Raw genomic sequence first — 72,089 nt, forward strand, 5'->3', positions numbered from 1 at the left:
GTTTATCGAGACAAAATAATTTTAAAATTATTATCCCTCCCTAACCCGGATCCCACACACAGTTTTAGTTAGGTTAGAAAAAAATACTCTAGGGTCGACGTCACTCGTTCATTGGCTGCTGAAAGTAAAGTAAACTCGTGGAATAACATCATGTCAGTGTTAAGAAGACTGCAAGTATCCGCTCTACCACTCTGGTTCTGGGGTAGAGCGCCTGCCTTGTGACTTGTAGGACCCGGGTTCGCGCCCCGGCTCCTCCAAGGCGGATTGCCCAGACTAAATGGTGGCATTTTCTCTGGTAGGAATACAATCCCTTGTAACAAGTCAGGCTACCAAAGAAACGGTGGGTGGAACAGAAAAAAACCTTTCAGGTGGCTTCCAAATGGGGAGCCCGTTTCTTTTCTTGGGCTCCCCATGCGGTGGCCATTCCGGGGGTTTCTCCGGGGGAACGGAGTTTTGCAAAAATATTTTTAGTAGTTTTGTAGCGTTTTAGTTTTTAGTAACTGTAGCATTATCACGCCAACATGTTATAAATAAAGCTCAAACAAACATTTAAAACATTTTAAAAAAATTTTGCTTTTGTACAGTGAGTGGTTGTCTGTTCAACCATTTATCGGTATGTATTTTCTTGAAGTATTATTGAAAGTTAAATTTTTGATACCTCTGTTATATAGTACTTTAGACGTTTTTGACCAAATAAAATATTTATAGGCACATGAGTTTTATTCCTATAAATATTATTTCCGAAAAACCACATAGTTTTAAATTGGGTGACTCGTGATTCGACACTTGTTTAGCGGCGGGTTTGTTGCCGGCTCAGAGGTCTCCGCTCGAACTGTGGGCCAATCGAAGATGCAGCGAACAGGGAAAATGTATTAATTGTGGCCTGTCACGAAATTCATCCGCAAGTTTTTCCGGTCTCTTAGACACTGGTCTACACTACATCTAGAGGCGCGAGTATTTTTCTGATTCATTAGTAGGGATAAGAATTTATGGTTTTATTTTTTAAGTCAATTTCGTTTTTAAAACAGAGTATTTCGGTGTTATTGTTTTTTAATATAATTTTTATACATTTTGTTTATTCATATAAATTATTTTTTTAAAAATATGAAACTAAAATATTTCTTAATAGGCTACTTATTTCATCAAAATAGTCTCATTTTGACTGACGCATGTTGCACTTACACAATAAAACGGTTGAAACGGTGGACGGTTGAAACATCTCGACACCGTGCGTGATGCGGTGAGGAGTACAAGGGGAGAACGAAGCGGAAGACAAGTCGAAACACGAATTTTAGTCGTGCGTCACTCTTCGCGCACTGTGCTTGTGTATAGGAGGCCCCATTGTGTTTTGTGACGGAAAAGTAAGTGTTGTTTGTTCGCACATTTTTGTAATTATTATGGTTTTATTAAAGTTAGAGTATTGAGAGTATTTTTATCGTTTTAATTGAAATTTGTAGAATATATATGTATGATTAGTTTTTATTATAATTTATTATCATTAGTACTGTGAACCATTTTATACCTAGAAGGGGGGGTGGGGACAGTTGAAACATTCGTTATGGGTACGGTTGAAACAGTTTATTTATTTAGTTTTCTTGTTTCTTAGATGCCAAGGGTACGCCAAAGGAATTCTAAGAGATGCCAGGCTGACCTACCAGCATAAAAACAAGCCTATGAAGATGTAAAAGCCGGGTCTTCGTTAAGAATAGCGGCAGAAAAGAATGGACTGAACCACTGTTCCCTGTTGAGGTATGTACATAAACGAGATGCGACTGGTAGCGATGAAAATCAAGAAATTGGATATAAGACTCACAATCGAGTGTTTAACAAGGAACAAGAGCATGAGCTATCTAAATATTTAATTAGAAGTGCAGACATATATGTTAGCCTAACTAAAAAATATGTTATGAAATTGGCTGGATGCAGGATGAAACATTTATTCATTTCCTGGAACACTTTAAAAAACATACAAATGTTTCTCCTTCACATAAAGTTATACTTGTGATTGATAACCACTCTTCACATATGCACATTAACGCACTTGATTATAAGTATCGTGAAATACTTGAATATTAATAAAAATAAATTTGTGATGTTCAACTGTGTCATTACGAGTCGTAAAATGTTATTACACGATGAATAAAACATGTTCATTTATTATATTTTGTATTATTTGCATGTCTTTCAATTGACCCCATGCACTGTTTCAACCGACCCTGGCATGGGGACGGTTGAAACAAATTACATTTTTTTTTTTTAATTTGATTTTACACATTAAATACAGTGATCTCAAATAACATTGCCCGTTAGTAAACAGATATATGGTCTTTTATTTAGTATATTTCCGTCATCGCTCGCTTAACTAATCCCGACGCAATGGACGATAAACGCTAAAATGTTTCAACCGTACCCAGTCTACCCTACTAACCATGTCTCGAAAAGAACTACTCAGAAAAAAATATAAATAAATGATCATATTTTTGAGTGTTTGAAAAATGTGCCATTGTGATTAATGTAAAATATGTAACCAATAAGAGATGCAACATCAAACAACGTGATTATTAACTATCGCCAATTCATTTAGTTTACAAATTTTGGTACAAAAGTCATGCTAAATTATTACTTTTATGGAATTCACGATGTTGAAAGATAATATTTTTGTCGTTTGAGTTAAGGTTTGTCAAATTGCTGTCTGGTTTTTATGTTTTTATTTACATTTTGGTGCTAAATGGTGGATTAACTTGTATTTCTGTTTTATGTGTTGTTTTGACATTTTTTTTCGTTGTTATATCGGTTTTATCACAGTTCACCATATAATTTTGACGCTATTTATTAGGAGTCAAAGTAGCTTATAAATGCTCACACATCTGCGCCCTTCAAAGACTGTACCACACGCCCTGCACTACTGTCAGCCAGTAGTAAACAAGGAGACGTGTTTACCCAGCTGTGTGCAACCCGCCATAGGAGGCGAACTTGGTATCGGCCAATGAGCACTCTGAGAAGACTTTATTATGTACAGAAAAGTCGAGTACTGCATGTGTAAAGAAACGGGGGGAGGGGGGGGGAAGTTTGCTAAAATTAGTTGTTACACTCTTAAGAATTTACACCTTCGATTTCCGAAGAACGCAAGTTATAAATTATTCAGATATTTTCGTAAATTTACGGATATATTCGTAAATATTGTGGTACTGAGTTCATTTACCTTGGACATGAATCCAAAAGAATATTATCGTTGTAATGGCAAAACATTCAGAAAATTGTTAAGTCTACATCAAGAAAACTCTTCTTTCGTCCACGTGTGTATTATTTACCTTTGTTTAGAAAGAAACATACAACACGGAAGTTAAAATACAGAGTAAATTCTACGAAGATTTAGCAATTTGAAATTACGAAGAGCTCTTAGTTTATTTGAGTTGAATCCTTCGTTGAAAAGTCCGCAAATTTGCTGTACTTTCTAACAGTGTACAGAGTAAATGCCTTTAACAACGCATTAATTCACAATATACACACGATTGTTGTCGCGAGGGAGCAGATCGAAGGCGTGGTATACCAATCCGACAATGTTCTGGCTTCGCGCACGAGGTGAAAAAGGCGAAGACAGCTGAGCTCTGAGTCTTGACGTGAGAAGCAGACAATAGACAATATATTGCGACATTAGGAGAGTGGTAACTAACGCTGTCTTGTGGTGTGTCAGTGATTATAATTTTCTTACGCGCACCCGAGTATTGATAATGAATCTGAAAATATCAGTTAACTTCAATACAAACACCATGTAGCAATATCTAAACTTCAATACTCACACCATGTAGCTACAGCTTTCTTAACTTCAATATTAACAACATGTATAGGCCTAGCTACATCATTTTCTTAGCTGACATCAACAAATATTATGAATGTAGTTACAATATATCTTGATTTACATGGAACTTAAAGCTGTAAAACGAATGCGCCTAGTGACCTATGCCCAATAGACTGCCGCAAAGTATACCCGCACCTGTGGTTTCTTCCTTGTGATTGGCGACCGTCTGCGAGAGACGTCGTTGCCTTAATTGTCCGGGCCATTCAGGACGTGTTTGCTTCCGCACTGAATTACTGTGATTGGTGATGTTACAATCGATATGTATCTGGGAGGAACTCAACCAAATCCAGAAACACAGACGATGCTATACAGTGTTTTAACTTTCAGCTATAGTCTCGAAATACATATTTTCGCGAGATCTGCATGCCCTTACCTATTCCTAGAGACCTGTGAAATTCGCGGATTCATTTCGCGATAGGATAGAGTAAAATACATTGGACATTATTTTGCTTCAGTGATTGGGCCAAAGTTTATCTGAAGGACTCTATGGACCAATGAAAAATCTTTAACAGAAGAATTAGCTAAACACGATAATTCCAGTCAACAGGTGTTACGAGTCGGTAAACCAATCAGCAGATGTAGGTAATTTGGACGAGTGCATAGAGGGTCATGGAGTCTATCCTTTAGGGATTTGACATCGCGAATGTTTCCGGTCTCTACCTATTCCGTTCGAGTGATACAATTAAATGAGGTTCTAACGTGTTTCTGGTGATCGGGGTGACCTTCAGCAGGTGTTGAGCCGGGGCCAGTGCAGACCTTTAGCCTCGTCGGCGGCCCCTTGTCGTCGGAGACCGAAACCTCGTCCCGGAGTGGCAATCGATGCGCGGCGCCGAAAGAGGAACCCGTAAAGGAGGGGAAAGGGGGGGGGGAATAAAACTTTTTTTATCCCCTCTCTACCTCCCGAAACGGTTCGTATCCGGGCGCGCTTCCTTATTAATATTCACCGCCAGCGCTCAATCCGATTCTCACCTCCCCCCCCCCCTTATCCTCGTCCTTCTCTCCCCGGGGCGCGAGAAAGAGAACAATAACTCGATTGTCGAACAAGAGCTGGATGTCTGCGCGCGAGGCTGGCGGGAGATTGCCAGGGGCTGCGAGGGAGGGGAGGCGCCGCGCCGACACTCCGCGGGGGTAATTCCATTCCGCCGCCTCTCCCGGAGGCTGGAGTCTGTTCCCGCTCACCTGGACCTGAGCCTCCGGCAGCTCTCCAGCAGCCCGGAGGCCGACACGCACACACGGGCCCGCGTAACCTCGTTGCCGCGGCGCCGCGCGGCCGGGAATATCGCTGCTCTTCTGTTCTCCCTTCGGAAACAAGATGGCGGTGCGTGCACGTGCTTCACAAGTTACACCTACTTACGTGGCGTGATTTAAAAAAAAAACTAACTCTTATTTTGAATGGAAATACTAAATAGAAATAAGTTAATATAATAATAAAATGACTGATGAAATATTAGGTATAAATACGGTTGGTAAAGTATAAATTCAATCAAATTAAATAATTTCAATCAATATTCAATTTTAATACAAACATGCATATTAAAAGTATTACATAATTTAATAAAATAATTAAGATAAATTTCATTTTTAATAAAAAAAATCATAAAAAAGCTTAATGTTTAGATACTATAATTTATAATTAATATAGGTACTATATATATATATATATATATATATATATATGGAACTTAACCTCGTTTATATACTTAAATACACTTGAGAAAGTTTTTTAAACACAATTTATATCACCAATATTCACAATAAATGAATGTTTTTTTTTTAATTATATGGACCAGTATTAAATATAAATCACTAAAGTATATGATTTAAAAGCATATATAATACCTATATAGGTGCTTGTATGTAGCCTTTTTTTCATCTTGTCTTTTTTTTGTTAAAATTCACTCGCCTTATATGTTCATTATGCACCTGAAGAACCTATAACTTAAAAAAATTTTCATCTTCAATTTATGAAGAACGCTGGTTACAAATTATTCAGGGATTTTCGTAAATTTACGCCTTTTTTCGTAAATGTATGAACACTGAGTTCAATATTCTTAGTAGGTATTTAAAAAAAAAAAGTTTAAAAAATTGGTTAAGCATACAATAAGAAAATTTTTATTTTGTCCAAATGTGCGTCTCCTTTTGTTTAGAACGAAACATACAACTTTGAAGTAGAAATACAGTGTAGTTTCTACAAAGGTTCAGATATTTGAAATTACGAAGAACACGTAGTTTATTTGTGCTAAACTATTAGTTGAAAAATCGGTAAATTTACTGTAATTTTCAACTTTTATTTCTTATCTTTCTTTGGCTCCTCGTCCCTTTTCAGTTGGTCTTTTACGTGAGGAAAAATGTTTAAGCCCAAATAACAGGTCAATGCCCAATACGTGCTGTGGTGAAAATAGCCTTAGGGGCATTTACTAAATATTTATAGAGTTGAACAAATATATATATATATATTATTTAGTTGGGCTTATCAACATCCTCTTATGCCAGTAGACGAATCAAAATGGCAGCTTACAAGCTAACGTTAATCTAATTCTAGGTTTAAAAAAACCACACACAATGCCTTGTCTGGAATTTCAACCAAGCATCGAAGATAGTGCTGAGGTCAGCAATCATAACGATTATTATAAAAAACAGCAGGTTGGCACTTGTAGTATTTTATTGCCGGGAATTTCCGGGACAAACCGAAATAAACCGATCATTTGTTTGTTTATTTAACGACAAACCGAAAACAGGAACAAATTAATTTTGTTGTTATAGTGTGATTAATGTTTTGTAACGAAAATTTGATTATTTATATTACAAAGTCTAAAGCTTTATTACCTATTACCTAATATTAAAGTTAAGGCTATTAATTATATAAATGCGAGGTTACCTTAGTAAAAAAATCTTAAGTTATATTTGTAACAAAGAAGTAAGAAAAACTTTTCTAATAAAAATGATATGAAATTATTATTTCTTGTTTTATTTAATATTATTTTCATGATTTTATTTTGATGTTCATATTCGCACAATCTTCGCATCAACTTTGCGAATGCTAATGTCAATAAATGTGCGAAAATTCACGAATGGGAATATTCGCTACATCACTAAAAAGTTGAGGCACGCGTATTTCGCGAAAATATTTCGAGACTAGCTGAAAGTAAAAAAAAAAAAGAAGTAGCATCGTCTGTGTTTCGTGATTGGGTGAGTTTCTTTTAGGCCTACATGACTACTGTTATAAGACCGATCACAGTAATTCAGTGCGGAAGGAATACGCGTATTGAGTGGCTCGGCAAAATAAGGCAACGAATTCTATCGCGGACGGCCACCGATCACTAGAGACCGGAAAAATTCGCGGGTTCAATGACCTTCAGGATAGACTCCAATATCCTCTAGACACTCGGGCAAATGGCAACTGTTCATTGGCTGCTGACTTGTGAGTCGTCTCGACTGGGTGGCCTGTGATTCGACACTTCTATGAGTGAGGGTCTCTAATTGGCCCTCAGTCCTCCAGATTAACAGTGAACCAATGACATAAGCTGCACTAAGGTATCATTATTTGAATTTTAGCATAAGACGAAATGAGCTCGCGAATTTTTCAGGTCTCTACCGATCACAAGGAAGAAACCACCGCTGTAAGCGTACCTTGTTGCAGTCTAATAGGTGTTCAGATCTTTACGCGAGAAATGTGTGCCCCTGCTGATTCGCACAGCCAGTATTCCCACGGGCACCATGTAACTGTAACTACATACGTCGCTGTTCCCTCTAGCGAGCTTCGACGCCACATCGCTTACATATTGATTTAAGGTTAACACCGCGCTCGCCTCTGCATTTTCCCCTAGCTTCCTTTTTTTCCCCTAGGGGGAGGGGTAGTAAGGAGGGGGAGCTCTGACACCAACCCCCTTCCCCCCGGTAACCCTCCCTCGCTCACTTCCGCCTGCCTCGCGTCAAGAGCTGCTATCTGTAGCTTCCAACACTAGCAGGATAGACTCCACGGTCCGCTGTAGGCTACACTCGGGCTGATGATGTTGTTCATTTGGCTGCTACATACGTGAGAGTAGAGCGTGGGTCCGCTACTGGTAGAGATCGGGAAATTTCGCGGATTCATTTCACGATAGACTTGAATCACCATTATGTCCCCCTCCCCTGCTTCAGTGATTGGGCCACAGTCTATCTGAAGAACTCTGAGCCAACGAAGAACAAAAGGAGTATTGAATAAAAATAAATAAATCCCAGTTAACAGGTGTAACGAATCAGAGGCCGATTAGCAGGTGCAATGTGTCCGATTACATAGAGAATAGTGAAGTCAATCAAACCGCGAATTTTCCACGTCTGGCTCAGAGGTCTCCCCGCTTGAAGTGGGTGGCCAATCCAATATCTAGCAGACCGATCTGAGTGTTTGAATTCTAGCCTGTCGTGAACTGAATCCGTGAGTATTTTCCTCATCCTCATCCTGTGCCCCGAAAATTCTTGCAGGCAGAGGGTCGCGGGTTCGAGTCCCGAGTGCTTCCCCGCGTTTCAAACGAAAAACGATTCCGTTCTCATGTGTTCAGATGACGTGCGCGGATGCTTGCGGGTCTATAGTTTGTTTCAGTCTAAGTGGCTTGCCTGTACCACGGAGACCCCAGCTACGCGCTGGGATACACAGTGTTTTGCGTGTTGAACAGGATCTATTTATTCACTGACAATTCAGTTGCGTTTCACTATAGTGCTCTCAAAAACAAATCCTCATTGCGCAGTGCGGAGAGAACAGCGGTGCTGCTATTCTAAAAAAAAATATATATATATAAGCATGTATAATTTTCACTTACATAACATTTAAATTGAGGGAAAAAATCATTTAAATATTACCTTCGGAAGAAATTTAGAGAGCGGGAAAAAAATTTATATTTTTAATTATGGTTTTCTAGTTTGATCTAAATAGAATAGTAAAAATCAGATCATTTTGATGTTTTGTTTGTAAATAGAATTGTTATTTATTTGTTAAATTTTATGACGAAAAAGTCAGCTAAGTAAGTAAGGGTCAGTTTCATTAATATTTCAGAAGCCAAGGTCGTGGCCAAATTCCCGAATCCTCAGTCTCATTTATTCTTGGGGCCCCCTACTCTAGACATTAGTTTTACTCAATACTTACATACCAGTGCTAGTCCCCCCCCCCCCCCCCCCCACTTACATAGGCTACTTACTCCACGTCTGAAAATCGCATATTCTGACCGAGCTACATACCTATATGTGACGCATTCAGTATCGAAACCCGATCCATACTTCTTGATTTCAGTTTTTCATGGTTCTCCGAAACCAGTCCAGGTAGATTCTGGGACCGTTTTTCTAAATTTTATACAAGTGCACTGCAGTGTTCATTTTTTGTAAATTTGTACATTTACATGAAAACAGCTGTATCACTACAAAATAGTGTTCGCAGTAAGTCTGGGTTTATGCTTTGTATTGTCCCAATACCATCAATAGTTGAAGTTATTTGTTAACCGTTCCCTGAATAGCTTTCCCGTATTAACTGTGCGCATTAATAAGCATAATAAAACAAAACGCAGACCAATGATTGAATATGAGATTATCTTTTCCATGGTTTCAAAAATATTATTGAATGAAACATCAATTAAAGTATAAAATTATATGCCAATTTTTGTAAGAAATGCTCAGTAGGTATTATCTCGAAAAAAGTTTTTTATTTTTGCAAAAATAAACAATGCAATGTGTTGTACAAATTTTCAGTATCTTTCTAATAGCATTACAAACTGTTTATTGGCAACTGGTTTCCAAAGAATTTTTTTGTAAAGAGGACAGAAATTTTTTTGTGGTTTTATTTGGGGTGTCTCGAATATGTTCGTAAGCTAATGCTTTTCGAACATTACTCAAGGTATTGTTCTTCTCCTTTCTTTAAGATGGAGGAAAAGAAAAGACGTTCTGAATTTTCGTTACCGGGTTTCTTGCTACTGTATGCATGTGCTTTCTTCAGTTTTCGAAAAAGGCACCCATTCGGAATAAACCGCGTATGGCTTTATCGCGAGGCAGTTCAAATGGAAATTGTAGACAAAGAAACGGGGGAGAAAAAAAAAACACCTTCGTGGAGTGAGGGGAGAAAAAGGTAATTCTACAATTTTTCAACACAATCAAAACCAAATCCGGGGGGACTCGGATAGAAAGGCGCGGAGAAACACACAAGAGGGGTGGGGTGTAAAATATAAAGAAACAGGCAAATAAACGAAGAGGGAAATAAGAGAAACACGGAAAATACAACGCACAATAGGAAGATGGCTTTTGTGGTAGAGTGCTCTTTTTTTTGGGATTTTTTTTCCTCTACCACTTTCTTTCTTTCGACATCTTCCTCGGGAGTCGTAAGGAGTTCCGAGCCATCCAACCTCTACCGTCAGCCTCACTCCTTTCGCTTTGTTTTTAGTGGATTTGAATGATTCAAATCTCAGCTTGCTTCAACATTTTCAATTTCGTGTCGGGAGGAAGACATTCGATCAACCATTCACCGGCGGTGGCTCGTCTTTTTATTCTCTCTCTCTCCTTCTGTACAGCCTCTGCATCGGAAAAATGGTCCCTTTTTTGGCTCTAATGACGCGTTACGTGTGGTCCGCGGTGCGCAGAATGAAAAACGTGGATGTCATAACCGAAGCAAAACGTATCATCAATCAATACAGACCCCGCTTTGAATGTATAAATGTTTATTAACTTTTTATAGCCTATACATTAAAGGGTAGAAATAGGATCCGAAAGACACTTTATTGATTTCAACAGTTCTTATGCCATTACACTTTTATTGTTTAGTATTTAAAATGAGCCTTCTTTAAAGCGTAGATCAAATATTGACATACTTACAATGGCCATAACATAACGTCTACCAACAGTATTATTACAGATGTCATTCACAAAAATTAACTCAATACTAAACATAAAAGACTTTACCGGGAAACTAGTTGTAGCAGCTAATCACTATTAAATTCAGGCATTCAATTAAATTATAAACTAAGCTTTTACGAAACCAAACTTTGAAAATAAAGCAATATTTTTTACAGTAGGCCTATATGACTAAAATTATCGTTGAAACTAAGACGGCATCTTTATGTTTCTATTTATTACAAATAAGTAAATTATTTTGAAACTAGTTGCCAAAATATTCTCTTGTAAATCTACAAAATATAAAAGTGTATTTACAAGCGTTATCCTGGCTTGAATCATGTAGCCCTAGAAATAGAGCAGGAATGAGTATAATTCAGCCGGAAACTACAAATATTTGTTGAGAGCATTTTTCATTTTGTTATAATTTTGTGAACTTAAATGAGTTGCGACTACACGATTTAATAGCCATTTCATATTTGCAAGACTTCATATTTAATAATTAAATAACCATCACCAACAAACGACCGAGCGAAACATTCACAGTCATTGAATTGATTGAAGTGAAAGGTATTTTATTTGGAGTAAAACTCATGAGACTACCATTTAATTTTTTATGGCATTTTGATGCGCAACATCTCAGCACTCGGTTCGCCGCATTTGGTAGAAGTAATTTTATGAATGGAACGGAAGCTGCATGGAACGGAAATGTGTAACCACGGTGCTGCCATCTGTGGCGGATGGCGCGAACCAAAATTCACAAAGTCAAAGGGGAAACTTTAACCAATAACTGTTTAGTGAATTTCAACAAGATGAGCCTTAATTGAATAAAATTCCTTGTCGAAAATCAGATTCGAAGCCGGTGTGTATAGTATTTTAGCAAGTCTTTTTCGCTTTTATCGGAGCATTTTCATTATATAGATTAAAATTTCGGTCTGCTAATTTCAAACGATTCAATAGTCGACTTAGCTGCTCCGGCAGCGAATTCTAATGGTGAGTGAGTGAAACTACGTGTGATCCGCGCCAAGAAATGTAATGAAAACACAATTTGCTTGTATTTATCACGCTCGGGATTATTTTAAATAAGTAATTCTACGTTTAATTTCGTGTACGTGGCCCCAAGTTTCGTATATAACTGTAGGCCTATTTGCAACATGAGAACACACGAACCTGCTTGTTACCGAGGTTACATCTTACAGATCTCTGGCTTGTAATGGAAAACTCGATCACACACATAATGTATGTATGTATGTATGTATGTATGTATGTATGTATGTATGTATGTATGTATAAATTTGTTTCAAGAAATTTCATACCCTAAACGACCGGACACATTTACAAACAAAGTTTAATTGATTTTTTTTTTTCATTAAATTATTATCTTCTTTCTTGTGTGAGTTCTTAAAAACGTTTCAATTAACGTTTTGCAATTTGGTCAGAAGCAAATAGGCTGATATACTACCGGTCCTTGTAGCATTCTAATCTTCTTTTTTTTTTTTAAGTTTTCTTCTGTTAATCTATTGACTGCGTGTGCTATGCAGGCCTGAATGCTGTAGTCGTTGTGTGTTCTGCGCGTGTCAGTTTCATACACAATTCAAACTGAACATCGAGCTGGCCCTCTTGAACACATGTCCATAATTCCGAATCAGACAAGATCATCTGTACACGGGATGTAAAATTATTCTCATTCCAGCGCAAACAAAACGTCACCAATCCATTCGTTAAAGCTATGTGTGTGTGTGTGTGTGTGTGTGTGTGTGTAGTGGGGGAGGGGGTGTGTGTTTGTTCTGGGACGTATAGATGCACCATGATTATTTATAATTAGTAGAGACCGGAATAATTCGCGGGTTCAATGACCTCCAGGATAGACTCCGCTACACTCTACACACTCGGGCAAATGCCACCTGTTCATTGGCTGCTGACTTGTGAGTCGTCTCGACTGAGTATCTGTGATTCGACACGTCTATGAGTGAGGATCTCTAATTGGCCCTCATTACTCCAGATTAACAGTTGACCAGTGGTCGAAGCAACACTAAAGTATAATTATTTGAATTGTAGCATATCACGAAATCAATCCGCGAATTTTTCAGGTCTCTAATAATATTAGTGACACGTAGCCTATTTTTCGCGAGAGAAATAAAAAACCTATCCGAAAGCTCGTTAGACTGCAGTAACCTCTGGCGTGTGCGCGCTTGTAACCGGCTGCCGTCTGCAAGAGAGGCCATCGTCATTGCGGCGGCACGCACTCCTCGCTGGACTGCGGAGGGCTTGCGATTGGCTCGCCACGAGCGGTAGCACTGCTGGGGGGAGGGGGGAGCCGAGGATAAAAAAAAAGCCAGTTGGTTGCGTGGAAGGGGGCTGTTAACGACTCAAGAGGTGGACAATGCGCGGTCGATACGCAACAGCGGCCTGTGTTCGACGCACGCACGAGGGGTTCCTGGCGACGCGTGGTTGGGGGGGGGGGGGTGGGGGTCGCTCGCGCGAATCAACAATGGCGGTCGCGAGGCGCTGACGTCACGAGGACGCGTCCTGCTGCGCTCTTCGAAGGTCTCCCAGCTCACTCGCCGCGCCTCGCGCGGTGTGCTCATGACGAGTATCCCATCGCCATCTTGGATACCTAAACCTTCCATTTTTTTTACAGTAAATTTATTTTCCTCTTTTTTTTTTTAACACTTTGATTACAATTCACTAAATTAATCACAAAAGAAAGTTTGTGCGTGGGTGCGTCTAGCCACTTAAATCTACGTGCGGTATTTGGACTAGTGCAAACATTTTAAAAATTATATAACAATTGACAAATAAATAAGTAAAAATAACGTAAGAATTCTTACCTAAGTTTGATAAAGTTTAAAATTTAAAATAGCAATAAATTTAAATACAAGATAAAGTAAAACATTGTTTCAGAAAAAAAGTTTTTTTTTTTACAAAAACATAAAAAATGTTATTTATAGGAAAAGTGCAAGTACTTAAATTACTACAGTAGGTACTTATATGAACCTTACTTAAATATTACAGAAATCTCTTCTTAAGTTACATTTTCCAGCCAAATATTGTGATATTTTTTTATTTGAAAGTTTGTTGTTTTCAATATTTCAGGAAGAATAACTACAATTTTTGGAAGCAAAAATCCTAAAGATCTCTTCTGAGTCATCAGTTCAAAATTTCGGCGTGAAAGGTCACGAGTGATTGGTATCTCATGCGGGAATCGCAACAGCGCAAAGACAGCGATGCGTTGGTCGCGAATAATTTTCCAGCCAGCTACGTTCTGCGAATCTGTGACGTAAGCGCGACGCGAATGGCGGACGCGACATGCTCCCTGATTAGAAATATCTTCTATTTCCATCGCGTCACGGGCAAGCCATTACTGAAATTAACGCCAGAATTTTGCTTTAGAAAAATGGTTAAAGTGTACTGGTGCGTTGGTAATAGGTAGATACTTTTAAGGTAAGTACCGGTACACACGTGTTTTGCTTTCCGATTGAAGGTTACATTTTGATTAAAGCTGTTTCCCCTCAAACATGTCGATTAAAAATAAACGTGAACGAGTCTTTCAGCACTCGCTACTAACGTGGTAACTTCAAACCTCGGTCACGAGAAATGATCGTGTTCTCATGATGCAAATACACTTACAATACGAAATTTGGGCCTCGGATTCGAAATTTAACGTAGAATTCCTAAAAAAAAAAAAAAAAAAAAAAAAAAAAAAAAAAAAAAAAAAAAAATCATAATAATGCCGAGCTTGATATAATTGTGCGCTAATTGTGTTTTCAACTACATTTCTGGAGGCGTATCACGCGTAGTTTCTGCACCCGCCGCTAGATTTCACTGCCGGAGCAGCTACGTCGACTATCGAATCATGCGATTTGCAGACCGAAAATTTAAACTTTATAATGTAACGGCTCCGATAAAAGTGAAAAAAAGACGTGAGGAATACCCACCCAACCCTGGCTTTGGACCTGATTTTATACAAGGAACTTTATTAAAATACTGCCCGTCTAGTTAAAATTCATTAAAAAGTTAATACTTAGAAGTTTCCCTTTGGCTTTGAGAACATTGGTTCACGTCATCTACCACAGATTGCAGCACCGCAGTTGTTACACATTTCCGTCTCTTGACTTCCGTCGCATTCGGGAAATTAGACATCTACTCCCGCACCAAATTACGTACAGGCTACAGAGAGACAAAATATGGTACACATAAAATACCTGCAGGTTTTGTTGGCTGACATTTTTTTTTTTTGCATATTCAATGGCAAGTAAAATGTTATGGTTAAGCTTTTTTTTTATCGTGTGGGTGAAAACCGCTCCACAATAACGAGATATTTTTGTGTCGCTGTGCGTCGTACTCGTTGCGCTACCGTGAGTACAGCATTAGTCCTACCTTGTCACATATCAGTTATTATCGTGGTCTGTGTCGTAGAGCCTGTCTTAAAATGTTCAGCTCTCGGAAGCCAACTGACATTCACAAAGAAAAACACACAATATTTGCGAACACAGTTGACAATGTCAGAAGGATAGGTATTCTACGCAAGTCTTCGTAATTATATCTTTACAACAGTTCTCCATTGAAATTCCGATAATTCGCAGTTGTTTCCACGTTTTCATGCATAGCGGTGTCGAGCAGAAGTCATTCAAACAACAGAAATTCGAACTTGATATACCTAGACACATTCAGAACATATATGTACTTTCAATGTAGCCAATTGTTAGAGGGCCGAAAAAATTTCGCGGGTATATTTCGCGATGGACTTGAATCCAAATACGTTTACATTTTTAGCTGCTTCAGTGATTGGGCCACAGTTTATATGAAGGATTCTGAACCAATGAAAAACCATTACCAAAAGGAGTACGTAGGCTACCTCACGAATCACAATCATCCAAAGTAACATGTGTCACGTGTCAGTAGCCAATGAGGCGTAATTTGTTCGATTACATAGAGTATCGTGAAATCTGGGTAATGAAGTGAGGTCAATGAAACCAAGAATTTTCCAGTCCCAATTTTTGTTCATACACTTAATGTTTAGCTATAGGTAGGGGCATGCACATTTCGCGAAAATATTCTAAGAGTAGCTGAAAGTTAAAACACTGTAGCATCGTCTGTGTTTCGTAATTGGGTGAGTTTCTTTCAGGTGCATGTTCAGTGTTCCAACTCCAATCAGAGTAATTCAGTGCGAAAGCAAACACGTGCTGAGTGGTTCGGTGAAATAAGGCAACGACTTCTCTCGCAGACGGCCGCCAATCACAAGGAATAAACCGCTGCTGATGCGGGTATACCTTGTTGAAATCTAATAGGCGTTCAAATTTTTTCGCGAAAATTGCCTGCCCGTAGCTATAGGTACCCAGAGGTGGTCACAGGCCTGTGTTATTTTATTATATTAAAAGTTTAATTGCTCTCTTACGTGAGTGAACTCATATTTCAGAGCGTGCAGTAAAATAAAATGCCTGCCCATGCATTCGTTTTGACTTCTCGTGTTAATTTTTTCCCCCGTCCCGAGATTGCAGATCGGGCGGTGAAATGTGCAGACTGTCCAGCGAAGAGTTTGCATGCCTGCCGCGACTGTACGGAGCGACAGTTATTGTCGGCGGGTCGGCTGCCGAGAGGACGTACCAGCCGGCAAATTAAATATCTCGTGCCATCTCCCCTGGCAACCCCCTCCCCGTGCACCCCTCAATCCAGCCACTGAGCTACCCCCTCCCCCAAGGAACCCGCCAACCAGACCCGCCGAGCCAGGGTCGTCGCCGGTACAGTCGCCTCCGCAACTGGTGGCACCCGTCAGGGCAGATCCACGTGAAGCGGACGTTTCGGCAATTATACGTGTCAGCGTGTTTGAAGCCCTCTTCCATACCCCCTCCTCTTGCTTTCCCTCTTTATTTACCTCTAGAGACCGGAAAAAATTCGCGGTATTCATTTCGAGACAGGCTGGAATCCAAACTCGTTTATCTTAATGCTGCGTCGGTGATTGGACCACAATTTACCTGAAGGACTCTGAGCCAATGGCAAACACTCAACAAAAGAAGTATCGAGTCATAATAATCGCGGTAAACAGGTGTCCCGAGTCGGTAGCCAATGACCAGGTGATAGTTGCCCGAGTACATATAGAGAATCGTGGAGTCTATCCTAGTGGTCATTGGAAACCGCGAATTTTTCCAGTCCCTATTTATCTCCCACATTGACGCATATATAAGTTAGCTTGTGACTCGGTTATGTACTTCTATTTTCCCATCGGCGGCTGTTTAGGACCGTGCGTGCCCTGATGTGTTCTCATACAAGAAGGCAAAAGTCATTACCAAGAGCATGTAGGAATTCCCATCCATACTCCTTAGTCAGGAGGTACAGGTCCTTATGGATAGGTACACCATAGCAAAATTGCAAAGGGTCTCTGGGCGGCACTCAACAGAGTGCTGGTCCGGAGGCTCAAGCAGACAGAAAGAAAAAATGATGTGCTCTCATTTTCTCATTACCTTCTTGCATTTTTGTTTCTGTTTATGTTTGTATTAGCCTTTTCCGTTATGTTTGATCACTGTGCAGGACGTGGGTGTGGTAAATTTCGTACGGATTTAAGCGTTTTCTAAGTTATTTTGACCTTTGTTGGTTTGGCAACGTCTGTATCCACGGCCAAGTCACGTGAATTCACTTGGTTGGTCTGGGACTTAAATTATTACGTAATTGTTTTGTATTTAGGTTAATTATTTCAGGGTGACTGCTGCAATCGATTCACTTCACGAGTTTTGTTTGCGTTTGTCGGCCATGTTCGATGGATCGTTAGCCGCGTGTAGTAGCAGACGGGAACAACCAATCTGCGTGCTCCACGTAAGTAGAGCTGTTAGTCTGTAGCCTATTCGTTTTCGCACTAGGTGGATGTGTGATTGTACTTTGATTGAGGACTATTATAACGGATTGTTTCTAATAATTGTATCTTACCTCTTGCGATGACGAACTTGTTTTGGGAGACATGTCGTATGCGTCAGTGTCCCGGTCGTGACGTATTTCGCGTCACGTGGTCTGGTTTTTGCACCCTCGGTTTTTGATTGCCGAGTTTGATTTGAAACACACATTTTGCGTTATCACGCTCGGCATTATTTTGAAATAATTCTGCGTTAGATTTCGTGTCTGAGGCCCCGAGTTTCGTGTTATCAGTATGCGGCCATGTATTTTTTCACGAAAAAATCTGAACGCTCATTAGTAGGGACCGGAAAAATTCGCGGATTCAATGACCTCTAGGATAGGCTCCATTATCCTCTGCATTTCTCAAGTAAACACGCGTGTTCATTGGGTACTAAACTGTGAGGCGTCCCCACTGGGTAGCTTGTGATTCGACGCTTCTTTGGTAGATAGTCTCTCATTGGCCCAGAGAGCTCCAATTAAACTGCGAGCCAATAGCAGAACCAGCATAATTGAACACATGCTTGAATTTCAGCCTATCACGAAATGAATCCGCGAATTTTTCCGGTCTCTACTCTTTAGACTCCAATATGGTATGCCCGCACCAGCTGTTTCTTCCTTTGTAATTGGTGATTCCTGTACCAACATGAAACACGTGTCTGAAAGAAATTGAACCGATCACGAAACACGGACCATGCTACAGATTTTTAACTCTCAGCTAGTCTCGAAATCATTTCGCGAAACATGGATTCCCCTTATTATAAGTGTAATTGTGAATTTTCTCGTTACCGAGGTCAGATGTCACACATCACTAGAGACCTGCAAAATTCGCGGATTCATTGACCTCTAGGATAGATTCCACAGTCCTTTAAATACTCGCGGAAATGACACCTGTTCATTGGCTACTGACGCGTGAGACGTCTCACTAGGCTGTCCGTAATTCGGCACTTTCTTGGTTTAGTGTTTCCCATTGGCTCAGAGTTCCCCGGATAAAATGTGGGCCAATCGTAGAAGCGGTACGAAGGTATAGTTGTTTTGATGCTAGCCTATCGCGAAATGAATCCGCGTATTCTGCATGTCTCTACACATCACTCGCAAGTACTCAAAGACTAGACCACAATTTTTTTTTATCGTTGTACAAATTTATTGCAAACACCACCAGTGCTTCAATCCTTTTTGTTATGGCGCAGCCATATGCATATTTTTCGCTTGTTATTGACAAGTCTTTGACGACTCTGAGGCAGTTATATATAAGTAGGGGCATGCATTTGTCGCGAAAAGATTCCGAGACTAGCTGAAAGTTAAAAAATCTGTAGCATGGTCCATGTTTGGTGATTGGACGAGTTCTTTTAGATAAGTACATGTCGATTGCTAAACCACCAATCACAGCTATTCAGTGCGGAAGAAAACACGTCCTGAGTGGCTCGGCCAAATAAGGCAACGACTTCTCTCGCAGACGGCCGCCAGTCACAAGGAAGAAACCACTGGTTCCGGTATACCTTGTTGCAGTCTAATAGGCGTTCAGATTTTTTTTCAGCGAAAAATGTCTGGCCCTAGTTAAAGGTAAACAAGGTGAAGAAATGGTAGCCCAATCACGTGTAACCTGCTATAAAGATGTGATCTTGTTATCGACCAATGAGTAGGCCTACTGTTTAATCTGCATAATATGCAAGGTTAATCTAGCCTGAAGTGAAATTTCTCAGAGAAATATTCGTAGACTTATACGTCATCATTAGAGCCATGGAAAATTCGCGGATTCATTTCGCGTTAGGCTAGCATCGAAATAAGATTACATTTTAACTGCTTCGGTGATTGGGACACTTCATCTGAAGGACTCTTGATCCAATGAAAAAATTTCAACAACTGAAGTATCGAATCGGAAGCATCCCTGTTGACAGGTCTCACGAGTCAGTAGCCAATGAGCATGTGGCATTTGCCCGAGTATGTAGGGGATCGTGGGGCCTATCCTAGAGGTCATTGAAACCGCTAATTTTCTCAGTCCTTAACAAAACAAAACAAAAATCCCTACGTTTTCCTTTCCCATAAGTAGAGTCCCGGAAATTTCGTGGATTCCTCTGGCCTCAGGATAGAATTCAAAGTTATAGGTGTGCTCGACCCATGTTTACTTCCCATTGGTTGATTTCTTAGCGAGAACATTTTCATCCTTGTTATTTGGCACTACCTGATTCGCTTACTTCTCTCCTAGCTGGACATCGTTTGGCTCACGGTCGTAGAGGGGCGTGTCCAGATAACTGCGGTCCAATCATGAACACAGTGCGACAGTGTGGAGGTTTGCATTCTAGCTTGCGACTTAATGAATGCGCGAAAATTCCGTGGCTCTACTCATGAGTTGCTAGACACTTGAGTCATCTGTAGAGACCCGGAAAATTCGCGGGTTCAATGACCTCCAGGATAGACTCCAATATCCTCTACACACTCGGGCAAATGCCAACTGTTCATTGGCTGCTGACTTGTGAGTCGTCTCGACTGAGTGTCTGTGATTCGACACTTCTATGAGTGAGGGTCTCTAATTGGCCCTCAGTCCTCCAGATTAACATTGGACCAATGACAGAAGCAACACTAAGGTATAATTATTTGAATTTTAGCATAACACGATATGAACCCGCGAATTTTCCGGGTCTCTAGTCATCTGTAGGGATAGGAAAAATTCGCGGGTTCAATGACCTGCAGGATGAACTCCATAGTTCTACGTACACTCGGTCAAATGCCACCCACCCATTGGCTGCCGACTTGTGAGACGTCCCAACGTAGCAGCCTGTGATTCGATAAAGCTTTGGTTGGGCGTTTCTAATTGGCCCAGAGTCATCCAGGTGAGTTGTGAGCCAATAGCAGAGGCAGCACTGAAGTGTAACTATTTGTATTTTAGCCTGTCGCGAAATGAACCCGCGAATTTTTCCTATCCCTAGTCATCTGTAGCGCACGAGAGCAGAAGAGACGCGTGCTTGTCAGATGTGTTGTGCGGAAGGTGTCGCCAGCATACGGCGGTACGCGCGCTCCGTGAATCCGCGAAGGGAATGAACCCTCAAGGAAGAAGACAATGGACGCGGTGGAATGGGGGAAGAGGGCTTTAAGGGTCGAGAATTTCCAACCAGATGAGAAACGTGTGAGGGCTCGAATGGTAAATGGAAGAGAGAAGAGATGTTATCTGAGTTTGGGCTGGCTGCGAATGGAAGAACGGGAAGGGGGAAGGAATGGAAAAGGAAGGGGGGATTGTAAGGGAGGGTTGAACCTCCGTTACATTTCCACTAGTTTCAAATAAAGTGAAAAAAAGCTATGGTAGGGGGGGTTGTCTTGAAGGGAGTGGGTGTGCTGCGCCGAGTAGTCGCTATAGCCAACCAGGGAAGCACAATCGGCCCTGGTGCGAGAAGGGGGGAAGAGAGTTGTTGAAGGGGAGGGAGTGCGCGAGTGGGGGAGGGGGACGCGACAATGAGGGGAGGCGTGGCCCGGCGCGCGGGCAACAACCGCGCAACAGCCAAACCCGCGGAAACTTCCTCCCCGGCTCCAACGGGCTAGAGGCTCTCATTAAGTAATTAAGAGGGCGAGAAAACCCTTCGTCCCGGGTGCCCGTCTGCGGAGCGCTAAGCTTGCTACCAACTTGACAAACGTCTCCCGGCCGCGGGGAGAAGAAGAGAGAAAAAAAATTGTAATAAATAAAATAAAAAAGGACTCGAGACTGCCAGTCATCCGGCCCCAAAAACTCTTCCAACTGCCGCTCATCCGATTACGACTGGCAGTCGGTGACATTTTTACATTTCCCTGCGTCAGCATCATGTCGTCCCTTCCCACCGCTCAGCAGTCAGCCGGGCCCCGCGCGAGGTGGACCCGTGGGGTTTCGAACATGTCCTGCATCATGCCGCTCCCGTGATTTTAAACAAATGGGTGCATGTACTTATTTATGTACACGCGTTACAAACTTCACTTACCTCCTTGGCGTGATAAAAAAAATTGTCTTTAATTCTGAATGCAAGTAATTAATTTAAATCAAATAATAAATAAGGACTGGAGTGATATTGTAGGTAAATACGTTTGATATAGTATATGCATGTAGTAGCTATATATTCGGTGAAGTTAAAAAATGTTGATAAAAGTTCAGTAGGCTACCCAATATTAATATAAACAAGCGTAAAAAATTTTTAATTTAGTAAAATACTCGAGATAAGATTTAACTAATAATAAAAATCAATAAAAAAGCTGATTTTTTCTCATTTATTATTTTTGATTATGTGTTAAATAATAATGTAATAATTTATAATGCAAAAAAATAATAGATACATACCTACCTACTCCTTAAATAAATACACAAAAAAATACAATTTAAAAAGTTTATAAACACAATTTGTATACTAATATGAACAATATATAGGTATATATATATTAATTATGTGTACCAGTATTCAATATCAATCACCAAAGTGTAAGATTAAAAACACATATAGGTATTATGTTTATTTGTAGGCCCCCTATGTAGCCTTTTTTTCATCCTGTGAAAATTGCGTTGCGTGTGCGCGCGCATCGTAAAAATTCACCCGCCATTTATTCATAAAGCGCCTAAAGAAGTGTAATTAGTATACTGTCAGTTGTTTATAAAAGGTTTTATGAATCATAACAGTGTTTGTTTAATGGTTTAAGAAACTTTAAGGCAAATTAAATATCAACCCTTCCTACATGAAATATGACAATGATAAAACGTTTTCAATCAACCGTTCGTGTGTATGTAACGTTTGTTGTAAAACTCTACTATAGTACATAAATAAAAGAAATTGAACTCCCAAAATCCTACAAAAATAAATGTTTCATGGTTTTTGGAGTAGACCACACAGAAATTGTAATTTGTTACTAATGATACGATAGGTACTAAAATTGAAGAGTTTTGCAATAAAAGCACATGTTAACGGTTTGTTGAAAAACTGTATACATATCATACAATTTCATACTCTCAATTTATATCTACTAGGATTGAAATATAAGTTGGTCTTTAAGTTTATTAAAACCATTAAATAATCACTTTTTGACGTGACAACGTCTAATAAATCGATGAACGCCGGCTGCATGCACGAAAAAGAGTCCCGTTACGCACATTGTTCCGTTACGATCATTGTACGCTTGGCTTAGACTATGCGTCCGAGGAGAAGAAAGACAGCGGCAGCACACAACTTACATCTACACGTGAACTGTTTCGTCGACTGTTTATAAAGTGATGTATAAAGTTAATGTGGTTATCATTGCTTATTACAACAACAATTTCGGCAATAAAGGTTAATTATTCTTGCATTATAAAAATCTGATTACTAGTAGGTATAATTTCAAGTACTATTTATTCTTTTATTATTAAAATTAAAATGATTCAATTTTATTCATAAAAGTTTGCAATCATTTCATCAATGTTTTGTTATGACGTCACGTTAAACTATCGTCCGTAAACCGACTTTAGAGACAACCAATTTTTTTTTACTAAAGGTTATATACAAACAATTCTATTGTAATTCAGACGTTTGTTAACTTGAAAAATCAGATCTGGACAGTTGAAATATCTTGCTGTATAGTTTCACAAACATATTTCCTTTAATATATTTTTTCATCAACATCTTTTCTTGATCAATTCTGATTACAGTTGAAATATCATTTATTAACTATTAAAGGGTAGTTGAGATAAACTACTACTTTGCGGAACACCTAATACCATAAAATTGCATTTGCAAATTTATAAGAATAATTAAAACATATAGGCCCTAATTATTTTAATCATTAGATTGTGTTGGAAAGTATCAAATGTTGTAATAAATAGAATATTTTATTTGTATATGGATATTATACTGATACACACAAACATACATATACATAATAATTCAAGAAAATATATACCGATAAATAGTTGAACACACAACATCGGGATACAACCACTCACTGACTGATACACACTTAGTACAAATATTTTATGTTCAAAAGCAAAATTTTTTTTAGTTTTATTTATAACATGTTGGAATGATGATACTACAGTTACTAAAAACTAAAACGCTACAAAACTAAATATATATATATATATATATATATATATATATATATATATATATATATATATATATATATATTTGCAAAACTCCGTTCCCCCGGAGAAACCCCCGGAATGGCCACCGCATGGGGAGCCCAAGAAAAGAAACGGGCTCCCCATTTGGAAGCCACCTGGTAGGTTTTTTTCTGTTCCACCCACCGTTTCTTTGGTAGCCTGACTTGTTACAAGGGATTGTATTCCTACCAGAGAAAATGCCACCATTTTGTCTGGGCAATCCGCCTTGGAGGAGCCGGGGCGCGAACCCGGGTCCTACAAGTCACAAGGCAGGCGCTCTACCCCAGAACCAGAGTGGTAGAGCGGACACTTGTAGTCTTCTTAACATTGATATGATGTTATTCCACGAGTTTACTGTAGTTTCGTGTGTCTAACCTCAGTAACGAACTAATTTATGTGTTCATATGTTGTTCGTTCAGCATGAATTATGTAATTTCATAACAATGAAATATAATTTGTATAACTAGTCAGGCAATTTTTAGTTGATTTCCTGCAAACAAACTTACAATCAATCTGTACAATAATTATATAGAAATATATGCTAGTAAAAAAATATGTAAGAGCTTGCACTGTCGATGGTAAATTTATTTTGAAAGTTAAAATATGTGTGTGCTTACATCATGAAGTTATTGTATAAACATTTTATTTACTTGGTTTTAAAGCCACATAAAAGTTACTTTTTGACGTGACGTCTAATAAATCGATGAACGCCGGCTGCACGCATGAAAAAGTGTCTCGTTGCGCACGTTCCGTTACGCTGTGTCCCGTTGCGCTCATTGTACGCTTTCGCCGCACCGACAGAAGTGAAAACTTAAAACTTTGTTTATAAATGTGTAATATGAAATAATTTCTACGTCACAATGTACGTAAGAAAATGATTCTGATTACTCTTATAATTTCAAGTATTTATTCTTTTATTATTAAAAAATGTAGCATCAGTCGACGAGTGCAGTAATGATAGGTTATGTTAGATATTTGATTACAATTTATTTATATAAAAACTTGTTCATAACTATATTTAAAATTTATAGCTTTACGCCAGTTTTTAAAATTAATTACAAGTTATTTACACGTGAACTGTTTCGTCGACTGTTTATAAAGTGAAGTGAAAAGTTAATGTGGTTTTCATTTCTTATTACAACAACAATTTCGGCATTTTAAAAATATGATTACTAGTATAATTTCAAGTATTTATTCTTTTATTATTAAAATAAAAATGTTTCTATTTTATTCATTAAAGTATGAAATCATTTCAACCATGTTTTGTTATGACGTTGTCACGTTAAACTATCGTCCGTAAACCGACTTTACAGACAACCAATTTTTTTTTCTGGAGCCGTGCTTGGCAAACGATCTATTTCCGAGAAATTTCTACATAACAATTTAGCATTAGTAAACAGCGAAAATTCCGTCTCCGAGGTTACGTATATGGACGAGTTATCACCGTCGAAGTAAATTTAACAGTTAATTACTATGAAATATAAATATCTGTGTTGAAGGCTCATAAGAAGTTAGTTTTTTTTTTCTCCTATGTTTTAATAAAGGCGTGAATGTGTTATTTACTCAACCTTTCTAGTACCTATTTATAATTATTTAGGTATTATAAATGCAGACTTTCAGTTTTTAAGTTTTTAGTTAGTTACATTAACTTAAACCATAAATTGTAACATATTGTAATGATAAATACAAATTTAGATAGTTACTTTCCGCTAAGTTGTAACTTCGTTACATCCTAACGTTTTTAAAAGCACCCTGATATAAAATTTTACTATTCATAGAAAATGGCTTACCATTCAATTGTTTATAAAAATGTAATCAAGCCTATTATGTGGCTGTAGTAGGGCCGCCAACCTTTGAGAATTACTGCGGTGAGATAGAATTTCTTTACAGAAGTGTCCTCGACAGAGAAGCAAATACAAATAGGACTATATCGTTTCCTCTCTTTGCTTGAAAGACTTTGATGAAATGTCCTTGAAATAAGCTAAACGTATTTTTAGCTAGAAAAATGTTTTGATATCTTAATTAAAAGTTATTACAGTAAAATTTTTGTTTCATTAATTCCTTAGGCGCACAGTGCGACCAACAAAAAATGCCTAGACATGAAATGAACGTGGGTTAGAATAAAAATGTTTAAGCAGAGGTTTTCAAAATCTGTATGTACAAATACCAAGACCAAACTATGATTTGAAAATGGAAGATACATACGGTGGCCAAACGCAAGAAATATGATTAATGCGAAGGTATGCTTTAGGAGGATTTCCAGGGTCACTGATTCCGGATAAAAAGTCAAAAATTTTACTAACAAAAATGTGAAAACTAGTTATAAGAAAAAAAATCAAATAAACATTTACTTCTTTCAAAAAACGTTGATGCAAACAGTTTTTTAAAATAGTTTCTTAAAATAATTAATACCGTCCCATGGTGGAAAAAAAAACTGTCACCGTGAACACTGAAGGGAGCCTACTTTGTACAAAATGTTTTTGATATTTTTACACGGATATTCTTTGGCAACTCAGTTGCCAACGATATCACTTGTAAAATTTCAAAGTAGAGATATTTGTACCATTGGCAGTTTTACAAAGCTCTGTCTTGCAGTTTTACAAGTGGTATCGTTGGCAACTGAATTTCCAAGGATGTTCCTTGTTAAAAGTACAAAGTATTTTTACAGTATAGCAACTAAGAGGACTTCTTCCTGCATTGTTGGTGTCTCCACAGATAAAAGCCACTGTGTAACGTGAGACATGTTGTAAAAACCGTAGGTAGGTACTCTCAAGATATTTATAGCGTCAGATGACGCGGGGACAAGTTACTACCACGTGATATGATACGTAATCTGCACGTCTTGGACAAAAAATATGGTTTTCCAATAATTGGGTTGAAAATCGGTAAATCGGATTTAACGAAACATCGATTTAGAGTAAACATTTTCAGTAACCATAGCACTTCGTTAAATCGGGGCTTTACTGTAGATGTTTTGTGTCGCATTTCCACTTTTAGGGACAAGAATCGACAGTATCGATCGTATCGACTCGGCTAGCTTAGCGGGAGTTATAATCGCGCGATTTAAAAAATGTGGTAGAGTGACTACAGATGTAGTACGTATGTTCCCGTAACTACGGGATCAGTATTTGAGCTGCCAGTAATGTAAGACGTGCGAATTTCCTTTTGTAAACACGGTTTTTACTTCTGCGTTAATGAAGTATTAAATACCTAACCACACCCAGGCATAATTTGTATCACTGGAGCTGAAACATTCTCATACGTTCTACGCCAAAATATTGGCATTATAGACAAGTTTTAGCAAGACATATGTTTATTCTCAGTAGGTCTTTAATTTAATTAATTCTGCATTAATTATCCGTAACACAAGATGCATCCAGACTCGCAGGAAGGCCTTGCCTCGCTAGCACGCGAGTAACATAATGATCGCGGCACGAGAAACATTACTAAAGTGATCCTAGTGGTATTATCTGTAAGCATACCCGCAAAATTAAAATTACTGTACTTTTTAACTAATGTGACTGCCGTAGATTTTTTTCTATATTCTGACAAAAATGCCGTTCTTGTACTGAAAATGATGGCATTATGTATTTTTTTTTTTTTTCATTTTATTCCGAAGTTCTGAAAAAAAGAAAGTATTTATACTATGTACTGTAAATATTCTGTCATACTTATAACATTCTTGGTCAGCAAATTTGACTTTATTTTAATGACTTTACAACTTCTACCTATGTAAGTGATGAATACGGATATCTACTTCAGGTTGAGAAAATGGAATAAGTTACAATATTAAGAATAAATATGTAGGTAATTTCCTAGAGCAAGCACTATAAATAGTATTTTTGAACACTCCCACTTCCATCTACCCATTTCTACTGCTATGTATTATTTTCAGCGGAATATCGAAATGCCTAGATACACTTTGACGAATATTGTGTAATAGAAGCCCTAATGAATGCAAATATATTGTAGACCAAATTCAAAAACATTTGTTCATGATTCACTTACGCATTAAAATAGCAATTGAAGTGAAATAAAAACTAAAAAATATTTTACTAACATCATTGTCACACGATTTTTATCGATGATCTGTTGTTAAATACTAAAAATTAAAGCCATTGAAGGCATTAAAATTGTAAAAAATTATATTATTACCCACTGAGGTGGTTAAGCGAAAATCATTATCTACTGTTTTGAAGACCTAAATAAAAACTCAAAAAATCTCGTGATAACATCATTGTCTCACGAATTTCCATCGATAATCTGTTGTTAAACTACTAAAAATTAATTCTATTGAAGACATTAATATTATATAAAATTTGATTCAGGTTATTTTATTCACTTACATACCATAATTTACATGTTACATAGACTACATTAATTGCAGCAAATTTGTGTAAATGGTTTTGGTATTTAAGTATGTAGGGTAAATCCAGGAGAGATGGACCACCGGGTGAGATGGACCGGTGGCATAGTTCACGAACTTGCTAATAGAAAGCGCCATGGTTGGTAGGAATGTGTCGTGGCAACTGTCTGGGGGGGGGGGGGGACACTCCATAGGGCATAGCAATCGCATTTTTCTAGTTGCTATACAACTTTATCCAACATCTGAGCACAAAAATTATAATCAAAATACCACGTTGATTAAATAATTATTACATTTATTTTAACATTTTATCATATTTATGGCATAAATTGGTATTGTTGAAATGAAAATAATATATTTAATTAAAAGAAAATAAACAAGTTTTCGTTGGCATGTTGAATCACTTGTTTATCCAACAACACCATAATTAATGGCGTCGGCGTTGAATTAAGCAATATTAGGTTTAATAAAAAAATTCTAAGGAAATTTTGTTTCAATCATGTTGAAATAGTAATTTCGTTAAATAATATCAATGATTTCATGAACTACTTTATAAATCACTGTTATGAAACATGCCTGATTCGGCTACGTGTTGTGTTAACTACTGGTACAAGAGAAGAGATAATAATAATTAACTTTACTTTAAGTTTCCGCTTGACGAAACTAGATATGTGTAAATTATTAAAACGAAACAAAATAAAAGTTTTGTGTAATTAAAATAGTGATGAGCATTTTGTTTTCATGCCCTACAGAATTTCCTCTTTTTAGGTAGTGTGTAGTCGCACATTGAGGACAAGCACACAATACATTAATATTTAGGTACTGTTCTAAATGTCAATGAGTCTCAAATTCTGCTCAAACTTGCTGCTTATGTACTTCAATTAGTCTAAATGTTTTGTATGAATTTTATTTTTAGGTCGAGAGGGAGGTGTGGGTAAAAATTTTGTATTGCGTATCCAAGTCTATCCCTTGATACTAATGGCATGATCTTGTGGTAATGATGCTTGCTGTTTTAACATTAATTAAAACAGCAATCATCATGTGCCACCGGATAAATCATACATGATCATGCCAACAGGATCAAGGAATAAACTTGGATACGTGATACGGAACAATTACCCAGGTGAGGGTTGCGATAAAATGAAGTGTCTTTTTAATTTTTATGTTGAAATTAAGGTGTTTTTTTTCCTTAAAAATTGCTATACACCTGTCTTCAAGAAGTGAAGATACGAGAAAGATTTGTACTTTCACCTAATCCATAAAGAATTAGATGCCATTGGTAACAGCTTCATTTCAGTTTTTGTGGGAAAATTGTACATCTTAGGCAGTTAAATTTTGCCAGAAATACACATTGCCTGTGTTAATGATTAAATACTTTTGCACGTTTTTTCCTGCATTAGTTTTGTTTGCGATTTGTAATGCAATTCGGTAGATACCTACGAAAATCCTGACCTTAACTTCAATCAACGTGATTCTACTAGAACAGAAATTGTTTCTTGGACATAAAAAAAAAGGCAGCAATTTAATATAATCCGAAAATATGTTACATGTTATGCATTTTAACAAATGTTATGATACGTAAACAAAACATTTTTAACCGAAATGAGGTTAAGGCAAACACTGTCCGGAAGGTAAGAAATTTACTTATTGTTTTAAAAATATTGCTCTCCTAAATCATTATATGTTACGTTTACCGATATTTAGTTAAACGATTTGCTTATAAGGGGGAAAAAATAAAATCAATATTTTTATAAATATTAATGCATGCACGAAAAAAGTCACAAGCTTGCCAACATTCAGTTGAAGCTGAAAATGTCCCTACTATTCAAATTAGTGTTTTAAGCATATTAACTGCAAATTGTACTTTCTACGATCAATGTTGTATTTAAATTAAAATTTATTTATAATTTGAAACGTAAGTCTTACTCAAGAAGGTACTTTATCTCGGTTTTAAGCCACTGCAACTTCGTTTTAATGTTTGTCAAGTTTGCGTTTTTGTATAGCAACTAGGGCATTTCTGAATAAAAAAAACGTAGAACTGCAATAGCATTGAGTGTCCACTCTGTACTAGTACTTTATTTACTGTATGGCAACTGTATTGCGCGTGATGTGTTGTTTTAGTTCTTTTGTATGAGTAAATTGAGAAGATATTAAAGAAAATAGAAAACAGGTAGGTCAAACATTTTGTTAATGTGAACGCAGTTGTGTCGTAGAGACAGTATTTTGCAATATTTTTGAACCATCATTCCTTACAACATGTAAACAAGCTAAACATATCTTTGTAGTGTTCTGTAGCTACGCTGGGCACAACAGGGACGTAATGGCGGCCTGGTCCATCTCTCCCTATCGATCGGGATAGATGGACCAAAATGAAGTGTGAGAGATGGACCATCGTGGGAGAGATGGACCATAGTTTTAAATGGGCCTACGTATTATTAATGAGTATGCTGTAGATTTTTAATGTCGTTTCTACAAAAAAAATTAGTCACAAAACATATTGTTAAGTAATTTGTATGTTAATTTCCAAACTTTTAAGGTAAATTCTTCTCTCCGTTAGGCCTACTTAAAAACAAAAATACAATATAGGCTGTATGCGGTAAAGTGAGCAATTTGAGGCCATAGTTACTTTTATCATTCGATCAAATTATTATCTTTCGGCCAATTTTAAATAGGATGTAAATAATCGCTTATGAGCCTATTACATGAAGTATTCGTATTACTCGCGTGTTCTTGTTCGAATTTAAAAGTTGCGAAGTGCTCACTTTACCTCGTACAGCCTTTAATAATTTTTAACAACTTTTTGTAGTCATTTGAAATCCTCATTGTTGGGCACGGAAAATGAAAAAAAAAAAAAAAATTGTACTTCACATTTAGAAACTGCAAACACATGGCTTTACACCATCGCTGGATTATGTGCGGTCAATGGCTTTCCAGCTAGCCGAATAAATGAAAATTAAACACAACTTTGACCTAGACGCCCAAAAAGCAGGTTATGATTGGCTGCAATCGTTTCTGATTCGTAATCCTGAAATCTCAGTCTGAAAGTCAGAGGGTATTTCTAAGAATAGAGCTCTCGGAATGAATAACACAGTTGTAAAACAGTATTTTGACCTACTAGAAAAAGTTTTGACTGAAAATGATTTGATAGGTAAGCCTGGGCACATTTAAATTGTGGACGATAGTGGGTTGCAACTAAACAACAAACCAGGAGAGGTTGTTGCAATAAAAGGATCAAAAAATGTCAGCACTGTTACATCTGGAGAAAAAAAGGTGAAACCATTTCCGTTGTATGTTGTTTCAATGGTGAGGGCAACTACATTCCTCCCTATTGCATTTTTAAAGGGAAGAATAAGAAACAGGAGTTCAGTGATGGCATGCCTCCGGGTTCCATGATTGTAATGAACGTGAAATCTGCTTACATTACCTCTGAATTATTTTTCGACTGATTGAAACATCACTTTTTGCAAAGAATGCCTGCTGGAAAAGTACATTTGATTCTTGACGGACACTCCTCCCATTGCAGCAGTGTGGAAATGCTTGAATTCGCTGATGAAAATGATGTAATTTTGCTTAGCCTTCCTAGTCACACGACCCATTTCTTGCAGCCACTTGACAGAAGCTTTTTTAAATCTTTGAAGTCTAACTGCAACAAAGAATGTAATGTGTTCATGAGGAACAACCCATTGCGGCTAATTACGAGACTGCAATTTGGCAAGTTGCGAGGATGTGCTTGGTCCAAATCAGCGACTGTACAAAATGCAGGCCTATCAGTGATGAATGACTGGCGACTCCTGGAACTTCGTCAGGGCCCACCAGTGTCTCCGGAGTCAAAGAGGTCGACAACCCCACGCCAACAAAAATTTTGAACAACATCTCATCTATTCCAATCTTAACAAAAAAAAACTACAGCCCATGGTAAGAATGCAAGTGTTTCGAAAGTACTAAATTCTAAGAATAATGTACAACGTATTACCCAAGGAAAACATGACAAACTGAAGAAAATAAAAGAACAAGAAGAAAGAAAAAGACGGAGAAAAGAAACTATCCTAACTAGGACTGTTAGGCCTACCAAACATAAAAAACCAAACACCAAAGGATTTTCTCAGCCAATTTTGTATGATGACAGTGATGACGGTGACTGGGACGAAGATGAATGTGTTGAGTGTAATGGAGGACTACAATACTACAAAAAGTACAGAAGACTGGATTAAATGCACAGTGTGTGCCCATTGGGTGCATGAGAACTGCAAAAAGTACGAAAATAAGTGCGATGTATGTGGAAAAAAAGAAATAAAATTTTTACGGGTTTTGAAAAACTACATCTCAAAGAAGAAAGACCTTGTAAAACATGTTAATGTATAGGCACTGTAGACTTTTTGTACGTCAGAAACGATTTTTGTTTAATTGAGTGCTTAAATATGCATTTAAAGTTAGTCATAAATGATTAAATAGCTTTCTCAATGCTGGTCCATCTCTCCCATATAGGCTGGTCCATCTAACCCTAGGTATATGGTATAGATGGACCAGTACTACAAAATTTTTCAACATTTTTCTTCATTTTGTTAACGTAAATTTTTTACATATACCTTTGCTTTTCATATACATAGTTCACCAGAATATCATAGCGAAATTTACTTCACCAATATCTTGACAAATAACAATTATAAGAGTTTCAAAAAAGGTGGTCCATCTCTCCTGAATTTACCCTATATGTATATATACATATATATTTTATTTATATATATAAGTATATAGTTGTATTTCATGACTTCACGACCATATGTAATATCTTTCCTTAATAAACGAATTTTTGAAAAGGAAATTAAAAGCATTTGAAAAACCTTAGCATAAATATATACAACAGAAAAGTTTTTGCGTAATAACAGTTATATGTAATTTCAACATCCTGAATATACAACAGAAACTTTATTATTGTTTGGTAATTTTTTTTTCCACTAGTTCATTACGGATCATTTTTATACAATAATTCATAAAGAACATAAGGACATGATATTATTTTTTGAACATAGTGATTTTGAAGTAATTATAATTACACAAAAAACTTTGCCAGTGTACAAGCATGTATATTATTAACTTAATTTTAAAAAAAAATCTATTAGTAAAAACAAATTTAGTTAACGAATTAAGACTGCTGCCTAGCGGCCAAAGCTTTAACAACAAAGGCTTATTGCGCAATCGTTCTAGAAAATATACAAAAATTGCATAAATATGTGTAGCCATATTCTGGGACGACACAGAGATATTAAGTAAGTGAATTGAGCAAACTGACATCGTTATACTAAGGCTAGTTATACTACAGGTTAGGAAGAAAACGTCACATACGTTTCACATAATGAATTGGCGAATGCTAAGTTGTATGTCACCCTATCAATTAATCATTAAAAATAATGGGGAAGCGGAAATGGTTTACTCGTTGGTATTGAAATTTACCAACTAGCCAAACAAACCATATATATATATATATATATATATATATATATATATATATATATATATATATATATATATATATATATGAGAGAGGTATATAAAACCGAGCCGCCATTGAAATGAAATTTTCCGTACGCTCCTGCTGTTGGATAATCGATTCCTCGTCCTATAATTAATAATACCATAATACGCACATAAATGGTAAAGTAATATAAGATATATCACTAGCATAACGATGTCTTTAAATATGTGTACTTTCAGTGAGTGTCTATATGCATATGTATGTTTGCAGACACTGGATTGTTGTTAATTTACAACAAGAATATTATAATATTTATGAAACAGTGATGAGTATAATATATTAAGTTTTTTTTTTCACTGACGAACAAAAGAAAACGAATGTTATCGAAAAAAAATCTCGCGGTGCTGTTACGAAGTGAAAAAATTTATTTTATTTTTATTTTTATTACTTTAAAATGGTTTAGAATTTTTAAATATATATATATATCAAAAGATACAGTTTTATGAACTAGGCTACAAATTGTAAAGGTTAGGATGAAGCTCGTTCCGGTTTCTAAAATCGCTTGACAAAGTAACTCGAGTCACCGGTACCGCCAGTCTATTCAGCTGTTAGTTCTTACAATCGCTGCGTGATAGCGCTAGTATCCAGTAAGCAGTTGCAGAACTACAGTAGACACTAAAAAGAAATCTTGTCCCAGGTTCTGAATTCATGAAAAAAAATCCTTACAGGTTAATAATAATAATAATAATAATAATAATAACAATAATAATAATAACAATAATAATAATAATAATAATAATAATAATAATAATACCCTAATGTCGTTTGTCTAATTACCTAGCTTGAAGGCTTGAAAGCCCGGATACAATTAACACACAATTTACTAATGGATAGCAAATATTGTAGTAGGAATAGGAAAAACGTCAAAAAACGAGCCGCATTATGCAGCGCATTTTAGTGGCATCGCTTGATCCTACGGCGTAGTGACAACGGAATTAATGTACGTTATTTCCATGTTTTCTGCAGTTGAGTTTATTTATTATTGCTGAAAAAGCTTGTGCAATTTTTGGTTGCAATAATTACGATATTACTAACTGCTGAAGTTAGAAAGGGGATGACTTATTGCTGCCAGGTGAAAGCACAATTATAAGTGTAATTCGATCAATCAAATCCATCAAGTCGTATTTAAAGTTAATTTTCTTTAGGCAAGTTGGTGCCAAAGTAGCCTGCTTATGTGTGTGTATATAGGCTATAAGTATATATATAAGTGTGTATATATATATGTATGTGTGTGTGTGTGTGAATGTGTATATATATATATATATATATATATATATATATATATATATATATATATATATATATATATATAGGGACACGTATAAAGTTTATCCGTGTGCTAAATAATTACATACTTATTCAAGTATGGTTAGTTTGTGAACAATAGATCAGATAGGTAGATATTTATTTAGAAAAAAGTACAAATACCTGATCTTAATAGATTATAATTAATTAATTTCGTTTTCCCTTTCCGGACCTGTATTTTCACTTCTAACAATACTAGGTTATTGCTAAAACCATACAAACGTGATATGTTTTCGGCCAATCATAAGCTCTGAATCCTACTACGTTGTTATTTCATAACTTTATCTAATAAATAAATAAATATTCTTGAGTATATTGTACAGAATATTTTATTTTGTTAATTATATTCGGCCTAGTTTTCGAATGAGAAAACAAAATATTTCTGCATTTAATTTTGCATTTCCTGTGCTCTTATGGATTTCATTCGGTTTTAATTTTTTCTCCCCCCTTATAAATTATACACGACCAACTTCCGTAGCACTAATTTCTCGAAGTCTTATACAACCAAAATAAACAAAGGAATGTGTTTAAGTGTATATGTGTTGTAGCCAGGCTACTATGCTACTTTGGTGTTGTATAAGTGCTTATCGCTATAACTTTCCACGTGTAGATACTATGTTGATTGCATCTAGGCCTTATTAAATTGGGCACATTTAAGAATAAATGCTTAAGAATGCACTAATTATAAACTTTACTCGTATTTCTGTAGGAAGTTATTACGAATAAACAGATATAATAGTATTATTATTACTGGAGCTGTAAATAACTATGCGTGTATTGTTACTAATTTATTTGGGAAAAAATGTCGGGTAATAGAGAGTAAGAGAAATTTCTCATTTGCATACGCCTGTCGGAAACGCAAAGAAACGACGCGATAATGAAAGAATGAAAGATGGAATTAATGTATGATTGTATGCATTTAAGTAGGCTATAAGGTATCGTTGACATTCAGATAATAAGAGCCGGATATGGGAAGAAAATTAATTTTAGAAACACTCAAAAATAATTTTCTATTTGTGATGATTCAAAGTTGTAATTTGTGTCTTACTGCTGCGCAATCGTACTAAGTAGGGTACCTAGTACCTATGTTTCAAAGTTATGACATTTATAATTTGTGTATTGAAATTGATTCTAAGTTATGAGTTGTTCCTGTAAGCTTTTCAGTTATGATGTTTTTCAGTTATTTCATTCGATGCTGTGTGGTTTTAAATAACGTGCTGTTACTTTGTTACGGTTTTAGCCTGAAAGTTAAGTTTTTTTGTTGGTACGGAAATTTTTAAGTTGTGTGATTCAGCATTGTGTGTTTCTACCGTGGTACAACAGCTAAAAGTTGTGTGCTTGTAAGTTGTGAGTTTTATTAAGTTATAATCGTACTGATTCGCGACTTTCTAAGGGAATTAATTGTTCCCGGAGACTAATCGAAGTCTATCCCGCTGGTAATCGAACTCAGTTTGTCTTGGTGAAATGCATGTGATCTAACCATTCAACCGATGTAACTATTCTAGTGACATACCTACTTAAAAATATTTCTCTTCTTGTTATTTTAAGTATAAAGGGTTGATTTAACGGTATTGATGAACTTTTGGTCGTATAATTTTTTTTTCTTCGTGTTTTTGTATGTTTGTTTGGGATTTGAGTAAAATACTAGTATTTGCAAACAAATTGTAAATAATTTACGGAAAAAGACAAATATAAAAAATGCGAAAATATTTAGATATGAAATTTCGTCGAAAATGTTTGAGTAGGAGGAAGTCAGTTCAAAACACACACACACACACGGAGATGATCTCATTTTTAATAGGTTAAAAAAACATTCAACGGTGGGTTGAGAGACTGGGTGAAATGAAATGCAAACGGGGGAGTGACTGAGTGGGAGAAATGATTGATGTCTATCTCATCTTGCTCACCCAGATGAGTTTTCTTCGAAATTATATTTGATGTTTCAAACGCGGGCTTAAAATGAGGTGCAAGCTATTTTAAATTGTTATGAACACTCTATGTTAATATTGTTTCTGAAAACCACACCTCTATGCCGTGGAGTCCGGGGATAGCTTCAGGAAAAACAACGCAATTTGAAAACTACTCAAAATATCTGAGAGCAGTCTGTTTACGAACAACATTTAAGAGTTCTTTGAGGGCCGGTAAGTAGTTAGATTTCCTGATTAAGTTTGTAAGCTGTATTTTCAGAAGAGTTAAAATATTTAGAAGTGTGTTATAGAGTAATATTTAGGCATGAAACAATCGGTACAGATTCTTGAAACACTTAAGGGACTTACATTACACCTTTATCTTCATTTCTCCGCCATGTAATGTTACGGTCACCGCTGGGATCTCATAGTTGTACTGTGCACGACGAGAAGACCGCGCGTCAGTCCAGAGCCTCGTGCTTAGAGGCGATACGGCTCCAGAAGAACCAGGGAGAGTCGCACTTATCATCCCGCCTCACTGAAACAGATACACCCCTGACGAGGCGGGGTACAGTTTGCGCGTCCCGTGACCCCCGTCGCAACTAGTGGGGTGACTAAGACGCCATTGTTATCGCAGCTCCGGATGTTGGCGACGCCACACTTCCGAGGGCTAAGAGACATTTCCAGGTCGGGACTTCCCAGTTGTACTCCTGCGGCGGAGTAAGAGATAGGCTGATGGCGACACCTGCCAATGAGCGAGACTAGAGACTATAATTCTCGGAGCGAGTATAAATTCATTAAAATAAATTCAAAACATTCACATTATAGTAGGATGTGTTCATCCAAGACTTTAACAGCCGCGATGGATGGAGGCAGTTGTAGCCCTAGACTTTCAGGGCCCTATTATTTTTGGAGAGGGGCCCCAACAGGTACCTGGGGGCGGGATATCGAATAGCCTCCGGAGAATATAGGGGGGGGGGGGGGGTGTGTGTGCAGGAAATTTGAAAAATAAACTTCTTAAAACAAATGTTTGTGAGCTAACTTGGAACTTAAATTTTGAATATGGTTCTGCTCATTTATCTTAAGGCATGCGCTATCATGGAAATAATAACAAAACATTTTACATTACAGGTGCATCAGTGATTAAATGATGGCTGGCACGAGGCCCCCAGCTTTCCCGGCTGAGAAGTGAAGAGGATGAGTGACACGTTGGTGAGCGATGGCGGGCGACGAGAGACGGTGACACGAACCGGCGGACGAGTGAGTGATGCGAGGCAGTGTGTTGGTACTGAGGCACGAGGTATCAGGCACGAACAGTAGAGAGAGACACTGTCGAGCCGAGCTCCAGTGGGGAGAGAAAATAGTGGACTTGCGAAATTGTGATTAATTTGTGGACAGATATGTGAAGTATTGTTATTTAGGGGGGGGGGGGGGGGATGTACATACATATTGGTTGAAAAATAAAAATATATATATAATTAAAATTATTGGTCTATCCTTATTTCAGTAATAGTCTATTGTTCATTTAAGAGTGTTTTCTTGGGGTTCAAGGTCAACGTGATTTCAGCGCAAACTAGTTCTTTGGCATTGGTAGTCTCCCACGTGAAACTTAACAATCGTTTTCTGTAAAATTCAGCGCTGTGATCATACCCGTTTTTGACATTGTTTTGTTTAGTTGATGTGACCTTAACTGCTATTGTTTTATTTACAGTTATTTTCCAGTCAACTGAAAATCACGCACAAAATTAGCTTTTTAAAAAAACATATTTAGCATCACTGTGATGAAATATTACATCGACATTTCAAAAAAATGTTAGTTTTTACTATGAAAAAATAAAAATCGTCACCCTATCCACGATAGCGTTCAAGAAATGTTATTAATAATCTAGTGTTTTTCTCACTGTTTATGGCCCCATATGCGATAACCGGCGAAAACTCGGAGCTACATTACAATCCAGTCAATAGTGAGCTGTTTTTGATTCAGAAATTAAAAATACCGTAAATAGAAACTGGATTAATGTCCCCAATGTCTTTGCCAGTTAAATTATTACGGACAATAAAATTCAAGATGTAAATTTTTAGGGGTCCCACAATAGATAAACTCAAATGTGTAGGTGCAATCGGAACCTCTATCAGATGTAGCTAATGTAGTTATTTGAAGGTGGTGGTAAATAGCTGTTTGTTAAAAAGAAAGGATAAAAAGGGGGGATAGGAGAAAGTACAATACAAATATACAGAACTTCTAACGAATAGAATCGCTGATAGCATGATCTATTAAAATTTTAAATATAATCGTAATCAAGCTAATCTAAATCTCGCTGGCAAATATTAATTCATAATTTTCCTTTTAAAAAAAATCTCTGTATACAATTTAAGTATGCTCCCTTAAACCTATATGAAATGTAAAAAATAAATTTAAATGTTTAATAACTGCAAATTTAGCAATTAGAATTTTAATTAAGTTACAGATTCAGAATTTCTTGAATGAGGGGGCTCTCGTGTTAAAAAATTAATATTCCCCAATTTTTCCCAGAAAATTTAATTTTATTCCGTGCTGATTTCGATCAGAAAGAAAAGTTTGTTCGAAAGTAAAAAAATCTTTGAATGAATAGATATAAAAATGTAAACAATTATCAAAAAACAAGAAAAGAAAATATACATTTAAAATTAATAAACTAGACGTGAAATGGGCCTGAGTGTAGCGTCGATATGCTGTACAGACACAACTGCGTGATCTACCGTGTAAGTTGCTAACTACTTTCTACAGAGTTCGCAATCCTGCCGCAGAGGCAGCACAGTAGCGGAGTGGGCACAAAAAAAAACAGCGCTGCTCTGCTTTGTCTCCGGTCCGACAAGGAACGCCAAACAATTCATTTTCCACGTTTCCGACTCCGAATGTGCGCTTCCACACACACAAACATACACACACACACGCTCACGTAGATGCAGAGGCACAAAGACCTCCAACTCAATTAAAACATCGAAGCGAAAAGAGAGACATATCCGCGCGTCCAAGGGAATCACGGTAATGAACTCTCTCCCGTTCGTAATATTCCATTTCGCCAAGAATTTTAGCCACGATTCGATGGCTTTTCTGTACCGCGCCGTTTGTGAGTCTCGTGCAAGCGCGTGTGTGTGTTTGGGCGAGCGAAACGCTCCAGGGCACGCAGAAAATACACAGTACGATGGTTTCGGTTATAATAACGACATTACGCGATTCCCTTTTCTGCCCTGCCTTCCCGTCCCACTTTTCAATCTCGGAGAGAGCTCTTTATCTTGTGCCACACACAGGGGAAAAAAAAAAAAAAAAAAAAAATGGTTGATGAAAGAGGGAGGCACACACACACACACACACGCACGTCGACAAGCCTAGAATTCGCCTGTCCTCGGTTCCTCCATATACATCGGGTCTCTCGACCATATCATGGCAAATTAGGTTAGCCATTTTGCGACCGATTCAATTACAAACCCATTCTCTTTTGCAGTCGCATGGCAAGCAGCGGCGAAGTAGGAATGAATAGGAGGGCCGATGCGACATGCAAACTCGCCCACGGGGGGGGGGGGGGGGGGGGGGGGGGGGGGAAGGAAGATGATTTGTGAAAGAGCGGTTGGGGGGGGGGGGGAGAGATCTGGGAAAGCGCCGCCTTCCCCGTCTACCTGGGAGTGTGGCATCCCGTAATTGGGTTTCGCAAAGAGCCGGCCAGCCTATTTTGTTGGTAAATGATCCGGGAGATTTACGTAACGCGATTACTTCTCGTGGACAAGGGAAGGACCACGGACTACACTAAGAGAGAAAAATTAGGGGAGGGGGGGAGGGGGATGAAGCAACATTGGAAACGTGAAATTGGCAAGGCTTGGGGCGGAGGGGGTTTCGGGTTGCGTGCGTCGTCAAACACACTCAGGGCGGGACAGTCGGTGCGACTGAAGAATGGACGTTACATCGCTCTTCTCAATTCCTTTTCTAAAAGTCGGACTTTAAAAAAAAAAAAAAACGATGACTGTGCTTTTAACACAAGGACGAACCTGAACTAGCACAAGAATTCTTTACCTGAGAGATATTATCGATGAAGGTAATGAATAGTTCTTGCAGCTCGATCCTCGTTCGATGTACTAGCTAATTATGACAATAAACCCCACGGATCTCCCGTGTCTACGTCCCTATAGGGACGTAGTCACGGGAGGTCCGTGGGGTCCCAACCCTTCCTTCCCAGGGTTTAAAAGAAGGGGGAGGGGACAAGTGAAGAGTCAATAACATTTTAGCTCTTAGCTACATAAGGTTACCGAGAGATTATTTTAGAAGGAATATTTTTGTTCCTAAGGGGTTAAAATAATGCATTTTCTCCCCAGGGAGAGGAAGTTTTTTGTTATTTGTGGTGGAGGGGGGGTTGTCGGTTTTTTTTTTCCATTCCTGATCAAGACAAAAGCTGATTTAAAACGCAATAGTTTAGCTTTCGTACACAAAAAGGATGAATTATAAAAACATTCTAATTCATATTTATATACCATTAAAAAAATCTTTAAAATTATGTTCCTCTAATATTTTCATTGTGTTTTATGTTTTTTTTACCTTCAGAACATGTATTTTATTTTTGTAAAGCGTGATGGTATGAAGTGAAAAGCAGGATGGAACGATGAAAAAATGGAGACATCAATAGGTAGGTAATGATCATCCATGTCCATTATGTGGATTGGATTTGATTTGTGCATAAATACAATTTTTTTTTTTTTTTTTTTTTATATAAAAGATTGATGGCACACTGGCAAGTTTTTTTGAGTCACCAGTGTGCCAGCAATCTCCCCCCCCTTAATGTTGTAGTTTTAAGTCACCCCGAGTCATTGTGCAAATGTAGTGTTGGTTGAAGGTTGTTATTAAGACAATACAAATTACACCCATGTCTTACCCGGGATTCGAACCCGGAGCCCCCGCACCGTAGCCCGGTGGGCCGTCGACTGCGCTACGGAGGCCGACTATACAATAGGCCCTGACTTCTTGGAAATACAGATTTCGTTTAACTGTACAAAATTTTCGCCTTGCAAACTGAAGTTAAATATCGTGCGCGGACTAGATTAGGTATATAACTTTTGTTATTCCTAGTTTTTTTTTTCTAGAACTGTTTATGGGGGGTGAATTGAAGAGGGTGTAACGCATACAAAAAAAAAAATTTACAAGGGAGAGAATTGAAAAGTCACGATATAACTTAGGTTACTTAAGTGCGATTATTTTAGCATATTGGGGTTTGGGGCATTCGAGAGATGTAATCGAATAGTACAAAAATTTTATCTTGAAACTTTTTCAGTTTATTGTGAGAATGTCTACTACTTACGTCATCGAAGTGTTTGAATGCAAAACCAAATAAATAATAAATACGCCACAATTGATTATTGACAAGTGTATTGAAATAAATGTAAAAACATGACCTAACATGAAGCATCGGTGGTTCAGTGGTAGAATGCTCGCCTGCCACGCGGGCGGCCCGGGTTCGATTCCCGGCCGATGCAACTGTTTTTATTATAATTGAAATAATATTTTTATAGTGTTCATCACTAGCTTTGAGAAATATAATGTGGTGAGGTAATGTATAAATTAGTATTTCCAACATACGGCCCAAAAGGAACTAGACAATCCCAAAGGAAAAAAAATTAGAAGTATGAGAATTAGTACCGGAGATGAAATGATATTAATGGAATCTGATGTATTATGAAATGTTCGTACCATAGATTTTTAAATTTATAAACATTTAACACACATGCTAAAATACTTAGTTGGAAATGGCCGTATGGACTATTTTTGAAGGGGTCAAGGTGAAGTGAAGAATCAGTATATTTACAAAAAGTAATCCAATTATTTAATTAAGTAAAAATTAATTATAGAATTAATAAACTGACTAACATACAGTTATTTAAACAACAGGTTTTGCGTTCAAATAATACTCTCTTTATAAAAAATTTAATATTATTAAAGGTAGGCATATTATAGTTAAAATGGGTGGGGGGACCGGGAGGGGGTAGAAGTTGATTAACATCAAAATAAGCAAACCAGGCAATGACTTGACTTAATCTAACAAGATTGTATTTTTCCTTAAACGAGCAAATTATAACGAAAATTTAAAAACAAATCTGCTACGTTTCTAAAATTGTGCAGGTTGCAGTATCGATCGTTACCCAAAACACACAGTGCACAGTATGTCCGATATGTGTGTTTTTACATGTGACCTGAGGCGCATTGACGTCAACGAAGTTTACGACCATCGCTCAGCTTGGCGAGACCGAAAATCCTTTCGACTGCTTCTGACGACGAGCTATGAATAATGGAATATTCCTGAGAAAACTGAAAAGAAATGTGCACCAGAGCAGGTGTCGTGATAAGACAGGTGCAACGAGATTGCGTGGCATGGCGGGGAGCTTGGTGGTATTTAACACTTGCAAAAAGTTAACTTCTCACAATATTTTTTCATTAAAATCTCGTGTCCAAATGTTGTGTGTAGGATTCTCGCAAGAAGTCAAAGATGTAGTACCTATCCTAACTTATTTTGCTTATAATATTTCATGGTTTTACACGTGGTTTTAAATAAATTCATAATATAACCATGCATGATTGTTTATAAAAAGCTTTTTCTACCAAACAAGTCCTTATTTAATGATTTTTATAAACTTAAAGGCATATTTTGTGGCATTCCCAGCATGTACTGAAAACATGAAACTGGGTGGTACACAGTTTAATTAAAAGTTCATACGTAGCCTTCATTTTAAAACTCTTTATTTTTATTTTCATTCATTAAATATCATAGAACAGAAAATAGTTGCCATTTTGTTTGGCTTGATGCCACATGATTGACCTGCTTTTGATGTACTGTAATTATGGCATGTCTGGTGCTTTTTTCAATGGCCGTGTATGGCGCTGGGTCGCGCATCGAGGCATGGAGGAAGCTAGTACCGCTGCTTTGGAGACTGGCTTCATTGTCGACCTACAAGGAAGAACGTCCAGCGAGGGGGGACTGAAGGGGGCATGGGCTATTCAGCTGAGCCCTGCTTGCTGCAGACCAACTCGGTGACCAGAAGCTTACCCTGTCTGCCTCCGCAGGCCGATCTTCCATCTTCAGCCTGCAGCCGGCCTGTTATAAAATAAGATCTCTGCCTCGCGCCTGTTTTGCTACCCAGCGGCAGTTTTAGTTTGCCTTAAAAACTTGACTTTAATTTGCCTACTGAGTTTGGTTTCCATACATTACAGTGACTTTAATGGACAGTCTGATAATTTGCTTTTGCAAATATATATTGGGTACTGAAGTGTACTTTAGTACTACTTATTTGTTAGCAGCATTTAAGTGTAACAACAATTTACTTAATAGTGTTTAGCTGGACTGTACATTAAATCTTGAACAACATTGTATGCATAATAACTACTGTGCTGGGACTTACGAACTGTAGTTACACTAATGCTCATACTCGTCCGGCCAATTTTGGAACTTTGTATAGTGAATAACCACTTAACTTCATGTAATTTTTATGTGATGTGATGGAAAGAAGGCAATAGAACGATGTTTTAGCTGGAGGCATCAATGCTGAGAAAAACTGTTCTGGCATGAGCATATGCTAACTCTGTTTTAGGGAAGATGACAGACTGTTAGTGAGTGCAAATGAAATGGTGGGAATGTAGTATAGATCAAAAATATTTTATGCCTCACACACTGTACGCATTCGAGCTGTATTGGGTTGTGAACACATTTCCCTATGGCATGAACAATAGGAAAAGACTTGGGTGCTGGAAACATCTTTTATTGCATATAAACTATTTATGAAGCACACAAGTCTCTGATGCATAGGTACAGTACTGGTTCTACTGGGACCAGGTTTTTATTTAGTCCTTGTGAACTGGACTCATGAGCTTAAAATTTTGAAATGTATTTTTTAAGCACCTTGTTAGCAACCACATTGTTGTAGAATTTGCTTAGATCTTTTTCGAAGCAACGAACATTATGAACTTTTCCTCCGGTTTACAGTTCCGTCAAATTTTGTAAAATTTGGTATCATCGTAATTGTATGGCAATTCATGTATTTACTTATATTGTTTTAAGATTACATAGGGTTTTAGTGTAAGTGGGGCATGACTACTTGTGTGTGTGTATATCTAGTTAAAATTTACCACAGGTTCGTAAAGGATAGCCCAATTAAAGATTTTATCACACACAGTTTTATTGGTGGCCACTACTTATGTCACTTACAAATAATTTTCTAAAATGGCAAATAAACAATTGCACTTAAAAATGTTGTAGCTTCCCCAGTCACTCATTTCTTACAATTCACACACCTCGCGGGGCCGCACCTCTGTCGCAACTCTCGCCGCAGCAACCCTCGTGGACCTCCGTCGCAGGACTCCGTCGCCGCAGTCCGCTGCCGCCGACGCACTTGCCTTCGCCGAGGATCCGCCCGACGCCTTGCTCGGAACTTCGCTCGGGACTCCGCCGCGCCCGCGACTCTATCGCCCGAAACTGAACTCTTCGCCCTGGAACCTTCGTCCAAGGACTTCGCCACTCTGCCGCACCCGCGGCACTATCACCCCGGAAACTCCGCCGCGGGAAAGCTCCCGCCTGAACTCTGACTCTCAACTCTCTGATGAGGCCGATGTCCTCTTTTTATATATCAGCCGCCATTTCTGGAACTCACAAGAGTGGCTGGGGCCTTTCGCATCATTCCATGCCGACACGACGGCATAAATCTCTCGAAACACGTGTCGGCGGCTCGCGTAACTCCGCAGCTATCAGGTTTCAGTTACGTGTCAAAGGCAGGGCGCCGCGCGGAGAGTGGTGGGAAGGAGGGGGGAAAGTGACAATCCTTGTTATCTTCCAAGTGCGCGCGGCGCACATCATGTTGCGGCAGCCGCCAGCCAGCTCTACACCTGCACGTGTCCTCATTTATTGAATAATTTCAAATTTGTTTATTTGCCAGCAAATTAGTACTGTTCATAATTCATATGTATTATATTTTAGCTTCTGCTTACAACTAAGCCATGATTGGTAAATATATGGAATATATTTGCCTCCAATTGTTTTATTCATTGCTAGGTTTTTGTTGGCGATACTTATCACCCTACACTATGTGGGAAAGGGTTGGGGTCTCGGTGTGAGAAATTTTGCAATAGGTGGCATTTATTTAGTGATTAGCATAGCCACATACTTCAGCTACTCTGTTTCTCAGAGTTGTAGATGCTTAGGCCGATCAGCGATAGTCTCTTTATTATGAGTTTGTCCTCAATTTATAAATTCCACAAAGAGGAAATAGTGGTAAATTTAAAATCTGTTTCCTTATTAGAGTTGACAGAGGAGAAGAATATTGATCTACTACACAAAAAATTTGCTCTCCACTTATAGGACTTAATGGTACTTTAATGGAGAAGTAAGGGGAACAAACAAAGTCAACTGCATGAGCAGAATGTTAACAATGAGTTGTTTTTTTTAAATAAGCTAGCCCTACAGTCATCAGAGACTGTGCCACTACTCAGTTCAGTTGAGAAAATAGTCAGATCCAAGCCGTTTTTGTGGAACTAAAATTGTTTAGTTGTTTATCGTCCTGCTGTTCTGGCTTGGCTTAAGATGTCCTAGTAACTGCTTTGAGTGTGTAGTCAAGTTGGTAACAATGTAAATGCATCTTGTGGAACTACTTGTGTCCCAGACGAGTGAAAGTAGAACGGGTTTACAGTTTTAAAAGAATAGACAAAACTGTATTGTAGTTTGTGCATGATATGCTGGATCACAGCTTCATTGTAGGAGGTATATTAACCGGAGGGTGATTGGATAGCATTCCTGTTTAAAAAAAAAATTGGTTGTCTGTAAAGTAGGTTTACGGACGATAGTTTAACATGACAACGTCATAACAAAACATTGATGAAATGATTGCATACTTTTATGAATAAAATTGAATCATTTTTATTGAATTATCACTATTTTGTATGGATACTGACGTCGTCCGACCGAAGGCCACCCTAAAGCCCGACCTGAAACCGCCAGTATCCGACCCCGCTAACTGAACGCACCCCTAGCCATGGCCCACCCGATTCAGGCGAGCACTGAAACAAAAGGTAAAATTAAAGACTATGCCCAAATTAACCAGCCACCGCGATTCCTGTACATTATAAATTAAACATAAATTAATCACTTTTTATTAAAAACCCCGTCTAAGGGAAGTGCGACGTAGGAGTGCCCGGGTCACTCACGTGTGAATTTTTATTAATACATTTGTGAGTGTTCCCCTCCGCAATTTTTGTGTATCCCTCACCACTGGAGCAGTCAACAAGGGACGAACAGTCTCCAGTGTGACTCGTATATTCAAACTTAATTAATGCAAACTTGTTAAATCTAATTCCTAAAGAGTATCTGTATATTAGGTTAATTTTTATTATTTTATGTATGAATTTAGAGCCACTTTCAATCTCTTATTAATTTAATAATTTCCGAATAATGGAACTTTAGAAACTTTGGCGCGAAAGGATGCTGAGCCCTCCCCTCGCGCCAGGGTCAGACGCCAGTACCGAGCGACTCGCGGACCGGGGCGGACATGCGTCCAATGGGGAGTCCTCAACTTTCGCCTTCACTGAATTCACTACTGGTAATTATTGTAGTCACTCTCTAAACCTTTCTCGTAATAAACTCCCCATGTGCACCCGGTCCTTTTACGGTGTTGGGCCTATCCCAGCCGCCTAAACGAAAACTCCCCGCACAAAGCATTACGCAGGGCAGTGCAACATACGGCACGGGCCGACTCCCGCAACCACAGACTTTTGGGTAAAAGCCGAGTGCACAGGCACCAGCAACAACGACTTAAAGACTTTTAGCGAATTTCATAGCGAGCCGCGGTCCACACAGGTGGGCCCGGGCGTCACCATTTGCAATCGGGATTGGCCGCCTCAACCTCAACTGGCGTGAGGATTTTAATAATAGTGACGGCGCGTCAGAGCGCCGTGTGTCAACTTAGTGTAATTTGTGTAGGGAAAATTAATGTGCATCGTGTAACTGTAACTGCAAGTGTAATTATCGACTTCAATTAAACGTCCACTCCGCACCACGTGCGCGACATGTATACGACAGTGCAAAACCGAACCTGTGTATGTTATTTCGTGAACTACCCTAATCCAGTCAGGAATCAGCGTGCTATGCTGTGTAGGGCCAGTAACTGGCAATAGCCAGGGATCCCTCCCACCACGACCACCGCCGCCGTTCCTAGCGGGCCACGCAGGGGCGTTCGCACCCAATGACCCAACTCGTGGTTAGCCACAAAGCTAGCCTGGCACCCTCCCGGACACATTTTCAGTAGAAAACCAGCCTTCCCGCTAGGAACCACGCTGGACCTCGAACTTGAGAACCCGGACGACAGCAATAAAAAGAAGGAGTGAAATGAAATCTACAATTTAATTGATAAATTTACTTTTATTTGCACTCATTAATTCAAATATGTTTATTACTTTAACGAAGAGATTATTTTAACTATAACTTTTATACATGTTTGCTATTTAAATACTTCCAATCTGTGTTATTCTGTTGATAGGACGATGATAGGAAAAGTAGGAAACGAATGGGAGTGTTTCAAGTTTAATGTGCCTCGAAAAAGTCAAATCGATGTGCCAATCGAGTGGAAGAGAGATAGATGCGGCGCAAGCGTACAATGAGTGTAATGGGACACAGTGTAACGGGACAATGTGCGTAATAGGATAATGTGAGTAACGGGACACTTTTTCGTGCGTGCAGCCGGCGTTCATCGATTTATTAGATGTCATGTCAAAAAAAAAAAAAAAAAGACAAGGTAGCTGCGAATCGCGCACGAAGCCATAGGTTCAAGAAACAGTGTAGATATTGTGGAAAACAGGGGCATTTAGTACTTTCAAAAGGGAGTTAAATGAATTATGTTTTCAAACAAACATCGTTTAACAGTCATGAAGGCCTCACAAAATTTGTGCATAGACATGGCGGAATAAAAAAAAATCTGCTCTAGCATGTAGCTACTAGGAGAAAATCTCTGACTATTTTAATTTACTTTACTTATAATAATCTACAAAGTTTGACAACATCGAAGAGCTAAAATTATATTTTTTACTTTTTATAACTATAAAGTTATATGATATAGGACTATTGTATTGTAATTTGGGACAAATTAAAAAATCTGATTCGTTGGTAGTAAATGTAACTAAATTGTTGAATCAAAGATGGCGTATGAATATATTATTCTTTTAGTTTGCCAAAAACAGTTTGATATTGATTTAAAGTCATTTATTTCTAATATTGTTGTATTATAACTGAATGAACAGAAAATAATGTTGTTAGTATTAAAATTTTGCACTGCTTATAACTCATGAAAGCTATTTCTCCTAACATTTACCATTATACTTTGGATATTGGTTCTTTGGTTAATAATTTTAAAAATTTTCAAAACATTGGCGCTTTGATAAGTAAACAGGGGAAAATCGTTTCTGCTAAAATGTGAAAAAAATGTTTATTTAGAAAAATACATTGTTTCTAGTTCAACATTTTTATTTTTACCAAGTTAAACTTTTTATTGAAAGAAGTATGATTCCTGATAGGATTATTAAGAAAATACCTGGACAGCCACCCCCTTCCGTTCGTGAAAAGCAGGGATATATTGAAGATTTGAGCTCGTTACCTAGACACATGTTATTGGAACTTATTGACAGACAAAATAAACTCATAGGAAATAAGTGAGTAAGCTTCAATCTTTTCTGCAAGTAAGTTTTAGATAAGTCTTCTTGGTAGGCCTAAATTGTACTTTCTTACGATTGTATTGTTAATTTTAGGTTATGAGGGTCACATCTGAAAAAAAAAAAGCGAATATCCGAAAATGAAGTTTTTTTACTTGCATTTTCATAATCATTTTTCAAACCCGGATAGTGATATTTAAGTTTACTAATTTACAGTTTTAATGCTAGGTTAGGTAATGTTTCGTTTCATTTCAGTTCAATTCATTACTAACCAATGGAACAGAGTTATACTATGAACCTGGTAATTGTGTACTGTAGGGGTAGCACTCTTTAAAATAAAAGGCAAACGTGAACATGTAATTATTTAGTTCCTTATTTTATTTATTTTTGAAATATCAAAGCGCAGTCAGGTTCTTTCAAAAGCTTATCATGTAATTAACCATCCTAGGTTCGCCTAATGTAAATATAGTGACTTAAATTTTATTTGTGCTGTAATAGTGTAGCCGAATCTCTGTGCAGTCCGTGTCTTTATTCAAATGTGAATGACAAAATATTGTGCACTTAAAACTGCCCTGCTTAAATTACAATGTCTGATTTCAGAATATAGAATGCCAAAATAAGTGATTCATTGTTTTCATGCATTGTAGATGAGTATGCAGCTACGTTACTAAGTTTTTTATCTTGTGAAAGTTATAATATTTAGTCATTCAGTAAGGCAAAAGTAGATGGTAATACATGAATTCCAACAACACTGCCAAAAATTAATTTGTGTTTAGGCCTTTGAAAAGCGTCAGTCACTAACAATATTTTGTCTTGGTCTTGTTTACCTTTTTGTAACTGGAACTGGAAACAACAAATATCATGAGAGTTGTTTTTCTACTGTGCTACCAAAGTATATGGATTGGGACAAAACGTTGATGTTAACCACTGTATTCAGACCAGGAGATTCAGACTACTGTCCATCCTATCCATCATGTCGAAGAGTCATGTGGACCCGTTAGCAATAGGTACGGTATCAGTCGGACACAATTTGGGACTTTGCAATTGTAATCGGGCCTTAATACATAATTAGGCTATATTTACACTTTACAATCTAGAATACACATGGATAAAGACAATACAAAACTCTTTTGAACTAAAACAATGGTAGAGAAAAATATAATTTTATTATGATAGTGCAAGAAATTCAAGTAATAGAATAACTTGTTATTTACATTCTACTCATCAACTGCATAAAAGAAATTATCTATTACTAGTGTTCTTAAATATTTCAAATTTCAATTTTTTTTTTATATAATTTAATTAATATTATTAGATAGGCTTTAACTTAAGTTTAAAATTTGATCTGACTGTATTTTGAGTTATTTGCTCGTGCATTTTATGGCAGGATAATGATGGCATTCCGAATTTATAGTAAAGGTGAGATTGTTCCTGATCAGGACTGCTATTGCCTCAGTATGCAGTGTAACTACATCAAGGAAACCTTGGATAACCTTATCCCGTTGTCACCATGTACCAAAATCAGCTTTACAAACTTCATATCCATGTTCATTGATGGTTTCCTAAAATGCTCCCCCCCCCCCCCCCCAACCCTTTTTTATCTATTGTATAACCAAAAAATCTTTTAAAATTGTGTGTGTATGTATGTATGAATCTGTGTGTGTGTGTGTGTGTGTGTGTGTGTGTGTGTGTGTATGGAAACCCTTTAACTCCTGAAATACCTTGACGACAGTCGTCGTACCCTCCCAGATACAGAGGCCGTACCTGGCCACCGACGGGGGCCTGAGGTAGTGTGTTTCTCCCCAGTGAAGTGCGACGGCCAGGGACGCACCCGCGTGCGCCCTAGCAGGCTAATGAGCCTTTTGCGCAAGAGAGGATTCTGTGTTTTTGTGTATATTTTCTAAATGGTCACGGGCCTCAACGAGTGTGTAAATATTGTATATAATTTATTAATTCTGTAAACTTGTTGTGATTAATGTTTCGTTTAGCTGTGAATATTCTGTGTTTCCGCACGTATGCTAGTATGTAATTGCAGCCTGGCGCGCCGCGAGACGGGGCTCTCTCCCACGCCGGCCGATTTCCCCTCCCCTCCCCGCAGCCCGCGGGCGGGCGGGGAGAGTCAGTCGTGTTCAGGGCTCGAACGAGGACGGTCGAGTACGCCGCTCCGCGCTGCTCGCGAGGCGCGTACCCGGAGCTCGTGGCCAACCTTCGTTTTCAGTTCACGAGTCATTCGGCAGTCAAGCTGCCTCTGCGAGTCATTCGCCGCGTTACTGAGTTTACGAGTCGTCAAGTGACGTTACCAGCAGAGTACGGCAGTCAAGCTGCCTCTGCGAGTCATTCGCCGCGTTACTGAGTTTACGAGTCGTCAAGTGACGTTACCAGCAGAGTACGGCAGTCAAGCTGCCTCCGCGAGTCATTCGCCGCGTTACTGAGTTTACGAGTCGTCAAGTGACGTTACCAGCAGAGTACGGCAGTCAAGCTGCCTCCGCGAGTCATTCGCCGCGTTACTGAATTTACGAGTCGTCAAGTGACGTTACCAGCAGAGTACGGCAGTCAAGCTGCCTCTGCGAGTCATTCGCCGCGTTACTGAGTTTACGAGTCGTCAAGTGACGTTACCAGCAGAGTACGGCAGTCAAGCTGCCTCTGCGAGTCATTCACCGCGTTACTGAGTTTACGAGTCGTCAAGTGACGTTACCAGCAGAGTACGGCAGTCAAGCTGCCTCCGCGAGTCATTCGCCGCGTTACTGAGTTTACGAGTCGTCAAGTGACGTTACCAGCAGAGTACGGCAGTCAAGCTGCCTCCGCGAGTCATTCGCCGCGTTACTGAGTTTACGAGTCTCCGAGAGACGTTACTCGCAGAGTATTCCGGACCATACGTTACGTAACAGGGCGCACGCGCACAGCGCCTCTTCGTGGTGTAACTTAACGGGACTAGTATTACGTGTAAGCAGCCTCAATCTGTGCCGGGACGTCATAGCGGACCTTACGGTGTTACGTGAGTCTGGGTCGCCGTGGGAAGGGAGCTGGTTCCGCGGTGGTTTCGCCAGGCTGCGGCAGGGTCATAAATCGTTAATGAAAGGGGCTCGTGAAAACCGTCAACATCGAACCGTTATTGGAACAATTTACCAATATTCCTCTCCACCTAACTCCTCCCTCCAGGTCCCGCAGTTCCCGGTCCCGGCCACGTTGGCCTGGACCCCCTCTCCGCAGAGCAGTACGGGCATAACTGGACATTCACGCAAGCAGGGAACCGGGGGCCTCAAGCCGAGGGACGTCAACCTATTAGTTTAAAGGTTTAAAATTTATTTTAGAAAATCTTATGAGAAAAAGTAGTATACATGTTCATTTTATTCTATTATAATAAATCACCTATTTGGCATTGTCTTTGTTGTTTGCTACCATCTATGAAGCTGTGCATCACAACTTAACTGAAATGTTCACATACTTGTGACATAATGTTAGTTTTGTTTCAATTTAGAGCCTTCATCAGCAAACTCCCAGACAAGGGCGCCAGGATCGTCCAGTTCCGCGAGAAGCTGCTCACGGAGTTGACAGCGAGAGACAAGGTGGACGATGCGTGTGGCTTGTTGTCGAAGCTGAGTCTGACAGCTGACGAATTGGAATGGCAGAAGAAAGGAGACAAACTTGAGGAAAGCACCAAAGACACTCCAGCCCTCGACAGCGATGACGAAAGTGAAGGCGAAGTTGACCCACTTAAAATTATTGCAACCCACTCAGGAACTACGCTGCACAAAAAACAGCACAGGTCTGTTATTTAAAATAGTTTCTGTATATAAAAGTGGGATATATATTATGTAAAGAGCATTGTGTCAAAAAGATATTATTTTTTACATAAAATTATTATTTCTTTAAATTTTTTTTGGCAGCTTTCAAGAGGTTTGATATTAAAATCTAATCTAACTCAAATTTGGCAATCTTTGGTTAGGCACATTATTTAATCTGACACTTTATAAAGTTGGCTATGTCTGCAAAACTCGTAAATGTGTATGTATAATAATCTGTTTGAATGGTTTTTTGAAGAATAAAGTTTGTTTGTATTTTTTCTTTGCCATAGAGCATCACATTACAACTTGTTTTGAATATCATTGCACTGTACATTAATTATTCTTTGGGATTCCGATAAAAATAATATTGACATTCAATAATTCGCCAAAAATCGCTTATCCAACACAGCCATGGTTCTGAGCATACCAGATTAAAGAGTCTTTGCTGTATTATGTCGGAGGCTTTTAAGATCCGCAATTGAACAGCTTTTATATAAAAGATTTAACTACAACAAGTTCATAAAGAAACCTATAAGTTTGTTTTTTATAAGTAGGTAGAACAGAGATCCTTGTACCTTGTGCTGCCCATCTGCAATGCACTGAACCAACCACCATTTAGCTACATATATTTAATGTAACAACCTGTTCTCTCAGTCTCTCGAATAGTTTGCTTGGTTCCCCTTTATGCAAAAGAAGTCCAGTTTTTGGCTCACAAATGACAAGTCTGTGTTGCTGCACCAGGTTCGAGAAGCCGGAGAGAAGCTTGGTCAAGCCGGGAGATATCGCGGAGGACGCGGTCGACGGGTACGTGAAGGCGCTGTGCGGCAAGCTGGAGCAGCGAAGCGGCTCGGGGAAGCGGGAGAGGTTCCGGCCCAACAGGACGCTGAGGAGCAGCGTGGACGCGGTGGCGTCCCCCCCGAGGAAGCCCCACCACTGGGAGGTGACCGCGGCCACCCCGCCCCCTCTCGTCCACGACGAGGTCAGGCTGGTGAGCCTGCAGGAGTCCTTCGAGCTGCAGAAGCAGCAGGCCTCCAGACTGCAGGTGACGCGGCATTGCCTCGGCACACTTTGTTACGTTTGAAGACGCACATTAACACTCCTCAGGGAGACTGGAAGCAGGGGCGTAGCCGGGGGGGGGGGGGGGGGGGGTTAGGGGTTCAACCCCCCCCCCCCCCCCTTAGCACTAAATCTTTAATTAATTTATTATTCATCACTCAAACAAATTTCATATTAAAATTAATAAAAATTTTACCATTACAATATTTAAATTTAAGTACCGAAAACTGCTAAATTAGTACTATTTTACACCTTAAAATCCAAATTTTCCCGGGGGAGGACCCCTGATCTCCCCGCTTTAGTACGGGGGGGGGGGGGGCCATGCTTCTTAACACCCCCCCCCCCCCCCTCCCCCTTACACAAATCCTGGCTACGCCACTGACTGGAAGCAATGTGCAACATAAAAACAAAAGCATATGACAACACAATACAGGTTACAGAGAACAAATACAACTGAAACAACATAGACATACCACATCATTCACATAAAAAAAAAGCAGTTAAAATATTAATAACATGAGACATACAGCAGAAGTATTGAGATACGTATTAAAATAAAAAGTTAGGGCTGGTACCACAACAAACATTAGGTAACAGGACATGAATGAGAAACATCTTATATTGTTTAAGTAAGTATTAATTATAGTTAATGATAGTTTTTCCATAGATCCTGTTTATTATAATTAGTTGTTAGTCTGAATAAGATGTCATTGTTTCTGTTGAAGGTGAATAATAGATGGCTGTGGAATTGAGGAACTCTTAAGGCCTATGTTATCTAGTATGTATTTGTAGCTAATTCTTGTATTAATTCAATTTTTAACAAAAAGTGAGTCTAAGTAGATTCTTTGATCAGAGAAGAAGCTAAAATCGGCCCAGGCAATTGTTGTTGTTTTTTTTTTTAATTTTTTTTTTATTTACAGTTTTGTCACTATCAGATTCAATTATGTAATGATACGTTCTTCTCCTCTTAGAGCAAGGGTGTACGCAGAGGGGACATGTGAGGGATATATCTCCTCCTACCCTGAAATCATAAAATGTTTATCATTCCCACCAACAATTGGAAAGATTTTGAATACACTCCTTTCATAGAGCAAGATGACGCAGTGTTGAGTTACTGGAATTACATTTCAGAGGAACCTGGTTTGAATGCCAGTGTGGTCATCCTATTTTTTGTTTCCTATTTCCCGAAATCACTCCAGCCAGTTGCTGGGATGGTTCCTAACACCAGGACACAACTGATTACTTATAATAATATGTCCCTTTTCTGCATTGTGTGTTATCATCTTCAATTACCGTGCTGTTTGAGAGACGTTAAGCCTAAATAAAAAACTATAACTCCTGTTTATTGTGATTTTTTGTTAGTTGGTAGTCATGAATAACATAACTCATTTCTTGCAATTCGCTTCAATTCACTATTTTACATACGAGAGAAAACAAACATGGCTAGTGTACTGGATATGCGACTCCTGGGCCTCTTTTGTGCGATTGGTCGTACTTGCTCAGATCACGTATCTCATCCCAAGCAATCCGGCTTTGCTGGTGGGGTCACAATGTGGCAAACGTTTCCTTGACCTGGCAAGTTTTTCCGGGTCACTGCCATTCTCTCCCGTCAGTGCGTTCCGTGGCTGCTCCATCCCATAGTTTCACCTCTCATTTATCTACAGTTATCTCAGTGTCGATGAGAAATGAGAACCTAATTAATTCGTTTATTCATTTATGTCTGGGTATGGCCACAACACTACCTTCATTTTTGATGAAAACAGGAGATACAAAAAAAATTGATAGCCAAGATTGCATGGAATAACTGTAATTATTTTGGCTACTTTAGACTCAGTATCACATGGCGAGTGAGATATTTATTTTTCTTTACATAACTATTATTTTAGGGCTTTTCCTCTACATTTAATCCAATAGCTATTGTTCATTTTTTTTTGTTTCCTCACAAATTATCTCACCAGATATTTACTTAAATGTTATTTTGGAGCTTAAAAAATTCACGCTAAGTGATCATAATTATGAATCCTTGCATGGTGTTTTACTGCGATTAGATGATATTCAGTTAATATCAGTTATATATATAATAATATAAATTCATAAAATAACTATGATTAATTATATATGAATTGTTTTATAAATTGTATATTTATTTATTTAACAGGTTTTTTAGTAACTTAAAAGGCCAATTTTTATTGAAACCCTAGCATGAATTAAGAGCATGTAATCATGTTCTATACTGTTGTAAATTGATAGTTTGTTTGTAGCCTTTGACGAGTGTTACTTAATTTTATAATAAAAAATTGGTTTTCCCACAATCCTACTAACACTAGTTTTTTATGAATGTGAAAAGCTACACACATACAATTAATTTGAAACTGTATACAGCACAATTACGTGCTAGAGTTGACATAAAAACTGGCCTTTAAGTTTCTAAAAACTGTTAAATAAGTACGTATATAGTTTTTAAAAACAAATAAATAAACATTTTAAGCAATGTACACTAGTTAAGTTATTTAAAATAATGTGGAAAAAAAACAACAGATTATTGAAGCAAAATAATTTAGGGTAGTACCCCCTTGAATGAAAAAAAGGAAAGTCCAGTGAGCCAGGCTGTGTTGTTTCCTGAGCTGAGGCTTTGAATATATATACTGTATAGAAGTCGCGAGTGGATATGATTTACTCTACGTTTTTCAGAAGCGTATGATGAGCAGCTTGGGAACTTCACCGCTGCAGGGCGCTGCCGTAACACCCTGTATCGTCTCTTAGGTTGTTATTTACACGTTAGAGTTCAGCACTGTCGCCCGCTGTCATTCCCCCGCACCCCCCACCTATCATTCACTGCAGCTCAAGGTCGTTCAACGGGAGGGGGAAGGGGTGTTTGAAGAGTTCGACACTTGTCCGCTAGGGACCACCACAAGTCATGCCCTAGAGATGGTGGCGATTGCGGCGGTGAATCAACCAACTACCTCAAACCGTATTAGAAATTTTAACCTGGGCTGGCGACTTCTATACAGTATATATATATTCAAAGGCTGAGGGCAGCGCTCCGTGGTTGCAGGAGGTGCAGGCGCGACACGCGACGGAGAGGCTGAAGGCTCTCGCCGGCCTGCGCACGGGCGAGGCCGTGCCAGGGCCGGCTGCGCGGGGCCCGTACCGTGACGCACGCCACAGCGACTCCAGCAGCAGCAGCTCCTCCGAGGACGAGGGGGGCGGGGAGGAGGAGGAGGAGCCCCGGGAGAAGGACACGGCCGTCATGTACTCGCTCGTCGACGCGTAGCCTCGTCGCTCGCATCTGCGCGGGAACTGGGAGTGTGCCGTTTTGAGATCGCGTGACCTCGCATCAGTCTTGCGGGGAGTAAAAGTTTTGTTCAGGCCGGCTTGCACAGTCTTCCTTTGAGGAGGGAAAGAAAAATGTTTTTATTTTTTACTAGCCTGCGAAGATTTACTGAGCAAGCTGGCGTTTGGACTTTATTTACTATAAAAAAATTTACATAGTTTGATTCCAGTTAGTTGAGCACTTTCGAAAGATCTGTCAGTTACCATCTTTCAGTCACACTTGCATATTATGATTTACCTATTTGAATTCATGGGTTACAATCAAGTGTGTGAGATGGAATTATATTATATATTTTATGTTTAATAAATGCCACCCATAATAATTACAGCAGTTAATCACACAAATATATGAACTTAATTTTAACAGTTTTTGAATATTGGTTGATGTCAATGATAATTTTTTATTTGACACTAAAGAAGATACTTGTGTGTTTTAACGTTCTGAGTGCTGAAGAAGTTATACACTGCCAGTTGTGATGGTCATAGTGAGGTCAGAACTGAAAGGATTGCTAGACATTGTGATATCAGTTTCCACTTAATTTTTATTGCTACCAGAAGAACAGTATTTGAAGTAAAAAAAAAAGTTTAGTAACAGTATTTTTGACATTTTTTGTTTCCTAAAGTCCATCTTACGTGAGTTTCTTGTAATGTACTGCACTTATACTACTGGCCTTATGAAGTTATTTGTACATTATGATTAAAATGTTTAAAGTGACAAACATTTTTGAATTTATTGTTTAAATTTCTTTTCAAACCCCATTTTTGATATGAGCAGATATACAGTTTACTTTCATTTTGCAAACCATTAACAAAAAAGGCGACAAGATAGGCCACTGTAATATTAATTGAAAGTAAAAAGTTCTTGAAGGGTGGTACTCTAAGATAGACAACAAGCAATAAGAAAACAGTTTTTTTGTGGTTACACATTCACTTATATTGTGATTGGGCTGGCTTTATCAGGTAGATATTACAGTGGAGTCTCATTATAAAGTATTTCACTTTAAAATTGATGTCAGGGAGCCTCTACACATTTGTGCTACACGAGAATGGATGGTAAATGGGTGCCATCAAGCGGAAGGGAATGTTAAACTGAGGAAACTCTCTCTACAGGGTCGCGACATTACCCGTGTATGAGACTCAGATTTCGCTCCATGGAATTTGCCTCAATCCCCCCCTGACCTGGTCCACTCTTAGTGTCGGATGTGCTCAAAATTTTTTTACACTGTGGGCTCTCGGGGCATCTAACATGCCTGGTGTCAGCCATCAGGGACACGCGGTGGCAAAACGCAGAAAGAAACATCTCACAGTTAACATTATTTATTACTCAGCTTTCACAACTCTCATACAGTTCTTTTTCTGACACACATAAGCCTCGTGGCACAAATCGTGCATACTTTGAAGTCGGTCACCCTTGTGTTAGACACCTTTAGGCACTGATTTCAAATACCCCTAAAGGAGTAGAAATAGTTAAGTAAAGCAGTTCACCAGCCGAGTCAGGCCCCGGAGATAAATAAGAAACCTATTTGAATTGTTTGAATACAAAAACAGGATTAATTAGTCAGTGATGGCAAAGGAAATCTGTGTGTGCACATGCTCCCTGTCAAGTCAATTTGTGATAATGAACTGGGCCGGATACTGCACAATGGTGACTGACTAGCACACCCTCGCAATTACCGTTACAATTATTTAGATTTGTGCCACTTATGTCTTAGAATTAAAAAAATACTGAATTCAGGAAACTTCATGTACAAATACATAAAAAATAACCCTTGATTATTTATTAATTAAATGTAAAAATGTGTTCCTCTTCGGAAACCCTGAGCTTCCATTCGAAATGTTCGTGATATAGCCTCATTGAAAAATAATTTGGTACAAGCAAAAGCAGCGGTACATATTTTATGATGCTGTGGAAAGAAACAAAACACCGGGGTCAAATACAAACAAATTACAATATAATTTGAGGTTATTTGTGAGGGCTCGTGGCACTGAGTCTAATGATGTCGCTCACTCCCTCTTCTGGGCCAGTGGCGCACAATTAAAATAAACTTGGGAGACACGCTATGTTCTTCATGCCAACAGAACAGAAAGTATGAGTCTCTGAAGAAGCAAAAGGAGATATAGACGTACTGGGCACAAGGGCATAGCCCTGGTTGATGTCAAAGTAATTATGTATTTTCAGATTCCTACAAGATGTTGTATGTATATTTAGCAACAATTCAATAAAAGTTAATTTAAATATTATGTACCAAACAGTGGCTTTTAAAGGTAGTTGTAATAGTTTCCACTGTAAATGACTATCTACAAGTACATGTAATTCCTTTCAAAATTTCACTTTTAAATTAATTTATACTAATATACTCCTTTTTTGTATGTTATCTTTTTTTTTTTTTTTAAGTGTGAGGGAAGGTATAGTACAGTGGTGGGGGTCGTCAAACTACCTGATGGTTCTGCAGTAATTTGTTGTATAATCTCAGTTGGTGAAAAATATTTGCATAAAAAAAGTCATTGTATTAGTTGAATTACTCTCTTTAAGGTTTCTTTCATCGACTTCAATACTAATTTATAATAGTAATAATTGGTAGTCTGTTTCTGTTAAATTAGTTTAAGGTATTATAAGCTTTTTAAAACATGTACATTCGTAAATGTTGTAAAATAAAAATGATAATGTCATATAATATTTTTATATTACATACAATTTTTAAATTCTTGTGATTTTTTAAACATATGACTAGTCAATTTCTATTCAATTTTAAACATTTTGACATAATGGTTTGTTATTATTTGACTTTGAATAGCTATTTGACCTGAACCCTACCCCCACCATAGCTATAAAACTTTCTTCCCGCCCTCCCTCCCACAAGGGCACAGCACGTGAAGGTCTCCATACTGAAAGGGCTGCAGCACAGAATCTACCCTTCCCCCTCCCTTCTAAGCACTTACTTGACGGCTGTAGAAGGTTGGGGGGGGGGGGGGGGGGCAGCGATAAGAAGAGATGTACAGAGAAGCCGCTTTCTGATCACAATTTGCAATGTTTGTGTGGTCAATACTAAAAAATCACTACAGGGAAAAAAGAACACACGTAACACAGTACACTTGATAGAAGTGAAACTTCTTTGGTAATTAGCAATTCAAACCTTGACTTGTAAGTATATCATAAGAGGTAAAATAGCATAGAAAAAGAGAGATGAAGACAATTTTCTAATAATGATTGATTAACAATAAATATTACACGCTTTTGAAACACACCACAAAGAACTGTGTGTTACTGTTTCTTCAAACAATCTGCCATTTGGAACATGCTTAATCTCTGATCGAAATATGAAATTCATAACAGGTAGCCGCTATATATGTGGGAAATACAGGAACTGTCTCAACAGCGTTCTCTACGCTGCTGGTTGAACAAGGAGGAACGCGAGAGCGCTAGTAGCAAATTGCAAGGTATTCACAGCTGACGTATAGAATACCTACCTATATATATATATATATTCTAAAATAAGCACATGTGCTCTCTCTCTGTCTTATTCTTTCGATCATCTATCTCTCGGTTCTATTTTTATCGGGGGCAGGGACGAATTATCACACAAAGAGATAAACGATACCAGCAATGTATATAGCATAGTGCTTTCTTTATATCTCTTTGTCCAAGTATCTGCTCTCTTGTCCTTTTGACGTCATAAATGTTTCACTACAATGTTTCACAAAAACATTGCATTAAAATTCATCCCTGATATTTTACTTTCATCGTACCCAAAGATATTTCACTTAAAAAAATTTTGTGTTTTCAGTTGCAATAATATGCATGAATTAACTAATAATATTTTTGTATAAAGTTAATGAAAATGTTACAGATACTTTTTATTGCACAGTTAAAATTGGCAATATGTTTGCTGGTTCTGCAGCACTACAATTTTTCTACACATGCCAATCTGTTATTGTACATACATTTTGATTAGTTTCTTTGATTAGTTTTGTGAGTTATTTAAAATTTTGTACGTAATGGAATTAAACTTGTTTAATGTTAACAAATACTGATACACGGTTCACATTTCCTTACAAAATATGTAACGTATTTGTAAATTTGGTTGCATCTTAAGTTTATTTGGAAAAACCTCTTTACGTAAGTCATCAACTGCTTCCAGCCTGTAACTGGGCCAGCAAAGTAAACTACTTCCATCTTCCTCTGTCCTGCCACCATTTCTCATCCTTCACTTTATTCCTCTCCTGCACTCCTTTAACTATCTGCTCTTCCCACCCCCGCCTTGTCATCCTTGGGATCATCTTCCAATGTACTTCACCACCACCATTTTCCTTGGCAGCCTCTCTTTTCCCATTCTCTGTACGTAAGTGACAAGTAGTCTAATATTTAACTCAGTAGACATTTTTAATAATTGGAGCTCTCTTGATCTTTTTCTGTGATTACTGAATGTTTTTTTTTGCAACATTATAGTACTTGTCTAAGGTGTTTTCACCGCTCCTTAGTAAGAAACTAAATCACTAGGAAATTGTATGTTAATTCTATTTGATTGTTGACAACCAACAGGGACAGAGCCACAATTAATTCACTAGGGGGCACAGAACAAAAAAGAAGTTAGATAATTAGATCTTAAAAGAAAATAAAGCACACAAGCCAAGATTTAAGATCTGTACCATATTCCTTGAATTTTAATTTTTTTTAAAGCCAATATGGCTTTTTATATTACATTCACATATCTACGAGTAAGTAGGTAGGTAGTATATTTTATGGTGGTCTGACACTGCTTGCTACTGACAACCAAACATGTTTTAATAATGACTTTTTCCAGTGAAACATCGAGGTAACGGAAATAATTAAATTATAAACTACCTTTTATTGTTAGGTTATGTACTGAGAGACTATCCACACACGTACCGTAGGTATGTTCTCACATCAGGACAGTGCTTTTCACATTCATGTAGCGAGGCAGCTTGGGAGAAGACGAGTGTACGTTCGTATTGGATGTACAGATTTCAGTCCTGTCTACTAGACGGGATCACTTCACGTGTGAACCAGGCGATACCGTCCCAATATTGGAAGGAAAAAAAGTGTGTGGGTGGCGCCATCTCCCCGCCGAGTCGCTAGTTACATCCTTATTGATCGGCTTTTCGAACGGGGTAGCTTCTATTTCTGAGTCGGGTGCTTAGCAACAGTGCCCTTATCCATTTTCCCCGGCACCTGGGCGGCTCCGATCCACCCTCTGCTGAAGAATGGTCCAAAGCGTACCACCAGGATGTGCGTCTGTATATAGCAACCCATCACTGACTATCTCCCCCCCCCCCCCCCCCCCCCCCCCTATTCCTAGTATCCCTTCTGAGTAACTCCGCTCCGTGAAGCTACACTCTGTGCTGCAATGAACATTGAGACTTTCACAGATGAACATTCTTACATAATTAACTCAGGGGTGCCCACAAGGGGGGGGGGGTGGGGGGTGTTAACGACGCAGACTGCGTCATTAAAATTTCAGGGGGGGGGGGGTGAGGGGTGGTTAAAAGACGAGAAAAATGTATATATTATTTACATAATTATAGCTTCTAATGTGAAAATACGTTTCTGGTGCTTTGATAATTGAAAGGGATCTTGTAAATCAAATTGGCAACCCAGCACTTTCCTCAACAAAAGCAGTTTGGCATCTGTCGGTTCAGGATGGAAATATTACCTGATATGACCAAAATTATTATTAGAAAATCAGTTTTAATTAATGCCAAATATGTGATAAAATATAATACTAAAAAAAAGTATAATATTATAAAATAATTGAGTAAATCATTGAGAAAATAACATAAAAAATTTCGGGGGGGGGGGGGGGGGGTGGCCCGCATCATTAGGTTAGAAATGTATTATTGATTCGTGATCATCTAGCCTTCGTTGCTATGCGAACCTGGGTGTTTCTTGTGTGTGTTGCGTCACGGTATTTTCAACTGCAGTGTCGATATATGTCCGCCGAAGCGAGCACCTGCCGGAGAAGTCTCGCCCCAGTTTTAACAGAGTGTACGCGCGCTGGGTCGCAATTTCCTCCACTGCCCGGCGGCTGCTGTCACTGGCCAGAGTTCCTCCTGGTCTTTTGTTAACTTGCGTTGCTGTACTGGGCGAATCCAGACAGCAGTTCGTTTTTGTGGTGGTGGAGGGAATTGTTAGTTTACAAAGTGGATCGATGCTTTAGTACATTTATTTAACTTTGTTAAGTTAATATTCCTTACTTTCTTTCACATATATATATATTTTTTAATTTATTAAATACCGTTCGGCATTTTTTTTTGACGTGATAACGTCTTATAAATCGATGAACGCCGACTAATTGTTCGTGATTATATTCAAACAAATTATTTAAATTAAATAAAATAATATTTGAAAATTGAAAAAGTATGCAATTTCATCAATGTTTTCATATGACGTTATCATGTAAAATTATCGTCCGTAAACCGACTTTACAGACAATACAGACAAACCTACCCCCCTTTTTTTTTTAAAGTTCGCTGCCTGGGGCTCGATTCTGAAATGCACGCCGCGATTAGGCGGTAGGCGTGAATGTTGTCGAGGTTTCCCGCGTGAGGACCGTGTCGTGGTGTTCTCTAACACTAACGATAAGTCACGGGCGCTCTCTACAATCAGTGCGTCATCTTACAAGCTCCCCAGATGCGAGGCTATGTCCGTTAAATGACCGTGCCTGAGGTTCTACTAGTTCATTCGCGTGGCCGGTGGTTTTGTAGCCTTCGTGCACAGGAGCTTGGAAACTGGCGAACTGTGACGAGCTGCGGTAGAACTCCCCGCCTGTAGATTGTCGTTAGGATTTGAGAGTGCCACAATTCGCTCTCAGGCGGCAAAACCCGTCATCGCTATCGCCGAACCGAAGTTGTCAACATGGCGGACCAAACGTGTAGCAGCATAAACCTATATGTATATATCCCAATTCGTAAACATTGGGGGCCCACCAATCGTATTGTTACGCCAAATGAAATTTTTTTTTAGTAACAAAGTTAATCTTGAATACAAATTGTAAACTTAAAAAGTCATAGAAAGGAGTAATCGAAACTTTGAAAATACGTTAGAAATTTTGCACTATTTTATTGATTAACAACAATTTCTTTGTGATTTTTGTTGTGCTTTGTTAGCGCATTATTGGCATAAGTACGAAGGTTGTTTTTGAATGTGTTCAAATCCCATCAACAGAAAAAAATACATCGCCTTGAGTCAGTGGTTATTAAATGTAGTTGTTCTGAGAGGTCACTTACTAGCAAACCTTTCCTTGATATGAGCTGGAATTATGACACTTAGCTGTGTGTTTACTTGTTACTGAGAATAATAATATATTTATATCATATATTATGACTGACTGCTGGCTCTCACAGTATGTAAAAGTAAAAATAAATGGGTTCAGGAAGTTAATCTAAAAATAAAATAATTAGAGGAATTTCATCGTATGATAAAACAGTTGCGTGTGAGTGCTAAGCCAAATTTGTGGGTTATTTCAAAATAAATATAGTTCAGTTTGGTGGCATTCCTTTGAAATCAAATCCCAGGCATTATACTGCATATTCTGTGAATTAAATTCTTCCATCGATTTATTTCATAAACTTCGATATGTTCGCACTTCTTCAATGAACTTTTCCGCTAGACATAACTCTTCAAAGCACACTACTGGGAGAGAAAAAACGCATAAGTACAGCTCCATTTTCGCGCGCGAAAACAGATGTTGGTTTTATTATCTGCGCATGCGCAGCCGAGAACCAAACACCCGGCAACGTCGCCAGCATGGCCAACATAACGAACACAGCTTTTTGCGGCCAGTGACACCTGATATGCAACTGGCTGTATTTCTTACGCGTAGCGAACATAGCGACAGTGCCGTAGCCAGGATTTTATGAAGAAGGGGGTTCAGTACAACAATATATCTTTCTTTATATAATTTTATTTATATCTGAATATTAAAAGAAAATATACTGTCTCAAATAAATTCCAAGGGAATAGCAAACTTTTATCGCCAAATTTTACAAGTATAAATTTAAGTAATGATTTTGCTTAAAGAAATATAAACATTTCATATTTTGGTTTTTTAATAAATAGTTTTTAATACATTGTTCTGAAGTCATTTATTTTATGATTCATTCAAAAAACAAGTCATAAATACACATGTATACTAATGGTATTAATACAATAACACACATGTCAATGTATGAAAAACGTGTGCAAACTGGCACTAAATATAGATTACTTGGAAACGATTAGGTATTTGAAACAATTCCGGTTGCTTCTGTGTACGAGGCATGTAGGGCTTATTGTAGCGCACTAAGTAATCCTTACGAAACTATATATAAGTAGCTAATTTGGTATGATTTTATTATTCTATCTTCTCTCTCTTTTTTTTTTTTTTTTTTAATCTCCAACAGATTGAGTGTCACATCGGCTGAGGATTCGACACCGCTTGAAACTCGTTTAACTATGAAAGTTTACAGAGTTAGAAGTAAAGACATCTTAGTAGATCAGACTTTGATCGTGACGTATGACTCACTCGGTTAACGTTTGCAGTGATGACGTCGGTGTGGTGAGCGTCGAGTCTAAAGTCAGCGAGAGATTAAGTTTCCGAATTACAGCCTCGGCGAAAGTAACGTGTAATTTTGGTGTCGCAAAATTTTTTTTTCTAGCGTTGCCACCCGACAGTTAAGCAGGGGCGTAGCCAGTGGGCCACCAAATCTTTAATTAATTTCTTATTCATCACTCAAACAAATTTCATATTAAAATTAATAAAATTTTTACCATTACAATATTTAAATTTAAGAACCAAAAACTGCTAAAATAGCACTATTTTACACATTAAAATCCAAATTTTCCCGGGGGAGGACCCCCGGACCCACCGCTTTAATACGGGGGAGGGGGGGGTAGGTTTTATAACACCCCCCATACACAAATCCTGGCTACGCCACTGCAGTTAAGTAGGACGTTTGTTGAATTCACGTAAAAGCACGGCATGTGATTCGAGCGCGATGCGAGTCGACGGAGGAGATAGCGAGAGGGCGCAGTTCGACTCCCGGGGGCGGGAGGCGGCGGGCGGCGGCCAGCTGCATCGACCCCGGCGCAGAGGCGGGCCCCGGGTATTGATCCCCGGCGGCGCGCGTCAGCTGACTGGCGGCGGCGGCGCGCGGTCCGGCGGCCAGTTCCCGCTCGGCGACCATGGCCAGCGCGTCGTCGCGGCGGCGGCGGCCGGAGGGGCGGGCCCGTGCCGCCGCCAGCAGCGCGCATGGGGCAGCAGGCGAGTAGCGGGGGCGGGCCCGACGAGGAGGCGGACGCGGGCGGCCTCAAGCTCACCGTGCCCGGCGCCGCCGCCATGCCGCCCGAGGAGCCGGTGAGTAGCCCGCCACTCTACCTGGCCCCGTCATCCCTCTCCTCATTCCACCGGTCCTCTGGGCTACTCCTGCAGCTCGGCTCTGGCCCGCTACTCTTGCTCGCGTCACAAATCAGGGCCGGCGCGTCCGTATAGGTGAACTAGGCAACCGCCCAGGGCGCCAAGTAGCTGGGGGCGGCGCAGCACGACACACAACAGCTCATATAACATGTTTACCGATTACTGAAACTAGATGAAAATGGATTTTTGTAACAGTTCGGAATGTTTATATTGATACAAGTAATTATTTCAAGTCCACGTTGACCTGTTTATGATTTGTAATAAGTAAAAAAGTAAAAAAAAACAAAAAAACACAAGCCTGCTTTCATTTGATTGTTGACAAAATCTTAGGCCTACACGAGATGTATTTTGAGGCAAGGAAATTTTTTTTTTGGGGTGTCCGTCGGAGGGTGGGGGGGGGGGGGGGCATTAAGGTTTTTTCGCCTAGGGCGCCAATTTACCTTGCACCGGTCCTGGACACAATACACACACAGACGTGCAGGTTTGTGCGAGCGCCGCCAGCCGACCGGATGATGTGCGGCCTTGTGTTGCCGTGTCGGCCGGCCCGGTGCCGGCGAACACTCCTTTACCCCTTTCCCACCCCACGACTGTGTGTTGCTAACCGTTCCTGCTGCCGACCTGCCGGCGGGCGGCGGGTGCGGCGGTCATGCCAGCTGCCACCCGGGCCCTCGTCGAACAACCATCGCGGGAGAACACTCTCCTCTTCAGGGAGCAGTAATCCTTAAACATACATCTAGACAAGTTGTTGCTTATTATATTTGACAAAAGACAAATTTTTTTTAGTGCTTTATTTCAATTTCAGTTCAGATAACTTTTAACGTTTGCTCTGTTGTCTTCCCGAGTCCAATTAAAATTGTATTAAGATTCAGCGAAACAAACAATGAATTGTAGCGATGTCCTAATATGAGGTTGTTTTTTTTTTCTGGAACTCCGTTAATACATATTTTTCTTCGTTATCACCTTTTTAGGTTGTGTGCAAGTCCAGTAGCCAATGCTCATGTTTCTTTGTTATGTTCGTTCTACCGCAGCGCGCCGGGCGGACACGAAACAAACGACGCGAGACACGCACCCCGGGCTTGCGCACTGCGTGCGGCAGGAGCCCCCGGGGCGGGGGGTGTAGAGGAGGGGGTGCGGGAGGCTTGACCTTGACCTTGTGTCACGGGTCGACAGCTGAGAGCCCCAGCTGCCCGCCGCGACAGGCGCGGTGAACCCTCTGTCTCTCTCTCTCTCTCTCTCTCTCTCTCGACGCTCTGAGGACGTATGTACTGCGAGTCTATGCGGGCCTGCTTGCCGAACCCATCGCGACGTCGCGTCGCCATGTTCGGGACTCCCGGCCACATCCTCCTGTCACGATCCCTCAGCTTTTGCTTTTTCAGGTGACAACCAAACGACACACCCGTGTCACATTTTCACACAAAAAAAAATAGGTTGTCTGTAAAGTCGGTTTACGGACGATAGTTTAACGTGACAACGTCACAACAAAACATTGATGAAATGATTGCATACTTTTATGAATAAAATTGAATCATTTTTATTGAATTATCACTATCATGTATGGCTACAAAGAAGGAGTGAAATGAAATCTACAATTTAATTGATAAATTTACTTTTATTTGCACTCATTAATTCAAATATGTTTATCACTTTAACGAAGAGATTATTTTAACTATAACTTTTATACATGTTTGCTATTTAACTTCTTCCAATCTGTGTTATTCTGTTAAGGATAGGACGATGATAGAAAAAGTAGGAAACGAATGGGAGTGTTTCAAGTTTAATGTGCCTCGAAAAAGTCAAATCGATGGTTGTTCCAATCGAGTGGAAGAGAGATGGATGTGGCGCAAGCGTACAATGAGCGTAACGGGACAATGTGCGTTACGGGACACTTTTTCGTGCGTGCAGCCGGCGTTAATCGATTTATTAGACGTCACGTCAAAAAAAATTTCTTCGTGTATGGCTGAAAGAAAAAAAATCCCTTACGGAACAGCCTACAGGCGTAGGTAGATATCGAAGTACCTATTTATTCCGGAAATTTTTTGGTATCTCCTATAAACTCCTGCGACATTTTAAGAACTTAATATAGCCTACATAACATTCTACATGTTCACCAATATTTTTTAAAAAAGATCGATTTAACATTTTCTCATATTTTATGAAGCGAAAATATTTTGAATGTTTTTTTTATCAAGCATTCAATATCTTAGCGAATTTCATATTATGCCTAATAACGTAGTTATGCAATTATTTCTGACCTCCAAACACTATTCTTCATCACTTGCACAAATACGTAGTCGTATAATTTTTTTTTGCACAAAGGTTTAAGGTAATATTAAGAAGGTTGTTAGTAATTTCCAACATATATGTTACTAAGAAAGTTTTAATTTTTTTATTATTTTCATCCCCGATTTTTTATACGCTAATAGTTCATCTCATCAGAAATTGTTTCAGCCAAAGGTTTTAATTCATGTTTGGGATATGAAATATTTCCTTTATTCCAAAAGTGTTCCCTGGAGCGCTTAACAACGATTTACAGAGCACTGTAGCTGGTGAAATACGCAAAAATTTCTTTGTTATCTTCTGTATAAATCAATACTTAATCCTTGTCAACTACATGTCCCTCTAAAAGTTTAAGACCATTAAAATATTTAATGAAATAATATTCGTTAAAGTTCTGGTAGAAATTGCTTCTTAACTTCAATGAATCTTTTTAAAGCTACAATTAAATGACTTTTGACGCCTAGTTAGAAAATTGGTAAAAACAGAAACCAAGGTGATAGAAAATTTTCTGAACTGCTATTCGTTTACGTAAAATTCTTTACAAATTACGATTTTTAAAACAAAACATCAGATTCTTGAAAGATGTATTTTTACAAGATGTAGGTCTGTCTAACTATACAAGAATTTATACACACTCCATTAATTAAAAAAAAAACCTTAAAAGATCACAAATTCTACTGTAGTAAATTTTTTCTAGAACAAATAATAGTTTTGTTTAAAATAATGATTTAATTGTGATGGTTTATTGGTTATTAATGGTATTAATTTAGAATTTCAACAGTTATTAATTAATGTGTAACATATACCAAACGATTATAAGAAAAACATTATCATCTTAAATATACGTATGGTCTTAAACTTGGTGTGGAACCTGTAAATAGCTGCTAGTGCTTGAATGTCTGAGTTTCCCTTCCTAAAATATTTATTATAAAACTTTTGCTCGAATAACAAATATTTCGAATGTAAAGATTTGATTTACCTATTTGATATCACTGGTGTTAATGACAACAGGTTCCAGCATTCAAACCGAAGGAAGAAAATCAGTTTATTTCTAATGAGCACCTGCATTTTACGTAATTAGGTGCAATAGGATCCAACTGTTACAAGAGTCTAAAGCTATGTTCTGTGATTTGTTGAGACAAAACATTAAATAATCTATCTACAATGCAAATTGAGGGGTTTATTTATTTATTATTATTTTTTTTTTAAGTCCGAAGATGGTTGTGGAGTGGACGAAGTGAGTTCGGACTCGGATGTCATAACTTGGGAACACGCAACCTAGAAACACATAACTTAGAAAAAATTAATATCGAAGTGCAAGTGTGCGCGCGAGCCTCAAGTTACGACCGTTGTAAAGTTGCGTGTTGGTAAGTTGTACGCGGCGGTGCGCGTCATTTGACCTAAAATTCATTTCTCCTAAACGTCACTTGACCTAAAATTTAAAATAATCCTTCAGTTATTTGACCTAAACGTCATTTGACCTAAAAGTCATTTGCCCTAAAAGCCATATCTCCTAAACGTCACTTGGCCTAAAAGTCAGTTACCCTAAAAGTCACTTGGCCTAAAATCATTTGCCCTAAAAGTCATATCTACTAGTCATTTGCCCTAAAAGTCAATTCGCCTAAAAATCATTTGCCCTACTAGTCATTCGACCTAACAGGCATTCAGCCGAAATTCATTTCGGGTCGAATGACTTTAGGGCAAGTGGAGTGTACTCGTGCGCGGATCCCGGACGCACAAGAAAGAGCTGGGGGAGCGCCGGCCAAGTTGGTGTCCCTGCGCAGCGAAGCATGTGTCAAGGGAGCGGCGCGGCGAGGGGTTAGGTCCAGCTTTCCTTAATTGCCAACTTGACGGAGCTATTTTTAGGTCCCGCTGCACCGGTCAGTGAGGACACGTCCATGAGCTCTCTGCCGCACGTGCCGTCTGCTGGGAAACAAACAGTTTCCTGTGCTTTCTCAAAAGATTCCTTTGGAAATAGTTTTTAATACCTACTACAATAGATATATTGTTAATTTCGATCACGTGGCTGTGGTTATTTTTGTCTTGCATGAAACACATGCACATAATTTTATATTTTAATTTTGTTTTGATATTATTTTGGACGGAATTTTTTTCTAAAAAAAACTTGGAATTTTGGCAGATTTTTGGCAAATTATGAGTCATTTTTGGAAAATTTTGAAAGCCAAGGTCAAGGTCATCCACGATGGCCGCCATGACGTCAGAATCCAAGATGGCGGACATCGGATCCGGCTCCGCAGCCTGAAGCCTGGCGCAGGAGGAACATTTTATGTATTGCTATCACACTTTTCTATATTTGAAGTCGCTTACGGTAACTGGGTGACCCAGGGGTCCCAGGGATGTGATAGGCGTGGGTCCGTGTCGGTACCACTGGTCCCTCGGTGGGGGCCTTTACCCTTTACCAGGGGGGTGACAGTAGATAGGACGAACTGAATCCTTAAAAATTGGATCATACCATGTTTCACCAACATCGGAAAAAAAATTACAAATTTTGATCTCTTTAGTTTATTACCTACATATCCAGTTGTTATAATTACATACGGCCATATTTGTATTGTCTCGTGGTAATAATGGGATTTGAAAATGAAAGATTATATTTTTAAAATGTCACTTAAAACTAGATGCTGCGTGGCATATTGCCGAAAACGAAAATTAGAGGACGTTGGCCTGTCGTTCTCCATATTACCTGCTAGCTACTTCTGTAGTTTTTGAAGTTGAAAATTA

The 72,089-nt window shown here is 38.6% G+C and overlaps 1 protein-coding gene, 1 long non-coding RNA gene and 1 other non-coding gene across 4 annotated transcripts; all 3 read left to right on the forward strand.

The window, feature by feature from the left end:
• The first annotated feature begins 30,078 nt into the window (after nt 1-30,078).
• LOC134532747 (uncharacterized) lies at nt 30,079-38,207 on the forward strand. The gene is made up of 2 exons (XR_010075176.1): nt 30,079-30,208; nt 37,915-38,207. It is a non-coding gene; the product is annotated as an uncharacterized LOC134532747 (long non-coding RNA).
• A 4,004-nt stretch (nt 38,208-42,211) lies between these two features.
• Trnag-gcc (transfer RNA glycine (anticodon GCC)) lies at nt 42,212-42,282 on the forward strand. The gene has a single exon. It is a non-coding gene; the product is annotated as a tRNA-Gly (tRNA).
• A 6,875-nt stretch (nt 42,283-49,157) lies between these two features.
• LOC134532748 (uncharacterized) lies at nt 49,158-58,376 on the forward strand. 2 transcript variants are annotated; one of them, XM_063369560.1, is made up of 4 exons: nt 49,158-49,483; nt 52,962-53,249; nt 54,010-54,310; nt 57,380-58,376. In XM_063369560.1, the coding sequence occupies exons 1-4, from the start codon at nt 49,335-49,337 to the stop codon at nt 57,596-57,598; spliced, it is 957 nt and encodes a 318-aa protein (XP_063225630.1). In that variant the 5' UTR covers nt 49,158-49,334; the 3' UTR covers nt 57,599-58,376. The 2 variants fall into 2 exon arrangements, with proteins under 2 accessions (XP_063225630.1, XP_063225631.1); XM_063369561.1 differs by having other exon boundaries at nt 49,187-49,483; nt 54,010-54,208.
• The last annotated feature ends 13,713 nt before the right edge of the window (nt 58,377-72,089 follow it).

The sequence above is a fragment of the Bacillus rossius genome, chromosome 6, assembly GCF_032445375.1.
Source record: "Bacillus rossius redtenbacheri isolate Brsri chromosome 6, Brsri_v3, whole genome shotgun sequence".
NCBI lineage: Eukaryota > Metazoa > Arthropoda > Insecta > Phasmatodea > Bacillidae > Bacillus > Bacillus rossius.

Coding starts and splice junctions, on each gene's coding strand:
- LOC134532748 (XM_063369560.1), top strand. CDS start 49,335: ATGATTCCTGATAGGATTATTAAGAAAATACCTGGACAGCCACCCCCT. Junction 53,250..54,009: donor CTGCACAAAAAACAGCACAG/GTCTGTTATTTA, acceptor TTGCTGCACCAG/GTTCGAGAAGCCGGAGAGAA. Junction 54,311..57,379: donor AGCAGGCCTCCAGACTGCAG/GTGACGCGGCAT, acceptor CCGTGGTTGCAG/GAGGTGCAGGCGCGACACGC.